The sequence below is a fragment of the Sturnira hondurensis genome, unplaced genomic scaffold, assembly GCF_014824575.4.
Source record: "Sturnira hondurensis isolate 20B ecotype Veracruz unplaced genomic scaffold, ASM1482457v3 Scaffold0010476, whole genome shotgun sequence".
In the NCBI taxonomy this organism is placed as follows: Eukaryota; Metazoa; Chordata; class Mammalia; order Chiroptera; family Phyllostomidae; genus Sturnira; species Sturnira hondurensis.
This window is the reverse complement of record NW_028083107.1, coordinates 804,248-876,336: the sequence shown is the minus strand read 5'-3', so window position 1 is coordinate 876,336 and position 72,089 is coordinate 804,248. Positions and strand designations below refer to the sequence as shown.

Here is a 72,089-nt window from a genome sequence, read left to right as displayed (position 1 = left end):
CCCTGAGCCCCATTTGGTATTTCACATTTTCCCCAGAGACAGTATAGGTTGCCTCACCATCACTGTGGTAAGAGCAGCCCCCCAAACCCTTCTCCCAGTGCTGTGCTACTAATGTCTAACAAACAACTCTCCGGGGTGGAAAAAAAGTCTAACAACTCTCCAGGGCGCAAAAAAACTGAGTTAAAGCTCTGTTGCAGCACTTCATGATTTCTGCTGTAAATACTCTCATTGTGGCTTATTTAAAGATGCCAACATGATGTCAAACAGCTCACAAAATTTCTGAAAACATAATAATTGGCAGGTAGATACTATTATTATTCCCATTTGACAGAGGAAAAAACTGATGATCAGTGAGTTTCAGCAGCTCACTCAAAGTCACACAGCTCATAAGTGGGGAGCAAGGACTGGAATCAAAGTTCCTTGTTTGTGCTTTGTCAGTGAGAAGAAAGTACAATATAAGAAAAAGTGTTAAGATCAACAGCTTAACTAAACTGAGAAATCAGGGGCGGGGGGGGGGGATCCCAACCAATCACATAGGTTTCAGTCTTGCCTTAGTAGAGGGCTGTTAACCTAAGGTTCATGGATAGAATTCAGAGAATCTATGACTCAAATGGAGAAAATCGTATCTTTATTTTCACTAACCTCTAAATGAAATTTAGCATTTCCTTCAATTATCAACATTGGTGACAAACCACAGTAATATTTACAGAAGATGTTGCTTTGTCACATAGATAAATCACAGATATTTCACATTATAGTCATAGCCAGGGTCTCCAAATATCACCACCTCGAAATTGTAGTAATTATGAGACCTACTGCTAGATCTTATCTAATATGTTAAAAAGTACTTAAGTGAAAATGACAAATTTATTTTGTTAATATAAATATTTTGATCTAACTGGTATCTTTTTGATCCCATTATTTTATTTTATGCATTTAAAAACTATTTTTTATAAAGGTCCCTAAGTTTCACCAGAAAGCCAAAGGCACCATAACACAGGGTAAAGAATCCTGGCCTTCAAGAGTCATTTCCTAAGAACCCAGTAGTGATTCTCTTTTTCTCTTCCAGAAGGTTTGAACATTAGCTGGGCCCTGTAGAGGTCAGAAAGCACTCATCACGAGTATTATAAGGCTTGTCCCCTGCCAGTGTCCAGGTATAATGAGTCTTCTGATGACTAGTTCACGAGGTTCTCCTGAGAGCTCCATGTCTGGTTTCCAGACACAGCCATGTTTGTTTATTTAGGACGATGGGGGCCCATTTGGATGGAGGTCCTGCCCATGGTCCATAATCATCACCAAATACTCCTACATTTTTTCCCAGTTAGACAGGGACCATGAGTCAGACGCTCCTGGGAAATGACCGAGAAGCAGCTGTCAGAGATGAAAATGAAAATGAAGCAGAGAAAACAAAGGGAGGGGAGGGGAGAAGCTGAATCAGACCCCTGATTCCTGTCCTAGGCTATCCTAGAAGCCCTGATCTATGGAAAAGGGGTTCTGTCCTTTCCTCTCAACCCGAATCATTCCAGGGCGGCTCTGCTCCTTTCTCTGTGTCTCCCTTTGTGAGGCCCAAAACCTAACCAATGTCTACCACAGAGAAATTCTAGAACAAGTGAATTACTATCTTAACGGGAAAATACTAACAAGATAGGTCTTCCAGGGAACATGGGACTCATCTTCTCTTGGCTTAAGTGTCAATGCTGGGGACCACTCTGCCTGGTTTCGGGAATTGTAACTACCCCCACCCCCACCATGGCTAAGGATGAGTGAGCAACCTCCAGAATGTGAGCCACAGGAGACAAAGCTTGTCTCTGGTAGCAAACGCTGCCTTAGCTTACTCCCCTGCCCCTAAAGCATGGTCAATGTCCTAAGACTCCTCACACAGAGAGGGGCAACCAAAGCCAGACACGATCACTTGGGAGGCCATCATGGAAGGACTCGAGGGGCTGTGACAGACAAAGAGGGAGCTATGGACCCTTGTCCCCTGGCTATTGTGACATAGCCCAGAGTCCCCGTTTCCATCTGGGAGAAGTGCTTCCTGGCTCTAATTCACTTAGGCCTAAAAACCTATGATGGGGAAGGCAGGTTCCCAGGGTGATCAGGCCTAAGAAAGAATATGTAAAATCCTGTTGACACCTGCTTTGTTTAGAATGCTCTCATTTAAATGTTAAGGGTCCAAGCAAGAAGTTTGTTCCTCAAAGTTTTAGGGCTCTTTAGCTATCTGACCCTGACTGAGAATAAGCCCTCACAGTTCTTTGAATGCTATCTATTGTTTGATCCTTACCTGTATTTTTGTGCAAACAAACCCAATAAAGCCCCTTGAGCAGGGAGCTCTTGGCCCATCCCCTTTGAGGGATGGGCCACCTTCCCTCCCCAAGCAGATCATGTCTTGATAGTGTCACTTTCATATGTAGCAGATGGGGGGGACTTTGCAGGCAAAGTTGCCCCCACACATCAAGGGATTCCATAAGAACACAGAGGACCCCAGGGGCATGATGACAGTAAAGTTGCAGAATTTGGGATTTGGTGTAGTTTAGAATGGATGGCACTAGTTTTGGGTCATTTCTATCTTGGCTCTAAGAGATTATGGAGGTCCGAGGGCAGCACGCCTTCCCTTGCTAACTTGCAGAGATGCTTGGATTGCATCTTGTTGGGAAAGAAGGTCCTTGCATAAATTATTTTTCTTTTTAAGAGCACTGCCACTCACTAGTTATGGGACAAGTAACGCAGACTGTTTACCCTTTCTGTGCCTATGTGTCCTTGTTTGTAAAATGGAGGCAATAAAAATAGAATCTATCCCTCAGGTGTTGTGAGGATTAAAAAGAGCCACCAGGTATAAAGTCCTGAGGACTATATCTGATGATCCACAGGGAGCACTTGGTAAGGATTAGCTACTGTCACTGATCTTTGCATGAAGAAAAAGACATCCAGCACCTATGCTTGAGAAAGGGAACAGATCTTTCTCTTCATCCTATTTCCATCACTTTAAATCCAAGAATGGCCCAAGGAGACTATATTTCATCAGGGATAGAAAAACTACATTAAATGCAGTTAGCATAAATATCTGACAGAGATGTGATATAAAATGTCTGCAACTCAAGGACAAGGATGAGGCCCCGGAGCTGGGCTCAAGTTGTCATCCATGGACCACCTATTCTTAGCCACATCTTGTACATGGGGGCACTAAGATCTGAGGAAGGGAGTAGCCAGATAGCTCTGGAAGAGCCATCCTTAAGAACAGAAGTCTCCTACCTCCATGTATGGCAGTGTCCTGAGAGTCACAAAAACACAAAGTCCTCAGTCTAGCAGGAGACTTCTCTGAGAAGGTATAGTATCATCCAAGCCCTCTCCTCACCTTGCCTCTCCACAATCAGCCTTTAAAGAGATAATAGAAAAGAGAAGAAGGGCTGCATAATACAGCAAACACTCAAAAAGTGGAAAGCAGGTTAACACCACAACTTCCCTCTTTTTCTGGCTTATTCTGAGGTATATGCCAAGTGTATACTGCCCCAGTGCAATGGGTTCCCAGATCCAAGGCAATAACATGGTCACACAGACCCTAGAAGTGAGTGCCCAGAAAATCTGCTCATTTGTTCTCCGGAGAGTTTCAATTTTCCTAGCAGGCAGCCAGGGAAGGCTCTGAACATTTGGCTGTCCCCTCCCTCCCTCAGCCACCCACAGTTCTCAGTCTTCACTTCAAAGGAACCAACTTGACTCTTGCTGACCTTCTCTTATTTTCAAATCTCTGTCACCTACATCCAGTTTCCCCTTCACCACTTGTCCCTCCTCCCAATCTTGCTTCATAATATTGAACAATGGTTATTTCTGGATCCAGCCCAATGTCTTAATTTGCTGCAGAACATGTGTGAAAAACCATGACCCTCTGCCAACCCCATAGAAAGCCAAGGATTTAAAAAATCACATCATTGTGGAATGTAATATTGTACAACTACTTTGAAAAGACAGTTTAGGAATTTCTTGAAAAGCTAAATATACACCTTATGACCCAAGTATTCTGTTGCTGGGCATTTACCTAAGAGAAAAGAAAGAGTATGTCCACACAAACACTTGCCACTTATGTTGACATCAGCTGTGTTTATATTCACCAAAAACTGGGGAAAAAACAAGACATCCATCAACAGGTGAATGGATAAATACAACATGGCATAATCCAGAGAATAGAATAATTCTCAGCAATAAAAATGAATAAACAATTGGTATACACAGCATGGCTGAATCTTAATCATTATGCTAAATGAAAGAAGCCAGACTAAAAAAGTCAGTTTTTATTCTATGATTCCATTCACACTAAACTCTAGAAAATGTGATGTACTCAGAATTGAGATAAGACAGATCAGTGGTTGCCTGGGGATAGTGGAGAGAGGCAAGAGGAAAGGATTACTAAGGGGTAATAGAGGCATCACTTTGGAGAGTGATGGGTATATGCATTATCTTGACTCTGGTGATGGTGTAGATGTGTATCCAAACTGATGAAATTAGTCATGACCAGTGTGGCTCAGTGGGTTTGGCATTGTCTCCCAACGCAAAAGGTTTGATTCCTGCTCAGGGCACATGCCTAGGTTGTGGATTTGATCCCTAGTTGGAACATGTACAAGAGGCAACCAATCAATGTTTCTCTCCCTGTCTTTGCCCCTCCCTTACCCTCTCTCTAAAAATAAATAAAGTTTAAAAAAACTTAAAAAACTGATCAAATCTCACCTTTAACAGGAAGCTAAACAACAAAACAAACAAGCAAGCAAAATATAACCAAAGACACCGAAATAGAGAACAGGCTGACAGTGACCAGAGGGGAGAGGGGAGGGAATTTCAGGGGAAATAGGGGTGGAATTTAGAGGAACATATATAAAGGACACATGGACAACAACTGAGAAGGGTGGAAATGGGAGGGGGAGCACGGGGGTGGGATGGGATGGGAGTAATAGACAGAAAACTGTACTTGAAAAATAATTAAATAGAAAATTTGAAAAAAAAACTTAAAAAACTGATCAAATTGTACTTGAAATACGAGTTCTGTTCAGAAGATATCCATCCACTCAATATGAAAATAGAGACATAATTAAAGAAGATACAAGATAAAGAAACATCGTACATAGGACAATGACACCTCAGTCCCCTTCAAAGTAGGCACCTTGGGACCTCACAGTTCTCCCAGTCTCCATCAGCTGCCCCATTGCATTTTCCTGAATCTCATCGATGGTCTGAAACCTCTTCCCTTTCAAAGGTTATTTTATTTCATCTTGGAAAAAGCCAGAAGTCACAGGACACCAAATCAAGGCTATAGGAGGGCTGAGTCACCTGGGTGATTTGACGTTTTGCCAAAACACTCTGCATAAGACATGATATATGAGCCAGCATATTGTCGTGATGAAGCTGCCAATCACCAGTTGCCCATAGCTGTGGCCTTCTGAATCATCCAAATAGTTGCCACAGAGTAATGTTTAAGCTTAATGCGAAATCTGATGCAGGTTCATGTTCTACTCACTCAGTCATTTTGAATGCAACAGCCACACAGTACACATACTCACTCAATGGTGTCTACCCCCTCCTCCGACTAGTACAGTAAAGTTGTCATTGTTCATGTATGTGGATTCTGGTCCACTCTCCTTGGCTGCCAGGTTACACTGATATCTTGCAAACCATTCTCATTGTATTAAAAATAGCTGGACTCTTTCTGGACAGACCTCGTATGTACAGTTCATTCTATGTGAATAATACATCAACAAAGAGCAAATAAATCAATGTTCCCTCACCACAGCACCTTTGTTCCCAGTTTTTGGTGATATCTCTGAGCCTCAGAGCATGGGAATATCAGCAGTTTTAGACATTTCATATAATACATCAATGCACTATGCTCATCGTTCGAATGGCCTTGTGCTTTCTCAGCTTTCTGAATTAGAGTCTCCTGTTTATTTTCATTGGAATTTTCTGGAGGGCTCATAGGAAGCCACAACCTAGAGAGGAGCTTCTTCTAAAGGAAACTGCTCTTTAAAATCACAACCATTTGAACTGATCCTTTCACAGGAATTGAGGGAATGAAGTGCACCTTGCCTCCTTACAATTTCATTTTACCCAGAATCAGCTGGAAGCATGTATTGTTCTACCATGTGGGCACTGTGAGGCGATTCTCAGCAGGGCCAGACTACCCTGCTTTTCATTCCATGTAGACAAATGGGTGTGCATGTCCACTCACTCAGGCGCTCTGTGTTGCCTGCTGCTTAGCTGAAGATAGCAAGACTGCCCTGCCCTCCTCAAGACCACATATAGAATTACTGACCTCCAATGGTCAGAGACCAAGGAAAATACCATAGTTTGAGGCCTCCAATGACTTTGTTTATTAAGGTAAAGGTCTCATAACATAAAGTCATCAATTTTTTGGATATAGTTCTATGGCATTTAGTACATTCACAATGCTGTGCAACCATAGGCTCCATTTAGGTTCCATCACCTCAAAAGGAAACTAACTTTGGATTCATTAGCAGTCACTCCCCATCTCCCATTCCCCATCCCAGACCCTGGAAGCCATGAATATGCATTCCATCTCTCTGAATTTATCTATTTGGGGCATTTCATGTAAATTTAATTGTACAATGTATGATAATTTGTGTCTGGCTTCTTTTCCTTAATATATTTTAGAAATTCATCTACGTTATAGCATACACCAGGACTTTGTGCCAGATCGTTTCTGAATAATATTCCAGTGCATGAACAGCAATGACTTTTAATATTTTTGCCCTTTCTCTACTTTTTAATCAAGATTCTCTGCTAGAACACATACTAGGTGAAGCCTGTGTAATTGTCAGAAATCAGGGATGAGATGAGGGGTGCTGAGGTACAGCAGGAAGAACACTTCTTGGAAGGTCTGAGTTTTATCTCTCCAGGGATCTTCCAGTCTATGACCACTTAAGTCATGGGGCAGAATGAATTTAGGGATCTCTTAGGAGATGATCTTGTTTCTCTGGGAATAGCATGTGACAACTTCTGCTTAGCCCAGTAACTTTTTCTAATATGCTCCCCTTTAAAAATAAATGGGGCAAGCTGGGGACAAAATACAAAATGATGTCTTCCTAAGCCACCAGAACAGCCACTACCAGATTTTTACACCATGAATGTCCTTTTATCACTCTCTCAATAGTCCCTGACAGCCTGTTCAATTGTTCTTTTATACCATTTGTGTTAGTTTTCTGTGGCTGCCATAACAAATTACCACAAACTGGCTGGCTTAAAACAAAAGAAATTTATTATCTCACAGTTTTGGGAAGTCTGAAATCCAGGTACTGGCAGGGTTGGTTCCTTCTGGAGGCTCTAAGGAAGATTCTGTTCCATGCCAATCTCTTAGCTTCTGGTGCTATTGTGGCAACCCTTGATATTCCTTGGCTTGTAGATAATCACTCCATCTTTCTCCGTCTTCACATGGCCTTCTCTTCTTTGTATGGCTCTATGCCAACTTTTCCTATTTTTATGGCACTGGTCATATTGGATTAGGGCCCACCTTAATAATCTGAGTTGGATATCATGTGAAAAGACATTATTTCCTAGTGCAGTCACATTATAGCTTGTAGGGTTAGAACTTCAACATATTATTTGGGGTGGGGGTACAATTCAACCAAAAATACCATTCAAATCTCCAAACTAAACACCATGCACAATTGTTAATGACAGTATTTCTATCACAGATTCTAGCCCACATCTTTATATGGGTAAAACATCAGTTAAGCCTGTCTTTGGAGTAAGAGCCATATATGTTGGTTCTGCCTCTGAACCATCTGAAACATCTGTCAGGTCTATTTCCTTCCACTGCCCTGGTTTATTCTCATCATTTTCCCCTGGAATCCTGCCACAACCTTCTCCCAGGGGACCACCTCTGTCTCTAGTCTCTGCTTTCCAATTTATCCTCTACAGTGCAGTGAGAGCAAACTTTCCAAATCACTGATCTTACCATCTTCCCTGCTCAAAACAATTGGTGGTACCCTACTTCCCTACAGGGAAAGTTCCAGAGCATGGCCTCTGGAGTCCCCCACATTTGCCAACCCCTCTCTGTCCTGTCTTAAGCCCTCTAGACCTCCTATTGCTCTCAAACTCACCATCTCAGGGCCTGAGCAAAGGTCTATGGTGATAGTTTTTGCCCTGCATGACTACTTCCTCACTGCAAGTGACCTCTGAGGTATAGGGCCTCTCCTTTCTCTGAACCTGAATATCACTTTGTTTGGAACCATCCACCCCTTGAGAATTTACCCCAGGCTGGGCATTAGACTTGGTATTCTGTGGCAAAGGTTGACCTATGATGCATGTCCGATGGCACTGGACAGCAACACAGAAGAGCTTTGAAGGTCGTAAAGCCTAACCTGATAGCAAGCTCCTATAGGGCAAAAAGTGCACCTCACCAGAATTTCATATGCAGTGCTTAGCAGAGTACCTGACACAGAGCAGGTACTCAGAAAATGTTTGTGGAATGAACTCTCACTTAGGAGACTGGAGAACATTTTACAGAAGAAGTGACATCTGAGTGAGACCCTAATGAGGTAAAGAAGGCTGAGTGGAAGATACATAAATGGATCAAAGACAGTCACTTCCCTAAAGGAATTAAGTTTCTAAAAATAATTATACCACAAGGCTGCAAGCAACCAATACCTCAAGAAAACAGAAATGCCCTATGGGGGTTCTTGGAGGAGGCAATATTCTAGATTTTGATTTGTATTCGTGTTCAGTGATGTTATATTTATTCATCAGCATGGTGTAATAATCACTGACAGTCTTCCTAACTAAGATGCTGATGCTGCCAATTGTCTTTACTGATAGAGCAGGAAAGAACTATCCACAACTAATGATGATACAGGTATTTGGAAAGCTAGTGTATTCTTGCTCCTTCCTCATCCTCCCTCTTCTCCTCCTCTTCCTTTTTCTCCTTCTTCTTTTCCTCTCCCTCCTCCCCACTCAAGAGTAGCTGGGATAGAAGACTAGGGTCAAGTCAGAAAATGCCCTAAATGTTAGACAAAGAAATTTGGCCTTCAGTTTGCATGTACTGAAACCTAGTAGAGACATGGCCAGAACTGTGCTGTAGGAGAAACCCATTAAAAGTCCAAAGGCATTTGGGAAACAACCATTGTAAGATGAAAAAGCAGTCCAAGAAAGGGTCATGAGTTCAGGGTTCAAGGTGGATGATGAACAAACACAGAATGTTGATTTTAGAAAGGAGGTGATAACACACACACACACACACACACGTATACACTTCACATATATATGAATGATTCCATCTAACATGGGAATTTTTATGATGACAATTTCTAAAATGCTAGAGAATCAGGACTGAATGACCAATTAGCTGTTGATTGGGTGTGAAGGGATGAGTTGGAAATATATCCACAGTTTCTGGTGAGTATTGGTATTATTGGAGTGAGGGTTAGAGTAAGCAGAAAAGAAGAGAAATTGATCTTTTCATACACTGAATTGAAGGTATGAGGGCTAGCCAAGTAAGCAGGTAGGACAAACTGTTACAAATCTGGGTTTGGAGCTCAAGTGACAGTCTGGAGATACAGATTTGAGAGTTACTTATTTACTTTGTGTACCCAAACAACCAGGGAGAGCACAAACACAATAGATTTAAAAAAACTCCTGCTTACAAAAATAACAAAGAAAATTAAATCCTTAGGAAGAAGCAGAACAAGCATGTATAAAACTTCTATGAAAACCCTGGCCAGTGTGGCTCAGTTGGTCAGAGCATTGCCTGGTAAACTGAGAGGTTGTGGGATCAATTTCAGTCAGAGCACATGCCTAGTTTGCAGGTTCAGTCCCTGGTTGGGGTGTGTACGAGTCAACTGATTGATGTTTCTCTTTAACATCAGTGTTTCCTTCTCTCTCCCTCCTGCCCCCTCTCTTTAAAATCAATAAGCACCTTTTCAGGTGAGGATAAAAAAATAACCTTCTATGAAGCAAATGCTAAAAAACCTCCATAAAGATGTGAAAGTACACCTGAACAAATGAAAGACACTCTTTGCTCTTGAACAGAATGACTTAACAACATAAAAATGTCAGTTCTCTCTAGTTTAGTTTATAAATATCAAATGCAATCCTGACAAAAATGCCAACAAGCTTTTTTATGCTGCTAGACAAGTTGATATTAAATTTTATATGGAAATGTAAGCATACAAGAATAGCAAGGAAAACATAGGACACTTCTGGTTCCAACCAAGATGGATAATAGTCCCATTTCTCCCAGATCTTCCCTCTTAAAGTGAAGACACCTACCTGCACATTACTCAACAATGTGAATATACTTAAAAATACTGAATGCACACTTAGAAGTGGTTAAGATGGTAAATTCCACATTATGTGTATTTTACCACAATTAGAAACCTCAGCCCTGGCTGGTGTGGCTCAGTGGATTCAGTGCTAGCCTATGAACCAAAGGGTCACTGATTCGATTCCAAGTCAGGACACATGCCTGGGTTGCAGGCCAGTTCCCAGCAGGGGATGCACGAGAGGCAACTACACATTGATGTTTCTCTCCCTCTCTTTCTCCCTCCCTTCCCCTCTGTCCAAAAATAAACAAATAGCATCTTTTAAAAAAAGGAAACATTTCAAAAAGCAAGCTGCAGAAATGAACAAGGCCTGGACATAATATAACATAATGTAACTAGAAGAATAACACAGCAATGAATTCCCTGTGTTCTTTTTTTATTGACTCCTATATATTCTAGACAGGGTGCTGCAGAAGCCTCCAAGCTGAATCTGCCAACAGGTACAAAAAAAAAAGCTTCAATAAAAGCATTTCCCCAATAGTCAAAGCACTGTGGGAAAAGTGGACTAAATGAAAGAAAACTTTCTTGAAAATCTCTACCCTACTACAGTGAACACTAAAATAAAAGCCATCCCTCTTTTATGGTTTCATATAGATAAACTGAAAAGGTGATATTCCATCTCCTGTCCCCACCTCCAGTCCCAGGTAAACAGATGGCCATTCTCTGACTCCTCTGTCCAGAAGTGTCAAAGGTCCAAGCAGGCTCCCACTCCCCCAACCAGGGTAAGGACAGCTCAAGAGGCATTTACAGACATTCTAAATAAAAATTAACTAGAAAATCTTAGAGAAGAAATAGAAACTGTAAACAAAACCAATGGAAATTATAGAATTGAAAAATAAAATAACAAAAATAAAATAATTCACTGAAGGGCTAATTAGTAGAATGGAGATGAGAGAAGATAGAATTAATGAACTTGAGAGCATATCAATAAAATTTAGGCGATCTGAACAACAGAGAGAAAATAAATTTAAAAAGAAAAAAGAAGAGAAGTATAAGGAGTAGGCCTTCAGGGATTTGTGGAACAACAACAAAGGAGCCAACATTTGTATCATTGGAGACCTAGAAAAGGAGGAGAGATTGAGATTGAAAAATTAGTTAAAGAAATAATGACTGAAATTTTCAAAATTTGGAAAAATCATGGAATTACAAACTCAAGAATCTAAGATAATATCAAACTGGAAAAATCCAAAGAAATTCATGCCAAGACACTTCGTAGTTAAACTTTTGAAAACTAAAAGGCAGAAAACTCTTGAGAACAATCAGATAACAATGACACATTACTTAGAGAGAGCTACCACTTCAAATAACAGATTTCTTTTCAGGAACCATGGAGTTGCTCCTATAGAAGGAAACGGTATAACAATTTTCAAGTGCTGAAATAAAGAATTGTCAACTCAAAATTATATATCTGGCAAAAAAATCTTTCAAGAATGAAGAGGAAATCAAGACATTCTCAGATAAACAAAAGCTAAAACACATTGTTGATAATAATCCCTGTATTTAAAAAAAAAGCTACAGGATGAAGAAAAAATAACAGAAAAAAACCTTGAAATTTCATAAAGAAAATAAGAAATTAAGAATAGGTAAGGTATCCTCTGCCCTGGGAAGTTGGGGTAGGTGCCCATCAACATCCCACCTCCCCACGCAGCCTGAGCATGCCCAGGGCAGCACACTGGCCTCAGCCATGGAAGCACCAGCGATCAAGAAGGATCTGATCAGAAGGATGTGATCAGCCTGCAGTGGACTAGGGGCCCAGCCAGGGTGGGCTGGGGGCAGGTTGTGGAGCTGACAGGTTCTTCATGATGAAAGATTTTGGGATGCTTCTCTGTCCTCTTTGTAGTTGGTAGTTTGGTTGGCAAAGAGATGGCTGACAGCATCAAAACCTTTCTCCAGAACCTTGCCAGGGGAATCAAAGACTCCATCTGGGGAATTTGTACCATTTCAAAGCTTGATCTTTGAATTCAGCAAAAGAGAGAGGAGCAACATTGAAGAAGGGCAGGTAGTGTCCTGGTGCAGAGGAGAGCGGAAAGCATAGACAGGAAACAAGAGAGTAAGCCACGTATTGTTAGTAGAATTTTCCAGTGCAGTGCTTGGAATGGTGGAGTATTCTGGTTCAGTCACCTCCGGCTCTATCCACTGTTTATTCCTTTACTTCAGTCCGCAACTACCTGAATTATTGGTGATCCGTCTCTACATGGCGATGTTTGGTCATGGCTGGAATTCTTTCTCACCCTCAATTTTCAATGCTCTTTGGGTGCTTCCCATTTGTGCTCAGCAAGGTTGTGAATTACATTTGGTTTCAAGATATAGCTGATCTGGCATTTGAGGTATCAGGAAGGAAGCCTCACCCATTCCCTAGTATTAGCAAAATCATTTCTGGCATTGCTCTTCAGGCTCTTGTCTTCATCCAGAGGATGTTTGTGAGTCTCTTTCCCATCCACCTCGTTGGTCCGTGGGTTATTCTCCTGCATATGGTGTCCCTTCTCTATTCACTATACTGCTTTGAATGTCATTGGTTCAATAAAGAAATTGAAATGCACCAGTGTTTCTCACACACAGAGAGGAATTGGCCTTACTACTTCAGAGTTGGTTTGCCTTTGCCTTTCCTCACAGCAGTGCAGTCCTCATACATCAGTGGCTGCCTCTTCTCTGTCCCCTTTCCTTTATTATCAATGCCAGTGAAGCAAACACCCCTGAAAAGCTTACCTTTTACCTCTTCTCCTTGATGTTTTTCTTCTTTACTTTCCTTTTATTTTTAAAATTTAATCTTTATTGTATTTTTTAACTACCATTTAGTCACCTCATACCCCCCCACCCCGGCAATATCCACACTGTTGCCCATGTCCTGAGTCCTTTTTCATTTTTGCTCAATCCCTCCAACCCCTAACCACTCTCCCACTAGTTATCATCTGCTCTCCATCTATGAATCTGTCCCTATTTTTCCTGTTAATTCAGTTCATTCACTAGATTCCATATATGAGCGAAATCATATGGTATTTGTCTTTCTCTGACTAGCTTATTTCGCTTAGCATAATGTTTTCCATGTCCATTCATACTGTTGCAAAGAGTAAAATTTTCATCATTTTTACAGCCAAATATAATTCCATTGTGTAACTGTATCATAGTTGTTTATGTACTCTTCTACTGATGGACACTTGGGCTGCTTCCATATTTTGGCAATTGTACATAATGCACCAATGAACAAAGGGGAGCTTATGTTCTTTCAAATTAGTGCTTTGAGCTCCCTGAAGGGAGATGGCTGGGTCAAAAAGTATATTCATTTTTTATTTTTTGAGGTATCTCCATACTGTTTTTCACAGTGGCTGCACCAGCCTGAATTCCCAGCAACAATGCAAAAGTGTTCCCCTTTCTCCACATCCTCATCAGCACTTGTTGTTTGTATATTGATGATAGCCATTCTGTCAAGTGTGAGATGGTTTCTAATAGTGGTTTTAATTTGCATTTCTGATGATTTGTGACATTAAGCATATGTTCATATGTCTACTGGCCATCTATCTGCACATCCTCTTTGGAGAAGTGTCTATTCAGGTTTTTTGACCATTTTTTAATTTGATTGTTTGGGTTTTTTTGGTGTGGAGTTTTGTAAGTACTTTATACATTTTGGATACTAACCCCTTATCAGATGTATCAGTGAATATGTTTTCCCATACTGTGGGTTGTGTTTTTATTTTGTTGATATTTTCTTTGCTGTGAAAAAAACTTTTTAGTTTGATGTAGTCTCGTTTGTTTATATTTACTTTTGTTTCCCTTCCTTGGGGAGATATATCCAATAAAAATTGCTATAAGCAAATGTCCAACATTTTACTATGTTTTCTTCCAGGATGTTTATGGTTTTGAGTTAAACATTTAAGTCTTTGATCCATTCTGAATTTGGTCTTCTGTGTGGTATAGAAGGTGGTCTAATTTTTTGCATGTATCTGTCCAATTTTCCCAAAGCCATTATTGAATAAACTATATTTAGCTCATTGTATGTGCTTGCTTCCTCTGTCAAACTTAATTAGCCATAAAATTGTGGGTTTATTTCTGGGCTCTCTATTCTGTTCCATTGAGCTATGTTTCTATTTTTATGCCAGAACCATGCTGTTTTGATTACTATGGCCTTATAGTATAGTTTGATATTAGGTAGCATGAGTCCTAAAATGATCTTTCTCAGGATCATTGTTGTTATGTGGGGCCTTTTGTGATTCCATATAAATTTTTGAAATATTAGTTCTAGTTCTACAAAATATGTCATTGGAATCTTGATATGAATTGTGTTGAATCTATAGACTGCTTTGGGTAGTATGGATATTTTAACAATGTTAATTCTCTTATCCATGAACATTTATGTGCTTCCACTTATTTGTATCTTCTTCAATTCCTTTCTTCAGTGTCTTATATTTTTCCAAGCACAGGGCTTTTACCTCCTTGGTTATGTTTATTCCTAGGCATTTCACTGTTTTTGAAGCAATTATGAATGGGATTGTTTTCTTAATTGGCAGTACATTATTGGCACATAAAAGTGCAACTGATTTCTGGATATTAATTTTGTATCTTGCTACTTCGCTGAATTCATGTAATAGTCCTAGTAGTTTCTTGGTGGAATCTTCGGGGTTCTCTAGATTCAGTAGTATCATGCCATCTACAAGCAAAGACACTTTTATTTCTTCCTTTCCAATTTGGAGGCCTTCTATATCTTCTTCTTATCTGATTGTTCCAGCTAGAATTTCTAGTACTATGTTGAATAAGAGAGGTGAAAACAGACATCCCTTTCTTGTTCCCGATCTTAAGGGGAACACTTGCAGTTTTTGAGTATGATGCTGGTAGTAGGTTTGTCACATACAGCCTTTATTACATTTAGGTATGTTCCCTCTATTCCTACTTTGCTGAGAGTGTTTATCATAAATAGGTGCTGGATTTAATGAAGTGCTTTTTCTGTACCTATTGATATGATCACATCATTTTATCCTTCATTTTGTTTATGTGGTGAATCACATTTATTAATTTGGTAATGTTGTATTAACCTTGAATTCCCAGAATAAATCCCACTTGATCATGGTGTATGATCTTTCTGATGCAGTGCTGTATTCAATCTGCTATTTTGTTAAGGACTTCAGTATCTGTGTTCATCAGGGGCATTGGCCTATAATTTTCTTTCTTTACATGAATTAGGATAATGTTGGCCTTGTTAAATGAGTTTGGGAGCTTTTCCTCCTCTTCAATTTTTTGAAATAGTTTGAGAAGAGTGGGTGTTAGTTCTGAGAATGTTTGGTAAAATTTACCTCTGAAGCTATCCATTACAGGGCTTTTCTTTGTTGGGGGTCTTTGACCCCAATTTCGCTAGGTGCGATCTATCTATGCAGATTCTCTGATTATTCCCAATTTAGTTTTGAAAGATTGTGTTTTTAGGAGTTTATTCATTTCATCCAGTTTGTCCAGTTTGTTGACATATAGCTATTCATAATATTTTCTTACAATACTTTGTATTTCTTTGGTGTCTGTTGTCATTTCTCCTCTTTCTCTTATGATTTTATATATTTGTGTCCTTTCTCTTTTTTTCTTCATGAGTCTGGTTAAAGGTTTGTCAATCCTGTTTATCATAAACAAATTCTTTTTAAAGAAGCAGCTCTTGGATTCTTTCACCTCTGTATCATTCTAAAGGACTCTATTTTGTTTATTTTGCTCTGATCTTTACTATTTCCTTCTTCTATCCACTTTGGGCTTTGTTTGTTGTTCCTTTTCAAGTTTCTTTAAGTATAAAGTGAGATTGTTTATTTCAGCTTTTTCCCGTTTTTTTTTTTTTGTGATAGGCCTGTAATGCTATGAATTTCCCTCTTGCTTTCCCAGTGTCTCACAGATTTTGGATTGTTGCATCCTCATTTTCATGTTTTAAAGTATCTTTTGATTTCTTACTCAATTTTGTTATTGACCCATTCATTGTTAAATAACATGTTATGTAGCTTCCATGTCTTTGCATGTTTTTCAGTGTTCTTTTGTGATTGATTTCTAGTTGCATAGCATTGTGGTCAGAGAAGATGCTTGATATGATTTAAATCTTCTGAAATTTATTGAGATTTGTTTTCTGTCTTAACATGTAGTCTATCCTGGAAAACATTCCATGTGCACATAAAACATACATATATTCTGCTGCTTCAGAATGAAATGCTCAGAAGATATCAATCAAATCAATTTGATCTAGTGTGCTGATTAATGCCACTGTCTCCTTGTTGATCTCCTATCTGGAAGATCTATGTATTGAAGTCAATGGGGTGTTAAAATCCCCAATTTTGACTGTATTTCTGCCAATCTCTCCCTTTATATCCATAAAGATTTGCTTTTATATACAGGGTCTGGCACAAATAACGCTCCTTTTTTATTATAAAATCATAAGCATGTAGTTCTGTAACATAATATCACACTCAAGCACACCATATGACATTTTTGGTGAAATGTTCGAAATAAAACTACGAATTATTACACCCATATTACTACCCTACCAACCACACTAATGCTGGTGTTACTTCTGCCAGACGCTGTATTTAGGTGCTCCCGTGTTGGGTGCATAAATGTTTACTAGAGTTGTATAATCTTGTTGGATTGTTCCCTTTATCATTACGTAGTGTCCTTTGCCTTTTACTATATCCTTGGCTTTAAAGTCTACTTGTTGGATATAAGTCCTGCTACCCCAACTTTTTGTTCTTTTCCATTTCCATGAAATATCTTTTTCTATCCCTTTACTTTTATTTTGTGTATATCTTTTGATCTGAGATGGGTCTCATGGAAGCAGCATATATGAGGGGCATGTTTTATTATCCACTCAGCCACCCTATATCGTTTGGTTGGAGCATCTAAGCCATGTACATTTAAGATGACTGTTGATAGATACATATTTAGTGCCATTTCATTGTTAGACTGCTTTCCTGTTTTTTTTCCTTTTCTCTTCTCCTTTTTCTTCTTAAAGCAAGCCCTTTAACATTTGTTGCAGTACTGCTTTGGTGTTAACAAACTCCTTTAGCTTATTCTTGTCTGGGAAGCTCCTTATTTCTCCTGTTTTAAATGATAGCCTTGATGTGTAGAGTAATCTTGGTTGTAGGTTCTTGCTTTTCATCACCTTGAATACTTCAGACCACTCCCTTATGGCCTGAAATGTTTCTGTTGAGAATCACATGACAGTCTAATTGGTGCTCCCTTGTAGATAACTACCTGTTTTTCTCTTGTGGCTTCTAGCATTGTTAAGCATTGTTACTTTAAGCATTGTTACTATAATTATGATGTGTGTTGGTGTAGGCCCGTTTGGGTCCAACTTGTTTCAGACTCTCTAAGCTTCCTGGACTTGTGTGTCTTTTTCCTTCACCAGATTTGGGAAGGTTTCAGTCATTATTTCTTCAAATAGGTTCCCAATCCCTTGCTCGCTCTCTTCTCCTTCTGGTATTGCCATGATGTGGATATTGTTATGCTCCATGTTGTCAAAATGTTTTTTAAGCTCTCCTCATTATTAAAATTCTTTTTCTCTTTTTGCTGCTATGCTTGGGTGTTGTTTCCTACCTTATCTTCCAGATCACTGATTCAATTCTCTGTTTCATCTAACCTACTCTTTATTCCTTCCAGTGCATTATTTATTTCATATATTGCATTCTTTATTTCTGACTGGTCATTTTTTATGGTTTCTATCTCTTTTCATCCTGTTGAGTACCCTCATAACCATTACTCTAAACTCTCTATCTGATAAATTGCTTGCCTCCATTTCATCTAATTCCTCTGGAAAATTCTCTTGTTTTTTCATTTGGGGTCTGTTTTTTTGTCTTCCCATTTTGGCTGCTTCTTTGTATTTTCTATCTTAAAACTCATCAGTGATATAGCCTCAAGCTGTAATCATCAGCCTGGCTTAAGTACCAGAGAGTGGGATAGAGTAATTCCTGTGGGCGGGGCTACTGCTTCCCCACAGGAGGAGGGGTGATCTGTCTGAGAAAGATAGCTCCTAAGGTATGAGGAATGACTCAGAACAGGGATCCTGGCAGCTGTTCCCTTAGTTCTCTCCAGAGAACACCATTCCCATACTCTCAAGTGTCTCTAGTCTACTCTGCCCTCCCTCTGCCAGAGCCCAGGGGAAGCAGCTGAAATGAAATTTTGTGTGTTGGTCCTTTACAAGGCTCTCTGAGTCTCTTAGTTATCTCTGTTCAGCAGCCATAAACCCTGCTGCTTACACAGCTAGATGTCATCTGGGTTACTTTCCAGGTCTGGTGCTGTAGGCTGGGGAACCCAGGTTGGGGGAACCCTAGAACCCAGCAGATCTGGCTGTGAGGTCTTTCCTCCTGGTCCATCTCTTCAGGATTCATTTTTGCAGTGGGGCAAGGGAAACCAAAATCTAATCTGAGTTACAAGAAACAAGACAGCTGCTCGATATCGCTAGCTATCAGAGAGATGCAAATTAAAACCACAATGAGATACCACTTAACACCAGTCAGAATGGCTATCATAAACAAAGAAACAAACAACAAGTGCTGGAGAGGTTGTGGTGAAAAGGGGACCCTAGTTCACTGTTGGTGGGATTGCAGACTGGTACATCCACTATGGAAAACGGTATGGAATTTTCTAAGAAAACTAAAAATGGACGTGCCTTTTGACCCAGCAATTCCACTCTTAGGAGTATATCCTAAGAATCCTGAAACACCAATCCAAAAGAACCTATGCACCCCAATGTTCATAGCAGCACAATTTACGATAGCCAAGAGTTGGAAGCAACCTAGATGCCCATCGGTCAATGACTGGATCCAAAAACTATGGTACATATACACAATGGAATTCTATGCCACAGAAAGGAAGAAGGAGCTCCTACCCTTTGCAACATCACGGATGGAACTGGAAAGCATTATGCTGAGTGAAATAAGCCAGGCGGTGAAAGACAAATGAAGGACAAATACCATATGATATCACCGTTAACAGGGATCTAAACAAAACAAACAAGCAAGCAAAATATGACCAAAGACACTGAAATAGGGAACAGGCTGACAGGGTCCAGAGGGGAGAGGGGAGAGAATCATAGGGGAAAAGGGGATGGACTCACATGAACAAGTATAAAGGACACATGGACAATAACTAAGGGTGGGGGGTGGAAATGGGAGGGAGGTGGGGAGCATGGGGCGGGGAGCGGGCAGGGTTGGGAATATAAGACAGAAAGCTGTAATTGAACAAGAATTAAATAAAAAATATTAAAAAAAATAAAGTTTCCCAACTACAGGGATGTACCAGTTCTGGAGAAGTGTCACTGCAACACAGAATGCTCAGAGAACCTGAATTTTTAAACTCGGCAGGTTATGAAATTTACTGTCAGCCACTGTGGGGTGTGTCTGGTGTTTCAAAGGAATATTTGGTGCTGCAAATAGAAACCGAAGGGGTAAACTTATTAAGCCCATTAAACCTGTGATTGGTGTTGTTCTGTGATTTTAAAGATGCTAACTATGGTGGGGGAAGATGTCAAAACACTTGTACATTTTTAAAATCTCACAATTAAATGTTAGTTGGTTCCCCTTCCCTCCAAAAAAGACTAGGTAAAAATCGTGGTAAGTATAATGAACATTTCTCTTTGTGAGTTTCTTAAATTATATTTGATGAATGGTGCAAAAATTATAACATCATCTCCTTTGATACTCAATATATATAGAAGAATGTTTAAGACAATTATATTTAAAAAGTCAGAAGCCCTGGCTGGTGTAGCTCAGTGGATTGAGCGCGGGCCTGCGAACCAGAGGATCGCGGTTCGATTCCCAGTCAGGGCACATGCCTGGGTTGCAGGCTGGTTCCTTGCAGGCCAACTACCAGCAGGGGACGCACGAAAGGCAACCATACATTGATGTTTCTATCCCTCTCTCCTTCCCCTCTAAATATAAATAAATAAATAAAATCTTAAAAAATAAAAAATAAAAAAAATAAAAGTCAGAAGGGTGTAGACATCTAAATGAAAGTAATATTTCTATAGTTCCCTCAAAGTGATAAAATGTAAACTATAGACTGTGATAAATTACTTATGTATACTGTTATTGGAGTAACACTAACAGGTTACTAGAGTAACCATTAACAAAACTATACAATGTGGTACTCAAAAATACCATGTATAAATAAAAATGAAATATTAAACTATGTCCAAGCAACCCACAGGAATGAAAGGAAAGAGAAACAGGAACAAAAAACCAGAAGAAACAAACAGAAAACAAATTACAAAACAGCACCCCTAAGCTGAAGTATATCAATAATTACCTTACATTTATATGGTAATAAAGATGCCAATTAAAAGTTAGAGATGAACAGAGTAGATTTTTTAACATTACCCAACTATATTCTATATATTTATAAATAAATTACAACAGTCTCTCTAAATACAACAGCGTAGGTAAAGTAAAAGGATAGAAAAAGATATACAATGCAAACATTAATTTTTTAAAAAGCAGTAGTTGCTATATTAATATCAGAAAGCCTTTAGAAGAAAGCAAATTATTGAAGATAGACATATAATAATATAATATAATAATAATAAAAGAATCAATCTACTAGTAAGGCATATCAATCTTAAATGTGTATGCACCAGAGAACAATCTCAAAACACATGCAGCAAAAACTGAGAGAGCCAAAAGGAGACATAGACAAATCCACACTATAGATGGAGACTTCAACATCCCATTCTTAGCAATAGCGAAAACCACTAGTAAGAAACAACAAAATGAAGAACTCAATAATACTTCATCAACTAACAGGATCTAGGTAACACTCTACCCAACAATAGCATATTACACATTTGTTTCAAGAACTCATAGAACTATACCAAGATAGACCATACCCTGGGTCCTAAAACACATCTCAACAAATTGAAAAGAATTGAAATCACACAGAATAGATTTTTTAAATCACAGTGGAACCACACTGGAAAGCAATAACAGAAAAGAATTAGGATAATCTTCAAATACTTAGAAATTAACACACTTAAATAATTCACTGGTCAAAGAAGTCTCAAAGAAAATAAAAAATGCATTGGACTGAATGAAAATGAAAACACAACTTATAAAAATATGTGGGACACAGCTAAAGCAGTGATGAAAATAATGTATGACACTAAATGCATACATTGAAATAAATGTATGCATTTATCTCCCCTCCCTTACCCCCTCTCTAAAGATAAATAAATAAAAATCTTATTTTTAAAGAAAGAAATCAATAAAATTGAAAACAGAAAAATAGAAAGAAATCAATAAAAAATGTGGTTCCTTAAAAAGATCAGTAAAACTCACTTCTAGCAAGACTGAAAAGTAATAAAGAAGACATAAATTACCAATATCAGAAATGAACCAGGGGTTATTACTTATATACCTGACAAAACATAAAAAGAATAAAGGAATGTTGTGAAAAAGTCTACATGCATAAGTTTGACAATGTAGATGAAATGAACCAATTCCTTGCAAAGCACAAGCTACCAAAATAGATTTTTGAATAGCCACATCACTGTTAAGAAATACAAATTCATAATTTTAAAACTTCCCTCTCAAAAAACCCCCACCAAACGCAGATGGTTTCATTGGTGAATTCTACAAAACATTAAAGATGAACTAATATCAATTCTACACATTCTCTTTCAGAAAATAAAGAGAAGGAAACATTTCCCTATTCATTTTATGAGGTTAGTATTATCCTGATATAAAAACAAACAAAAAAGAAAACTGGAGACCAAACAAAACGGAAAACTAGAGACCAAAACCAGTCATGAATAAAGATTCAAAATCCTCAACACAGTATTATTAAATTCTTAGCACCCTTACCAAGGGTGCTAAAACAAAATAAGTCTTTTCAGTAAAATGGTCCTGTGGCAACTGGATATTCACATGTAAAAAAATGATGTTGGATTATTTTTTCACTATATGTAAAAATTAACTCAAAATAGAAGACAGACCTAAATGTATGAATTAAAATGACCAAACTCTTGGAAGAAACATAGCAGTAAATCTTTGTGACTTTGAACTAAGTGATAGTTTCTTAGATATGGCATCAAAAGCATAAGTGATAAAAGAAAAATCAGATACATTAGACTTCATGATTAAATCTTGTATGCTACAAATAATACCATCATGAAAGTAGAAAAATGACCCATAGAATGAGAAAAATATTTACAATTTATATATCTTATGAGGGTGTAGTATCTAGAATACAGAAAGAACATTCACTCAACAGAAGGGCAAATAACCCAATTTAAAAGTGGGCAAATAATATGAGTAAACATTTGAGCAAAGAGGATATACAAATGGCCAATAAACATACAAAAAGATGCTCAACTTCAGTGGCTCTAAGGGAACAAACAGAAAGTCACAAGTGTTGACATGGATGTGGAAGAATCGGAACCCTTATATATTGTTGGTGAAATCTAAAATGGTACAATTATTGTGCAAAATATTTCAGCAGTTCCTTAAAATGTTCAACATAGAGCTATCATATCACCCAGTAATTCCTCTCCTAGGTATATACCTGAGAGAAATAAAAGCTATGTCTACATAAAAACTTGTACATGAATATTCATAGCAGTGTTATTCATAGCAGTCAAATAGTAACACCCCAAATTTCTATCAGGTGGTGAATGAACAAACAGAAGGTGGTATATCCATACAATGGAATATTATTTAGCAATGAAAAGAAATGAAATATTAATACATGATAAAGCATGGATAAAATTTGACAATATTATGGTAAGCAAAAGACATCAGTCACAAAAAGCTATCTGTTATATGCCTCCATTTATAATAATTTCCAGAACAGATACATCCATAGAGCCCAAAACAGATTAATGGTTGCTAGGGGCTAAGGGTAAAGAGGCATGGGGAATGGCTGGTAAGTTGTATATGGTTCCTTTCTGGGATATCTAGTATGTTCTAAAATTAGATATTGCTTATGATAGCACAATTCTTTGACTATACTAAAAATTACTAAATTGAATACTTTAATTTTATCACTTTAAATGAATTTTACGGTATGTGAACTGTATCAATAAAACTGTGTTTAAAAAATACAATACAGCCCTGACCAGCTGTGGCTCAGTTGGTTGGGCATTGTTCCACAAAGTGAAAGGTTGCCAGTTCGTTCCCAATCAGGGTACATGCCTGAGTTAGGGGTTTTGTCCCTGGACTAGGTGCATATGAGAGGCAACCGACTGATGTTTCTCTCCCACTCTTTCTCCCTCCCTTCCCTCTGTCTAAAAATAAGTAAATAAGAGCTTTAAAAAGAAAAAGAAAAAAAGTACCATTTATAATTGCTCCAAACAAAATATGATACTGAGATATTATATCTAAGAAAATATGCATAGTGTCAGTATACAGAAAATTACAAAATGCTTATGAAAGAAATAAAGATCTATATAAATAGACATAAACATATTAAATATTTCTTAGGCTACACAGCAAAAGTATGGTCCATAAAATAAACTTTATGGGAAAGAACCTCTTAAGAAGATGAAGACAAGCTATAAGTTGGGAGAAAGTACTTTTAAATTACATATCAGACAATAGACACATATGTAAAATATATGAAGAACTCTCAAAACTCAATATGGAATTTTGAATGGGATGGATTGTATCAATGCCCATGTCCTGCTTGTGATATTAGACTATATAAAACAGTGTGGTATTGGAGAAAAAACAGACAAATTGACCAGTGGAACAGTACATCTAGAAATACACTCGAATATATGTGGAAATTAAATACAGTGACATTTAAAATCATTGGGGGCAAACGTGTATGTTTTTGAAAACAAGGTTATGATAACTGAGTAGCCATTTGAAGAATAGGCGAAGACCCGTACCATATAATCCATCTACAAAAGCAAACTCCAAATGGGTTAGGAATCTCTACATAAACCTGAATCTTTATAAATACTGAAAGAGAAATGGGTGAATTCCTCTTTAACATGGGTGTGAGGAAAGGTTTGCTAAGTGTGACTCAAAATCCAGATGCTATAAAAGTTTGATATTTGATTACAGAAAAATACTTCTGCATAGCAAAGAATAAAAAAAACACCAAAAAACAACAAACAAACTGGGGAAAGTTACTTGCAACATATAATATAGATTTAAAAAACTAGTATTCTTAATACGAAAACTGAACATTAAGAATAAAATACTAAAAACTCAATAGAGAACAGAAGAAAGACATAAGGAGATAAGTCACACACAGAGAGATTGAAAAAGTTCTAAAGCATATGAAAAGATGCTCCCAGTCACTCATAACTAGAAAAATGCTGTCCTGGCTGGTGTGGCTCAGTGGACTGAGTGCTGGCCTGCGCAGCAGTCACTGGTTCTATTCCCAGTCTAGGGCACATGCCTGGGTTTCTGGCCAAGTCCCCAGTAGGGGGCACGCCACACATTGATGCTTCTCTCCCTCTCTTTCTCCCTCCCTTCCCCTCTCTAAAAATAAATAAATACAATCTTTTTTAAAAAGAAAAATGCTAATGCAAATTATTGAGATACAATTTCTCATCTATCAGATTTACAAAATTTAAAGTGTATCAAACCCTGTGAGGCTTTAAGGGAAAAGACACGTTGCTAATGGAAATGCAAATTGGAACATTTCAGGAAGGGAATTTGGCAATACCTAACAAAACTATGTATATGTTTACTTTTTGACATACCAATTCCATGTTTAAGAATCTGCCTTCAACATACACCTCCAACCAAACGAAAATATACACGCACCAGGTTGTTGATTTGCAGCACTGTTTGTAATTGCTAAGTATTGGGACCAGCCTACATGCTCGTGCAAAGGAGGGTGAATGAATAATGTAGATATATCCACACTATGTCATGTTATGTAGCTGTAATACAAGAAATGATAAAGATCTTTGCCCTGGCTGGTGTGGTTCAGTGGATTGAATGCTGGCCTGCAAACCCAAAACCAAAATGTCACCGGTTTATTTCCTGGTCTAGGGCACATGGGTTGCAAGCCTGTCCCTGGTGGTGGGTGCACAAGAGGCAACCATGCATTGATGCTTCTCTCCCTTTTGTTTCTCCTTCCCCTCTGTCTAAAAGTAAATAAATACAATTTTAAAAAAGAAATGATCAAGAAATCTATGAACTGATACAAAGTAATTACTAGGATGTATTGTCATGTAGAAAAGCAAAGCCCACAAGAGTATGCTACCCTTCCTGTGAAAAGGACATATAAGAAAATGCACAGATATCTGCTTATCTATGTGAAAAGAAAAACAGAGGAACAAATGAGGTTGGTTATTGAGAGGGGATGAATGGAATGAGATGGAAAGGATGAAAGTAATGGGCAGTGTCACTTTTGTGCAGTTCCAACTTTTGGAAGTATGTTATTATTTCACAGGCTCACCAGAGACATGGAAATAAAGAACAAACTGACAGTGACCAGAGAGGGGCAGGGGGATAACAGGGAAAGAAGGGGAAGGGTAATATCAAGGAACATGTATAAAAGACCCATGGACAATATGGGGTGGGGGTGGGGGATTGAATGTGGGAGGTGGGGGTGGGTAGGGAAGGGGAGAGTAATGGGGGAAGATGGAGACAACTGTAATTGAACAGCAATAAAAAGAATTAAACTAGCAAAACAAACACAAACTCATAGATCCTGACAACACAATGGTGATTGGGAGAGGTTGTATTGAGTAAAAGGGGTCAAATACATGGTAACAAAAGAAAACTAGATTTGGGATGGTGAGCATGCCTTGGAATACATATAGATATCAAATTATACCTATAATTTATGTAAAGATATTAATCAATTTACCTCAAAATTTTAATGCAAATAAATAAATAGATATATAGATAAATAAAATTAACAAGTATGAGAACAAAAATCTCCAAAGGAATCTAAACAAGAAAAAGAGAACTGAACCATATTCAAACATCCACACTGGGAACAGAGACAGAGAACTAGCCCAGGTAATTTTTAAGTCTTTGGATAATATATCCTTAAGCTAAAGACAAAATGAATTCTAAACAAATATTGCACTCTAGTTAACAGGCTTCTTTTCATAGAATTATGGATTAGCAATTCTCACACTATTTTCTGTGTGTTTTAGGATTCAGTGAATGGGCAAATACATTATGGATAGTAACAGAGAGACTTCTCATTGTCATAAAAGGAAGTCACAAAGATAAAATAAACTTTGTTGCTGGATTGGAATTTAGCATTATCAGTGTGAACATATGATGGTTAGAGAAGTTACCACAATGATAAAAATTAATAAAATAATGCAATACAGATGTGAGATATGAAAATAATTAATTTTCTAGCTTTATGGACTGAGGGGGTCTACTAACAATAACGCTTGTAGAAATGGACACCAGACCTTGGTTTCCAAGTACCATTCTCCACTAAAAGAAACTAGGGCTCCTTGGGATCATGGCTGATTTTCATGGCTGGGGCAGCAAAGTACAAGATGAGCCTGGGGCATCTTGTTATGCCAGAAATTAAGACCATGCTCAGAGAACGATTAGGAATATGTCAAAAAGACATAAGCGGTACCCTGACTGGTATGGCTCAGTTGGTTGGGTGTTGTCCTGCAAAGCAAAAGGTTGCTGGTTCAATTTCTTGATGCAGGGTCAGGGCACATGCCTGGGTTGCATGGTGTTTTTCTCTCACACATTGATACTTCTCTTCCCTCTCATTCTCCCTTCCTTCTGCTCTCTCTAAAATAATATATTTTTTAAATGTTAGCAATATTGGCTACAAGATTATTTTTTATTTAAACAAAAGACACAAGAGGCAACATAAAGAGACTTCCACTGGCCAAACCTGGGAAAATTTGAGCATGAAAAAAAAATGATTGTAAAAAATTATAACTCATTGATCCATGAGTTCCAATGATCCATAAAACAATAATCCATGAGTTCACCTGATATAAATACATAAGGAAGGAACACACTCTTACTGTAGAAAGCCAAACAATAAATATAGAAGGAATGGTAGAATTAGAAATTCTTGAGACTTCCGCCAAGATGGAGGCATAGGTGGAAACACTGTGCCTTCTCCCACAACCAAGTTTGAATACAACAAAGGTTCGGAGAAACAAAGACACAACCAAAGGACAGAAAATTGAATTATACGGAAGTCTGATGACATCTAACTGTTCAACGGGGACGGTAAGAGGGGCGGAGCCAGCAGCGAGCAGGGTCGGGCAGGACAGGGCCCCCGACCCAGGCGCGCAGGCAGACAGAAACCAGTTGGGGTGCGGGGCAGACCACGGGCGCATATTCGCGCACAGTGAGACAGACCACGCAGGCCCCAGGGGGCGAGGGCTGACGGCGGTGGCACACTCACGTGCAGTGGGACAAAACGCGTGGGCCCGGTGACGGCAGCAACTGCGGCACCGGTGAGGGCCGTGGCGGCAGGCGGCGGACAGGACGCCATAGTCCCTCTTTGACCCCGCCCCCACATACAGCATCACAACCCAGGGACTTAGTTGCCCTGTTCTAGTGAACACTTTAGGGCTCTGATCCTGCTATGGAACAGGCACAAACAACCCGAAAGATGGGGCAAGAAGAACTCAAAGTCCCAGAGCCAATAACTCTAAGTGACCGAGAAATTGCCAGCCTCTCAGAAGCACAATTCAAGACACTATTTATCAGGATGCTCACAGAACTGGTAGATTATAGTCACAAGTTAGAGGAACAAAGTCACAAATTAGAGGAACATATGAAGGCTAAACTAATTGAAATGAAGGGAGATGCACAGGAAACCAATAGTGATGGGAAGGAAACTGGGACTCAAATCAATGGAATGGACCAGAAGGAAGAACAAAGCATCCCACCAGAAAGGAATGAAGAAATGAGAATTCAACAAAATGAGGAGAGGCTTAGGAACCTCCAGGACATCTTTAAACGTCCCAACATCCGAATTATAGGGGTACCAGAAGGGGGAAAGAAACAGCCACGAGTGGAAAACGTATTTGAACAAATAATAAAGGAGAACTTCCCCAGTCTTGAAAAGGAAATAGACTTCCAGGAAACCCAGGAAGCTCAGAGAGTGCCAAAGAAGTTGGACCCAAGAAGGAACACACCAAGGCACATCATAATTACATCAGCCAAGACTAAAATGAAGGAGACAACCCTAGAAGCAGCAAGAGATAACGGGACAGTCACCTACAAAGGAGTACCCATCTACTGTCAGCGGATTTCTCAAAAGAGACCTTACAGGCAAGAAGGGGCTGGAAAGAAGTATTCCAAGTCATGAAATCCAAAGACGTACGGCCAAGATTGCTTTATCCAGCAAAACTTTCATTTAGAATGGAAGGACAGATAAAGTGCTTCTCAGATAAGGTCAAGTTCAAGGAGTTCATCATCACCAAGCCCTTATTATATGAAATGCTAAAGGGACTTATATAAGAAAAAGATGAAAAATATGAACAGTGAAAGGACAGCAAACACACAGTTATTAACAACCACACCTAAAACAAAAGCAAACCAAGAGGACAGCTAGATCAGGAGTGGAACCATAGAAATGAAGAACACATGGAGGGTTAGAAATAGGGGGGTGGGAGGGGGAGAAGGGGGGAGAAGGCACAGAAAATAGCATAGACAGTAGGTAGAAAATAGATAGGGGGGAGGGCAACAATAGTGGGGGAAATATAGAATCCAAAGAACTTGAGACACGTGGTTATAAACTAAGGGGGGGAGAATGGTGGGCGAGGGAGTGTGCGGGTGGAGGGGAATGAAGGGGGGAATAGAACAACTGTAATGGTATAATCAATAAAATATATTTTAAAAAAAACAAAAGAAAGAAATTCTTTACTTGGCAACCAACATAATAAACTTGCCTCAGGCAAGGATCATCAATAGATGCTAAACTAGTGTGTGAAAGTTTACAGAGCAACAGGACGTTAACATACCTTCAAAATATATACCCATAAGATAATTACAAAGGGGAAAATAGTAAATTGATATTAGAGAAACCTCGAAGATACCGTATTAACCAAGTGATCAAAGTTAACAACACTAGTAATAAGACATATCAACATCAAGAACTTTGTGATATGATGCACTACCTCTCTGTGGAGCGCACAGCATCACCTCCATGGTATTCCTTCCAGAAATGCATAACCTGAATCCAATCATGTGGAAACATCAGACAACCCCCAAATCAGTGACATTCTGCAAAATAACTGACCTGTACTCTTCATAAATATCAATGCTACAAAACACAAAGAGAGCCTGAAGAACTGTCCTACATTAAAGGAAACTAAAGGGGCATAACAACAAAATGCACCATATGATCCTGAGTGTTTTCTGGTTGTTTGCTGTAAAAGACATTTTTTAGACAATCAGCAAAATGTGAGTAAGGTTTTTAGATTAAGATCTTTAGATCTGATTTGTACCAACAAATAGCTTCTTGATTTTGATCAACATCCTAGACTTATGCAAGAGAATGTTTTTTAGTAAATATATATTAAGCTATTTAGGCATAAAAGAGCATTATATCTGCAATTTATTATTACACAATTCACTAAAACAAAATTTGTGTGTGTGTGTGTGTGTGTGTGTGTGTGTGTGTGTGTGTGTAGAGGAGAAAGTAGATCAAACAAAGAAAATGTGGTAAAATATTAACATTTGGAAAATTGAGTTAAAAGTATTCAGAAATTAGTCATATTATTCTCCAAACTTTTCTTAAAGTCTGAATTTATGTCAAGTTAAAGAATTAAATTACAAAAGCTTAGAAGTGATCAATTCACTGCACCACCCCACCCCAAGGCAGAAGAAGGTCTAGGAGCAAAGAGTATAGGCTTAAAGGCCAACCCTCAAAAAATACTCTCAGTTGATGGGTAGGTTTCCAACAGGCACCAGGACAGAAGTCTCTAGGCACACACAGGCATTCAGGGAAATGTTTTGATAAATATCAAGTCAAAAATGTAGGCTTCCTCCTGACAAAAGACCTTTTGCCAATGCTTCTCAAAGCCTTGCTCAGTGTGGCAGATACTAGCCGATCCACTGAGCTCCCTCCAGGTCTGCATTCAGAACCCAGCCTGCAAGGCAGAAAAACTGAGAACTGGAGAACTTCTTTCAGGTAGAACCATTTTGGGGAATGATGGATGGACAAACAGATAGGCAGACACATATAAATACACAAAGAATTGAGATGTAAAAGGCTACCTACAGTAAAAGAATTTATGGAAATTAATGGTGATTGGCAATAGTTATTATTTTAAATAATTTCAGCCCAGTAAGAAAAGAAAGCACCTTATAAAGTAGTTTATCAGAGATCCACTAAAATGAGAACTTTTAAAAAAAGATTTTATTTATTTTTAGAGAGAGGAAGGGAGGGAAGAAAGAGAGGGAAAGAAACATTAGATTCACACACGCCCCAACTGGGGGCCTGTCCTGCAACCCAGGCATGTGCTCTGACTGGGAATCAAACCTACAACCTTTCAGTTCGCAGGCCGGCACTCAGTCTACTAAGCCACACAAGCTAGGGCAGAACATTTAACTTTAAGAGTCTAGTTATGTGCTGTCTAATATGGTAGCCATGAGGCACATATGGCTATGGAAAATTTGCAGTGTGGCTAATATGAATTGAGGTGTGCTGTGAGTGTAAACTACACACTGGAATGTGAAGACTTGGCATGATAACAAGAGTGTTTACCATCTCAATAATTTAATGTTTAAGTTGATTACATGTTGAATTACTAATATTTTAGTATTAGTATTTAGTATTTTGATTTTTAGATAGATCGGGTTAAGTACAATATTATTTAATTACTTTTACTTGCTTCTTTTTAAATGTAGCTACTAGAAAATTTAAAATTATATGTGTGGCTTGGATCCATGTCTTGTATTATACTGGGTTGGCAAACAAAACTGTATGCCTTTTTCCAAAAAATAAAAGACACATATTTCATTTTCATCAATAACTTGATTGATTTGGATATTTTGAGTATGTCAACTATCTCCTGGGTGGTATAATATTGCTTGTTCTCAATTAATGTCACAATTTGATCACTGCCCACTTTAACTGGTCTACCCGAATGTGAAGCATTGTCCAGCAAGAAATCTCCAGCATGAAAATTCATAAAACACCTTTGACATGTTTCATCAGTCACAGCATCTTCTTTGTACACTGCACAAATCTTAGCGTTTCAGTTGTGTTTTACCTTTCTTGAAAAAATAAAGCATCATATGCCGAAAATGTTGCGTATTTTCTTCCATCTTCACTATTAAAATGGCTACACAAAAATTCACCAATTCTGATATTTTTTTAGTGCAAGCTGATGTGACAGCTGTCACAATACAACACAACAAAATTGTTTCAAATGAAGTTAAAGACAACTACACGCTACTAGTGCCATATTACAGGAAAAGAGCAAATGCACTTTTTGGCCAATCCAGTATTTCTATTGGATAGCACCGGCCTAGTTGATACATGGTTTTACAAATTTTTGCTCAAATCTCACTTTCTTGGCAAGGTCCTTGCTGGCCACCTTATTTAAAAGTGCATCCTTTCATGGCATTTTCCAATTCCCTTCTTTGATTTATTTTGCTTAAAGGCACTTACCACCTCAGACTCACTATATTATACTATATGTTTTACTTCTTAATCTTGTTTTTTGTTGTTCTCCTCCATTAGACCACCTTTCATGAGGGATTTTTTGGTCTTTTTTGTTCATTTTTATATCATCACCCTGACACATTAATTTGTAGAACTTCTTTACTTTGGGTATTCAATAGCTTTTTGCATCTTAACTCTCATGTATCTTCCTGTCCCATCCATCCATCCATCCATCCATCCATCCATCTATCCATTCATCCAACCATCTATCCATCCATCCCTCCACAGTGCCTTTCACATAGCAAACACACAAAATATTTTTGTGTAATCACTTTTTCAAAATTACTTTTGCCAGTTCCTGACTAGCACCCAAGTTCTAATTTTGTATTACTTTGGGTTCTTTTCATACTGACCCCTGACCTGTGTAACTGGGAGAGGAGAGACAGCCCATTGGGTCCCATCACTTGCAAGGGTTCATTACAGAGAAAGGTCTTGGTCACTGCCCTCCCCGCCCCCATTTTTGCCTTGATTTCAAGCCCCTAACTCTTTTTTAAAAGATTTTATTTATTTATCTTTAGAGGGGTAGAGAAGGAGAGAGGGAGAGAAACATCAATGTATGGTTGCCTTTCTTGGGTCCCCTGCTGGGAACTGGCCTGCAACCCAGGCATGTGCCCTGACTGGGAATTGAACTGCAATCATGTGGTTCGCAGGCCCACGCTCAATCCACTGAGCCACACCAGCCAGGGCCAAGCCCATAACTCTTAACAGACCTGAATGAGGGTGAGGGAATATACATAGATACATTTTTCCAAAAAGCAGCCAGTCATCAGGAAGTAAGTGCTAGTAAGTTTCACTAGCACTTGGACAAGCACTGAATTTTACTTCTAGAAACTATTTAAAGGTTATATACCCCACTGGTGAAATCACAGCCTCCAAGTATAATATCCACTTCAATAAGAGGAAATCCTCAGAGAGCCCTCTAACCCTTGGCCAGCCCCTTCACTGTCATGATAGCAACCATGTGGCACAGAGAAGTAAGGGACTTAGCCAAGGTCACACAGTGAGGTAGCAAGAGTTGGGTATGACAGCCAGACTGCCTCTCTCCCAGACACTGGTTCTGTTCCAAGCCTGAGGAGGGGTGGCTGGGCATAGATAAGAGATTGTTGTGTTGGAACAGAAAAAAAAAACAGTCCCTAATCTGGGGCTGTTTGGGAATAAGACAGACAGATTTTCTAAGCACTCATTAGCTATAGGTGAACAACACATGTCTGATTTAAACAAAAACATACACAAACGTGGCAAGTACTGTGGGTACAAACAGTTAAGAAACTAAGTTTCTTTTAGATGACAAACTGTTACTCGTTACAAAAATAAGGGTGGGGTGGCTTAGGTTGTTTTTGCATAATGACAACAATACATGAAGTCAAACCTAAAACAGCCAATACGTTCAAATTAAAATAATTCCAAATAGAAAGCCCCCAAGCACTACCTCCCATTATTTAAGAAAATCTGCTTACTTTTAAATTAGGCACTGGTATGAGTCCAACAAAATTAAATATTTACGTTAACTGAGAACAACTCTTGGTTGTTGGGGGTAGAGATAAGGGGAAAGTTTCTTTTTTGATTAGCTACTATTTCATAGCTAGAAATAAAAAATCTCTCAGCCTGATACTCTGCTGACTGCAGGCTCAAAAACTGGACGTCTGGATTCTTCTGTAAGGGTACATGGACTGTGGGCGGAGAAACAGCCCACAATGGGTTTAGAATGGGAACAACTGACTTCCGGACTATCTCAGCTCCTAGCAGCTTGCAGGGGAATCCAGCCCCACTATTGTCATGTGTAAAAACTGGATCTCTAAGAGAACATCCCCTTTCCCATTCTTTGGTCCTACATAAATACATATCAAATCTTTTGGTCTTTCCCCATACTTCTAGAACTGTCCTCGACTATATAACAGTCATAGCCTCCATTTACCAAACTAAAATGAAACTCTCATAGTTTTACATCTCTAATAATTCCAAAAATAACAAATTATGATTTATCCTTTTCAAATATTTTAAGTAACTTAGAGTTTAATTTGAAACTCCAAGAATCACGACACATCAAAGCTGGAGGCATCCTCAGATTCCCCTAGTCAACTCCTCCTCTGTACAGATGGGGAGTTTCCCCATCTATAGAGACTCACAGCCTGGACCCGGAACACATGTGAGCTGACTCTCCAGGTGGACATTCTTCTCACTATTGCACTAGGAATCCCTTGCAGACTCAAAAAACTGGTCCCAAACAGTGATTCTTCCAAAGAGCAAATGCCAACCGCCACACTTCCCAGTTTGCAAAGCACTATCAGTTTGGATGATTACATGAGCATGCCTAAAATTGCTGGGTGACATCTATTTTCAAGTGATTGGCAGGATTTCCCCCTTTCTAGAAGAATAATGAAGCTTAAGGCCCAGATATTCCAGCAAATGACGGGAATCAGTGACACTCTGTTTAATAACCCAGTACTAAATGATCCTTTTTAACACGATCTCCACTTAACCAGCCCTCGCAGATCTGACTGGTTTAACACAAGAAAGAGGGGACCTCTCAATCTCCTTGCAAGCCAGTTCAAAGCAAAACACTCCTCTCTTTATAAAGAAAAGGAAAAGCCCAAGCTCCTAGAAACATTCTTTTCCAAAAATGTTCCTAACTTAGGGCAGAGGAGGCAGAGGGGGCTTGCTCTACAAACATGTAGCTGATTTGATTCTGGAACTGCATAGCAGCAGGCTTAGCATGGCCAGGATCATCCTCTGAGTATTCAAAGAGCTTTCCAAACCTGCCCTTTATATTGTCTCAAGCTGACTTCAAAAACCTGAGCATTCATTAGGACCAAGTTAATCTGAAGATAGATTATGTTTTTAAAACAAGTGAAAAGACACTATTTTCAGAAGCCAGCAAACCTGGAGGGAGCATAGGCCTAACAAAGGCAAAGGACATATCTTTATGCTCATTTGTATTCTTGCATAGGGTGGCCTCTGACTTGTTATGTGACATTGGAAAAGCACAGTCCCCTTTCAGGGCCTCAATTTCCTTGTCTATTATTTGCCAGCCTTCCTGGCTTGACCATGTACTCTTTCCACAATGCCAGATTCGGTTGTGGACAGTGGAGAAGGGCTATTTGAATTGAGTCTAGTGGGCCTCTTCCCTCCCAGGATGACCACCCACCAAACAAAGTGCTTGTAGGATGCTCCTGAGGCTTTTCTCTGAAGAGGGATGCTCCCTCCCTCCCTCGGGACAGAACAGTGGACAGATCCTGGGGCAGGTACACAACTCAGTTTTCATAAAGAGCTGCCTAAACCTTTTCACTAATTTGGGATAGACTCAAGGATCCACTTTTACCTCCTGATTGCAGATGTGATACTACTGGAATGCGAAAACCAAACCATTTCATTTGCTTTCTCAGATCCCATTTGCTGACTCCTGTGGCAGGCCAACATAGGAGTTAGCCAGGGCAATGGGTCAGATACATACACCCCAGCTCCACTCAGGAACCCCTGAGGTCTGAGCAAGCAGGGCCCCTAATGAGTTGTGACCTCCAGAACTGCCCGGATCTCAGACACTCTACATGCGCAAGGAAGTCCCTCTTGAGCTAGAGACTCTTTTATAAAATCGTTTGCCTAGGTATAACTTAGACAATGTCAAAGGAAGAAACAAATGTTTCTTTTGACATTGTTATGTAGGTTAAATTTCTCAGGCCAAAAAGGAAGGCAAAATGAAGAGTGACCAGTGACACCACTGGGAGAAACCCAAGAGGGTTCCTGAGTCTGGTGTGTGCAAGACGGTCTTACCAACAGCAGTTCATTTGAATCTCCTCTGATGGTGTTAAGCTGGGTAGGGCTAGCATTCTCACATTCCCATCTGACAACTGAGGACTCTGAAGCTCAGGTAGCTTTAGGAACTTGCCTAAAATACCACAGCTGGTTAATGCCCTGTGCCAAAGGCAAAAGTCATGTTCATTCACCACATCATGGTATTTCTATGCCCATGTGGTGACCAGAGGTGACCACAATCTGGCACAGACTAAGACACCATGTTGAGGCATTCTTAACCTGTGTCAAAGGATCCCCAAGGGAACCATGAATGGACTTCGAGAAGGGTCTATGAGCTCCTGAAATTAGATGCAACATTGCATATACTTGTGCAGTGGTATAAAATGATGACCCACAGCTTTCATCAGATTTAAAAAGAAGTCCATGATCCACAAAAGGCAAAGAGCCTACCTGCTTCAGAGAAACAGGAATCTTTTTCTCTAGGGTCAGCTTCCCTGAGGTGAGCTCAGGAGAGCCTTGGCAGCCAGGTGCTGCTGGGCATTCTATAGGCGTGGTACCACTTGGTGGTAACCAAGAGAGCCTACCTAACCCTCGAATACCACCTACCTGTGCTCTAAAGAGTGGATGCTCTCCAAAGCATAGTGGCCCTTGCCTCCCATAACTTCAGTTGGAGGTTCCAGATTTCCCTGAGGTCACACTAAGTCACAGAGGGCTGAGGATGGTGCCTTTCCAAGGAAGGAGAATGGGCAGGTCTAGGATCCAGAAACGACAAGGTGGGGGGACTGAACCTGAACTTGGTTTGCTTAGGATTTTGCAAAGGGCAAAACTAATGGCATGACTGTGAAGGCTAGACAGCCTATTCCCAACTGTGTGGGGGAACAAGGGTTTAGGTCTTGGCCCTTTCTATCTGGGTACCACCTTTCAAAAAAAGATGTGCTGAGGATAAGAGAGATAATGTCAGCTTCTAGTTCTCAAACCCCAAAGCAAAATGTACTATATGAAAGGTGAAGTGCCTCTCTTTCTTCACCTTTTGGAGGTGAAATGAAGGGAGGAAATGAAGAGCAATCATGCTTATCTGACACTGAGATAAGGATGTGTGTGAGTGAGTGTAAATGTCTGGCTGCCCACAACTGCCAAGGCAAAGATATAAAGTCCCATGACTGGCTAAGCTAGTTGTCACCCTTATCCTACAAGTTTACTTCCATGGACTAGGAAATAGAAGCAAACCATGCTGTGAAGGACTCCTGCCCAGGATCTGAGAAGTCAGACTTCCCAGCCACCCTAGAGTGCGGAGTAGGCCTACAGCTCCCACAACCAGTGCTGCTGTTAGGGGAGGTGGGGATCAAAACAGATTTGTAGGCCTGCCAAGGGGCCATCTCTCTAGGGTGGGTGGCACAGGGAGGAGGAGGGAGAGAAGCCCGGGAAGTTTAATCTTACGATTTCATTGTTGCCGTGCTCTGAACAGGCTCTACCTTGGGAGCAGGCACTTGAGAGGCTTCAATTTGGAATGGCCTCACCTCTGCTGTGGGGGGAGAACTCACCACCTGCCCTCTTAACAGGCAGGAAGGGGTCCTAGGCTGCCTTACTACAAAGGTCATTAGTCACACTCTGAAGGCAACATACAGGACATTGGCCATGAGCAGGGATCACTGGCTGTCTAGTGGGATTAATGCAGTGACGCACTTTCATGATATCAGGGCCCATTTTGAGGGCTGTGGCTGTGTCTGACACAATAATGCTCTTCACCTCATCTCTGGGGAATCACTAGAAACAACCAGATTGTTCACTTTAATTTGAATGTCAGCACAATTATTTTAACATCAGTGTGTCAGATTTGACTTTATATGCCCCAAATCAATTTTAAAGCAGTGGCTAAATGAAATGCATACTTCTTTAAGCTTTTGTTACAACATGTTCATGCAGCAAACTGAGAAGAAAATGTGGTAATTAGAAGCTAAATTAATCCTTGACAGACAAGCAGCTTAGAAACACTGTGCTGTCCTCCCTAAACCTAGCGTAATGCATGCCAGTCTTTCAGAATTAGACACGCAAAGCATGTGACGTTGGCAACTGCATTGAGACTACTGTCCCACTTAAAATTCCAAGGTCGGTGTTAGAACTACCCGAGGCAGAAATTAACACAGATCTCATTAGGAATAAAACTCAAACAATCAACAACTGCCAAGGGAGCCCACCCCACCCAGCCAGCCCTACAAGAGGCTAGTTGCCCAACTTTCCATCAGCAACTTGAAAATACAATAAAACAAAAACAACCTTTTCTGTGGCACCCCATGCCTGAGCCCCAGACTGATTCATAATATTCAGATCTTCCATGATCTTCAGTGAGTTCTAGACTTGGAGTTCTGATGCCAGTGTGCCCCTCTGTCTCTCAACAGTACTAACCACAGCACACAGACGGCAGCTTATATTATACTAGTTAGTAATGATGGTCCCCCCTCTGTTCACCATATTCCTCTCACCACTTTGCTTTTCCTCAGCTTGAGTGCAAAGTTGGCATTCCAGACCCAAGTACTTGACTGAGAGGTGGAAACCAGAGTTCTAATTTAAGAACCCTCCACTCTGCCCCCTCAGGGAAGTCAGGACCCCATCTCTGGGCCTCATTTTCTTCTTCTGTAAAATCATAGGGCTTTACTCTTCCAGCTTGAAAATTCTCCATCTTTCAGCATCTGAAACTACTCACTGGGGCAATGTGTGCATTGGGGCAACTATGTGCAGGATTGTGGTGAACTAGCTAATGGGATCCCCAAAAGGAAGGCAGAGCTGGATCCTCTCCTTCTCCCCTTCTTCTTTGTCACTGAGCCCTTAAAGAAGCTGGAGTTACTAGTTTTAAGTTCAAACACTGGGCAAAATATAGACATATTATTTATTCATGGGGCAAGGGTAGCATTCAGGACAAGTGGACAAAGGACTTGAGATGGCCCATAGCATTCAGGCCGACTAGGTTTGTGTGCTGCTTTTAGTGCCCTAAAGCCCACAGTTCCTCTCTAAAAATGGAGAGCACAAACTGGGGCTACCAGGCCCTTTGGACACAGATGCTGTTCACTAGTTCAGACCCTGTGGCCTCCAGTGGCCTCTTCTAGAATCACCAGAATGTGTCTTGATGGCCTAGTGTCCAGATGCTCCCATAGGTGGAGGAAAGGGAGGAAACACAATGGCCAGTTGCCCAGGGCCCCTTCTAGCACGATGGAAGCATGGTTGGCCCCATCCTCCTTCAGGCCTTGTGGAACAATTCTCAGCCTTAAGAAAATGTCATTTCCCAATGCCCACTTAATGGTTTTTTACTGCATAGATCTAGCAAGCAGCAGAGTACCCTGAGAGGGGAAGGTATCTGGGTCCCTCCCCTTTCAGGAAATAGGTGGGCATTGAGGCTGCACCCTGGACTCTTCAGAAAGAAGAATTGCTGCTCCAAGACCAGAAGGCAACCAGGGCAGTACTGGATTGCATGGCAGGGCTCCTCCTCCAGAATAGGGAAGACTCCACTATCATGTAGGTCAGCGGGGAGGGAGAATTCTGAGGTGGGGTTCCAGGACAGTTCTCCAAGACTTTGCAAAGGGCTTTTTCTTTATGGTGCTCTTGGACCTGTCTCTGGAAACCTTTACTCCTGCAGCTTGGTACCCACAGCCAGTGAGGCCTTACAGGAGGAGGGGAGATCTTTGTAGGCTGTGACTTATCTGATTGCTTTGGAAATTATGAAGATGTCAGATCTTAGGAAGGGACTTGAGGCACAAAGGATATAGGAGAAACTCTGAACAGGAAGAAAAGAATAAAGTAATGAGGTGTGAGAGGGAGGAAACCCAATTCTTTTGCTTCCATCCCCTCTCCTTGCAGAAAATACTCCTGAAGCTTCAGAAGTCCAGGTTTGGTCATTTGAGAGCAGGACCCCATAGGACTCTGCTATTCTGCCTGCCCCTCCCAATAGGGCCCCTGACTAACTGCCAGCAGGCTCCAGCTCTGTGACCTCACTCTTCTCTTCTAAGTGACAATAGCAATGATGACAAAACCAGTAGTATGCAGTGCAATTAAACCCATCAGTTTCATGCAGATTTATAAAGTCTCCCTCTTCAGAGTTTGGAAGATGTTTAAGGACTCAATGCCTAAAAAATCAGACTACTTCCAGCTGAGCTTTGCAAGGCTTCAATCCTGCCATACAGTTGACTGGTCTGCCTAGGTTAATTCTCAGTGGAGTTATGAGACGTATGATGGGAATTGGTTTATTGTGCTGATCTATAGTAACTGACTCCTGTTCCTCCTTCGTTTTTCTCCTACCCCAGCCACATCTGGGTTGGTCTATTCACACTCTCAGCATTGTAACTGCTCCAACAAACACTCAGCCTTTTCTGCTTTGATGAGGAGTTTTTTAGTTATATCCATTATATGTGTATCAACATTTACGGCAGCAAGATAATTGCCAAAGAGCTCAGAGGATAAAAGGTCCTTCTTCATACTGTCTACCCCTCCTCCAATTCATTAAAAAAAATCAATATTAACATCAAGCAGGACAACGGCATATTCCTTCATGATTGCTGTACCCTCAAAGTTAGAAATGTGATTTAAAAAAAAACTCAGCTGGACTAGGAAGAAAAGGTTCAACAGTAAATTCGGAGCCCATACTCCAGTGTAGCTCATGTTTGTAGAGAAAAAGGCTTTTTGGTCCTTGAAACCTTTGCTAAATAACTGCAAAACAGCAAATCTACTCTATATGAGATGAGTTGTTTGGAAACATGCCAATCCAATTTCAGAGTTTGGATTGCGTTATCTTCAAAGGAACTAAACAAACAGGAAGCCTGCCATCAATAATAGGCCCTGAATCACCTGACTAGGGATTCTGGACAAGAAGCCCTCAGGGTTGCCTCTCAGCCTCCCCCATCCATGAAGAAGTTCACACTGGCATAAGACACAAAGAGAGGGAACACTTCCCACTTGTGTATTGTTTTGCTTGGCCTTCAGCCATTTTTTATACCTCACTCTTTTGGTTGCCCCTCAAAATCTCAGCCCCATTTAAAAAAATATCTAGCTGTTTTCCCCAATAGTGCTTCACTTTCCTAAAAAAATGACTGTCATTCACAAGTGACAGTGTTAGAGCTGGAAGGGACTCAGACCTCGAGGTTATGAAAGGGAGACGCAGAAACAAGGGGGTGGGTGGGCCTTGCCTGAGGTCACTCTGCTAATTAGTGGGGCAAGTGTTCTAGAACACAAGTTTCTCAGTTCTTAAGTTAATTGTCTCTCTAATGCACCACTACAGAAAACAAAATTGGAATCTTAAAAAAAAAAAAAAGGTTTACCATGGGTAGGAAGCCCTTTTGAAGGAGAGTAGTCAAACTACCGCCTGAAAGAACCACTTGTCTAAGATCCATTTCTGCCCATTTTATAAGCCTAAGCAGTGCTTGGGTTTCCTAAAGATGATCTACTAACGGGTTCATTTTAAGCCTGTAGGCGATCAGCTTAAAAGTGGGGGGATGATTCCTTTTCCTTAGTGAATAGGAACAACAACAGTAAATTCCCTACCTTAAGATGCAATGAATGTATAGCCCTCACCTCCACCCCAGCAATAGGTTATTTCCTGGTAGACTTTAAGCATTCAATGACATTCCTGTTTCAACCCACATATCTGTGTCATTGTCAGCATCCGTGGCAGGAAAACAGACCTAGTCATCCTTTGCTAATGATTTCCTAACATGGGATTTCCTTCTATCTTCTTAAGCCTTTCTTCTTCCAATGCCAAACTGTTTTCCCTCCTCTTAAACACAATGTACTGAAGGAAACTGAAAATGGTCACAGCCATAAGAGGATGATTTTTAAGGAGATCTTATAAAAAGAGGTGCAGATCTCTGTGACATATTTAAGTTGGGAAAGAACTGCTAGTTTTTCAAAAGCCAGTGGGAACAAAACAGAGAGCTTTCCTCCCTAGCATCTGGGAATCCTTTTTCCTGCCCCCCTCTTTCCAGGTTCCACTGTAAGCAACACTATGACTTCAGTGTTGAAGGAAACACTCACACATTGGAGGCACATGTGAAGAGAGGTCAAGGTAGCCCCCAGAGCGGGGGACAGGCATTGGAGAACCACCAAAGCACAAAGCAATATTGGAGCTTATCACATTTCTCTTCTGGAGAATATTCTATTTAATATGCCATAAATATTCTATTTAAAATGCAAACTAGTCATCAAGAGAAAAAGAGGGCTGTTACTTTAAGGGGAAGAAGCTGATTAGATGCTCTGGCTGGCAGAAAACAGCTGGTCTGTCCAGCAGGTTCAAGGCCATTTCAGCTTCCCTCTTATGGAGGCACCATATGTTCCATCTCGCACATCAGCAGCTTTACTTTCCAATGATCTTACTCCAGAAGGGAAGCACAAAGTGGGGAGGAGAAGACAGAACTTGTGGTTTACCCTTGCAGCACTTTCTTGTGGTTTTAGATGCAGTTGGAATGTGTATGTTGGGGGAAGAGGAGAGTTAATGCTTCACCTCCATTCCAAAGACCGGAGGACAAATGTCTGACCAACACTTACGAATAATCTCCACGGAGGGGGAGGGGAGCGGTGTAGGGGAAAGATTCAAAAAGGCACAAATAATATGTCACCATGCGATTAAATGGGAAGAGGGGGAGGAGGCTGCAGCAACACGATATCCTCAGGAATCTGAATCACCCGAATCTCCCTTAGCTCCGGGACCCACCAGTAGAGTTTGGGCTCCACCCACTTCTCCTTATTTGTCAGTTTTTCTTACTGCTAGTATCCTCCTTCCCAACAAAGTTTAGGAGGAAAGAAGAGGACCTCTTTGGAGACTGAGGACCGGGCAGGCCGACAGGCTGGCAAAAGGTTACTTCTTACGTTATGTTAAACATTTCTCAATGCAAGTCCGGGGTCCCGCAGGTTTGTGGGGTAAAGCAAATGCCCAGCGCCTGGTGCATTCAGAGGCTGAAGGCCGATGGAAGTTCCGGAGGTGCATTCTCGTCCCCAGAGCCTGTCGTGCCCAGGCTGCAAGAGCTAGGATGTGGGGGTTCTGATTCCCTTCCTGCCTCCAAACAAAGGGGTCCCACTGAGCATTGGAATTAGTGTGGGGGCGGGGGATGGCAGCAGGAGATCGAGGGAAGAAGTGATGCGTGTAGCCTCGGGGTGGCGAGAGCCTCAGTGTAGCTACCTGGGTTTCAGACGTTGTCTTTACACCGCCAGGCGAGACAGCTGCCCTGAGCCCAGGAGGAGAGGGGCAAGGGCTGAAAAACGAAACCGAGAGGGCGCCCCCTCTGCCAGCGCCCAGAGAGCACAGTCACAGTATCGAGCCGCATCTGCCCGGCCTGCGGAGCCTTGTGCCGCCCCTAGCCTCTGCAACTGCCTACTGGTTGTCCGTCCTCTGAGCCATCCGGACCACTGGGGCCCAGAGTGTCAGCCGCTGACAGGTTGGGAGCCCGATGGGCACCAAGAGTCGGGGAAATACCTCCTGGGGGTCCGGCAGAGGGGTTTTGGAAGTACAGCCCCTTCCCCTATCGCTTACAAATGCTCTTCAGTGCCCAGCAATTCCAAGCAACTGGGAGATAGCTGCTTCCGCCCTTTGCCTGAGTCCCTTTTCCCCTTCCCTCTCTCCAGCCTCCTGGGAAACAAAGGGGCTTTTTAGAAAGCGGCTGGCTGGCCAAAACGGCAATGGGGTGGGAAGGAGAGGGATCTCTACAAAGACAAGGAAAGATGAGCAGAGGTGGGGTGGAGGAAGAAAACGTACCTCCGGGAGCCCCAAGCGGCGGCGGCGGCTGGGAAGCCCCTGCGGGTGTGCTGCTGACCCCTCAGGACCCGTGGGCACACCGGCGGCGACCAGTACCTGCCATAGACTGGGCTGCCCCGTTCTGGTGCTACGCACTGGCTCACCGCAGCCCCAGCACAGGATTGTCCGGGCTGCGGGGCCGGAGCCTGTGCGGAGGAGGCTCAATCCCCGCGGGAATTTCCCACGGGGAGACCCGTGCCCTCTTCCCATCCAACTCTTTCGCAATTGTTCAGGCTAGCGGAGACCTTGCGTTTTTGTTACAGCGCGGCCGCCCTCCTGTCGTACGCTCGGCTTGCTCGCCCTCACATTGTCCCAGAGCCTCGGTCGGCTACTCGCAAATGGCTCATTCGCTCGGGTTCGGAAGGCGCCCCAGAGATTCATTCTGCTGCCAAACAACAACACCAAGCCACCCCAGCACACATCTCGTACCCAAGTCCTCTGGCCATCCACACGCGCACACATCCACAGTCGGGTGTCCCGTTGGACTGCGCCCAGCTGTAGGAGTGCTGGGGGCAAAACCCCTACCTGAGATGCATCTGTGTGCTCAGGTTCCGACTACTTCAGGGCAGTTTTCTAGCAGGCTAATCTTATTAGTGTCTGCTTAGCCCACATTTAATCACGGATCAAAATCAGACGGTCTGGCCAGCTTTTCCAAGTGGCTTCAGACACGCTGCATTGGGAAGGAGCCTGCCCAAGCCAAATGGCCAAGAAAAGTATTTGGCGGCGCTCAGCAGGGGCTTGGGGCCGGGGGTGGGGGGGGAGGGTTGGGGAGCGCTTCCCACCCGCCTTTGTAGGCGCCGGGCGCCGGACTCTGCCTCGGCTCTTAGGCTTGGGAACTCGCCGTTAGCTCGGGCAGGAGCCCAGTCGGGGCTGCCTCGAGCCTCTAGCTCAGCTCGGGGCTGCTTTCCATGGGAGAATTTGGCAGGAGAGCCAGTCCAAGGCAGAGGGCTCGGTGTGATCATCATACTCCACTGTCCCTCTCTCTGCGGCCGCAAACAGTCTTGGGGTGGAGTGGAGGAATCCTGCACCTCGAGCCCACTGCCGACTGTCCCAGGCTCAGGGAGCCGATAGTCGAAGGCAGCGTCACCCCGGCAAGCGGCCCAGGGGGCGCAGGGACAGACTAGGAGCCAGCGGGTCGCCCAGCTTGGCCAGGAGAACCCGCGTGGCTCGGACCCTCTGCCTTCCCTCCTTGGTACTTGGGTGGCCCCGACTGATTCCAGGTTACCAGTGGGCGTGGAGGAACAGGAAGAGGCCTCAGTCCCGGGCGATGCGACCTGAGCTCAGCCAGCCCGGCCCCGCCCGGCCCGGCTTATTTGAGAGGAGGGCGGCAGCGCTCTGTGCCAGGTGGGCCGAAGGCTTGGAGGAAACTTTGGGGCCCCCGGCTCGCAGTACCCCTGGACCCAGGCTCCTTAGCGATGGGGGTCACTAGTGGGGTACCAGTGCACCTCGGAACCTCCAGGAGTCGGACCTCCCGCGCTGGACTCAGCCTTACCATGCTGCAGAGCTCCCGTGGCGGCGAAGGGGGCAATGCCCCTGGGGCAGGCGGCTGTCTGCTCCCGCTGCCTGGCCTCCAGCGTCCGCTGAGTGGCCGGGTCTGTTTGCAGACCACCCTCTACCTAGCGGCTGCTGCCTCGCGCCCGCCCGGAGTCGGCTGTTTCAGCTCACTGTTAAGTTCATGCCGGCGCTGCGGTGCGGCCTTAATCAGCTAGCTCCATTCCCACCGCCTGGCTCCGCGCGGTGCGCCCGGAAGGTGGAGTTTCGAGGGTTTAAGTTACTGATAGGCATTTCTCACTGCTGTGTCACTCAAGGAGGAGGAGACACGCAAGCCGCACACTCACACACCCTCACACACGCGGCGAGGAGCGGCTACGGTCTTAAAGGGGAAGCTGCATTGCCCTGCCCGAGACCCCTCTGTCTCTGAGCCCCAAAACGCTGAGTTTTCAGGTCCGAATGGGGCCAGGGGCAGCGGAACCACGGCGGCAGCCCAAAGGGCCGCTCGCGCCCTCCTGCCTCTTTTTAAAAGGGAAAGAGGCCGAAGGCTGGCTTCGATGTAGTCGCCTCATTTTCTCCAGTCCACTGGAGCCTTGGCAACTGGGGAGAGAGGGGATGGAGGAAGGCACACCGGGGCACTTATCTTAGTTGTTCCAAATGTTTTAGGAGGTGGTCGGTGCTCTCCACAGCAAGTGGACTGCCTAGTCGGTGTGCTGAAGGAGAGAGACCGAAGCGAAGTGACCTAGCCCCTTCGGGCACAAACGAATGGGGCTTGCCAGAGCCGCCCCCTCCCCCGCACTTGGGAAACCCGCAGGAGGCAGGTAGCCTTCCAGAGAGTGGGTAGAACTAGCGGGTGATGCTTGAGCGCCCCTGACCGACCGAGGGCGAGCTGGAAGTGCGGGAGATCCAACACTCATCAGCTAGAGTGAGAGTGCGCACGAGTGACAGGGACCGAGAGAGACAGAGGCCGAGAGAGGCATCGACAGAGACCGAGGAAAAATGACGGCGATAAGAGTGGAAGAGAGACACCAGGGAAGGGAAGAGGGAGATGGCAGATCTCTGAAGGACTCCGGAGCTTCACAGGGACAGGAATTTCGTTGTAAAGTAGCCTATTGGATTCCCTCATCCCGTCCTATTCTCTGGCAGCTGAGACCTTCACACGAGCTAGTTACCCAGGCGGGTGCTCACCTTCAATTGGGAGGCGCGGGGTGGATTGCGACGGTCCCACTGCCGACGTTTCCGCAGGCTGGCTCCCACTGGACCGCCCAGTCGACCTGCTGTGACAGCAGTGAGGATTAGGGTTCTCGGGTGGCAGTTACTGAACTGCACCCGCCCCAGCTCCCCTAGCGCCTCCTCCCCCTCCTCGTCCTTTCCCCTCCTACGCTCGCCAAGACCTCCCACCCACCCCAGCGGTCTCCAAGGGGAAGCTGTCTGCCCCCGGGGAGTGATCAATCTGGAGCCCAAACGCGCCAGTCAGTCTCCCGCCTTCTAGGCCTGGGGCTACGAAGCCCGGGCGCTATCTGAGCTGCACTGGCCCTCCCACAGCCCGGGGTTATCCCAGGGAGGACACCTGCAACTTCCGCAGGACCCTGATTTCCCGGTGAACTGTCCCCCAGGCCAGAGAGCCCCGCCCTCTGTCCTGTCGGCTCCAAAGCCGGCAGCTGCCCTTCCCTACCCTGGGGCTGGCCTGAGCCCCTTCTCCTGGGTCCCCGCCGAGTCTGCATTTCCTAACCTGGACTTCCCTGAGCTCTGCCCGCAGGCCCTCCGCAGGTCCCATAGCAACAGCGCTCGGCGGGCAAAGCCCCAAGTCGGCTCTCCGCTCTTGCCAGCACCTGTGAGGAGCGACCTGTCACCACCACATCTGATGGCACTTGTCGGAGCCGTGGGCCCCGCCGCCCACTCGGCCCCTCCTTCCTCCATGCCCATTCCCCCCGCGGACTTCGCCGGGCCCTCTGAGAACTTAGCGCGATCCATTCATGGGCTGAGAAGGCGCCACCCAGCTGGGCGCAAGCCTGTAAAATTTCCCGAAGTTCTGCTGAGGCACAGCATTCAAGGCCCAGCCGCGGGACACCCCACAGCCCAGTACCAGGGAGACCAGGGCCCGCGAGGGAGGTGGGCGTGCACAGCTCCACTGGGAAGGAATTCACCCTGGCCAGTTCCAGACCAGGCTGCTCTGCAAGGGCTTGTGGCCAGTGGCCGGGAGAAGTTATTGCTTTCTGGTGACTGAACTAAGCCCTTACCTTCACTCCAGACAAGACCTCGGTTGGAATATTGGATGGAGTCTTGGCCTCTGACCTGTCTGGGTCCTGCAGGGAAGGGAAGTCATCCTAGAGCCACCATTCACCCCTAGAGCTAGAGATAGCGCTGTAGTGTCTTGAAGAGTATTGTGCTAAAAATGCAGTTGGAACCTGGGATAACTGTCACAGAACATTGCAGAGTGTTTTCAAAATTTGACACACCCACCGCCCCCCAACACACTGGTCAAGGAGGTGGAAAATGGTGTTCTACTTCGGGACATCTCCACTCCATCCTCATGTCACTTCCTCTCTGCTCCCCCAGAAGTGTGGGTGATGCCACTCCCCTGCAATATCCTGGGAGCCTGTGACATCACAGCTGCACCTATGCCATATGGTCAACTACCTTCATGGCATCACCACCTAGATGGACATAAGACATCTCAAACTCCACATGACCCAAGAAGAGCTGCTGGCCACCCCTCAAACTTGTTTCTCCCTTGGTCTGCCACCTCAGTTTATGGTGGCTCCATTCTACAGATTGCCAGGTCAAATGCCCTGGACTCATCCTTGATTCTTACCTTTTCTTCACATCCCACATCCAGAGATGCAGACAATTCTGTTGTTTCCATCTTCAATATGTATCCACCATCTCATCCTTCTCTCCTTCAATGCTAGATACTGGGTCCAGTCACCAACATCTCCCACCTGGATTACTCCAGTAGCCACCTAACTTGTTCCTCTGTTTCATACCTTCCACAAAACCCCTCCCCCCACCTCAGTCTGGTTCCAATTTCTGTGTACCTGCACTGGTTCCCAATTTCACTAGAGTTAAACTGTAGTGCTTCTAGTATCTTAACAGGTCCTGCACGACATGCCCTCTCCCATCTGGATGACATCATCTTCCTTCTTGCCCTCCCTCCCTCTGCTCTAGGCCTCCTGAATCTTCTTCAACATACAAGGCACCCCTCCTTAAGGCCTTTGACTCACGGTTCCTTCTGCTGCAATGCACTTCCCAAAGTATCCGTAAGACTGGCTCCCTCATTTCCTTTAATTTTTACACAAATGTCACCTGGCCACCCTGTGTAACATGTCAAAGACTCACACCCATCCCTGGCACTTCCTCTCCCCTTTCCTGCTTTGTTTTCTCTCCTGAATTTACCACTAGCCATTCTTCACTATACATTGGGCTCCAGGAGGCCCACAATTTGTGTCCACAGCTATATTCTCAGCTCTTAGCACAGTGCCTGGCAGGGAGTGTCTGCTCAGTGAATGTTAGTAGGATTCTGTTTCCCTGGAACTTTCCAGAAACTCTGGGGGCCACAGGATTGTACACAGACACAAGGAGTGGGGCCCATATTTTTCAATAATTTCATTGCATTTTAAACAGGTTTATGATGTGAATAAAGGTAAAGCAGGATAGAGATCAGGCAAGGAGCTCTCTGTACCTTGAAACCAGCCTAGAATCCTGTCACTAAAGATAACTGTGGCCAGATGTGTTATGGTTCTTTCGGTTGCTGTTGGAAACAGAGGTTCCCTTGCAGTTGTCATCTTGGGTATCCCCAAGATTGATAGAGAAATGGGAGAGGAGGCCAGAGACAGAGGTGTGGTTGAAGGCTTTCTCCACAGTGAGTGGAGACTCTTTCTGTCACCCAATATGTAGAAGAAGTCTTGAGGTAACAGCACATCTCTCCATTTTCTGAAGTATACCATGTGCATTATCTGCATGACCCCATGTACCTGAGGAGGCATTAAGCATTGTCATCTCCATGGTCTACATGAAGAAATGGGAGGCTCAGAGAGGTAAAAGGACATGTCCAGGTTCACACAGATTGAGAATTGCAGACCTATAAACAACTGGACTTCAAAGATTGGGCTTCCTTTATAGTCCGGCGCTCAATCCACTGAGCCACACCAGCCAGGGCTAAAGCTTGGGCTTCCTGCATATTCCATGTGGCCACTTGCGTTTAGTATGTGCAGTCCTGGTGAGTAAAGGAATCCTGCAGAGGTCTCAGGGGGTTGCCCTTCTCTTGCGAGAATCTCCTGGCCCTGTTTCTGGGAGACTGCCAAGCAAAGGGTTGGGCTTGATCTGTGGGAGTGCAGAGCCACCATACAAGGCCTTTGGTCTGACCTCAGCCTGGAGCTGGCCAACAGCAACCATCTGTCATTAACAGTCATAATCCTGTGAACATACACTAAGCTTTCCCAACTTAATGTAATGAGTGCTGGAGGCTTATCTTCAGCATCTGGAAATCTGTGTGTGACCTGCACAGGTCAAGGCCCTTCGATAATAGGCATGCTGACTGCAGATAAGAAACACATGTCCAGTCCTGGCTGGTGTGACTCAGTGGATTGAGCGCAGGCTCGTGAACCAAATGATCGCGGTTCGATTCCCAGTCAGGGCACATGCCTGGGTTGTGGGCCAGTTCCCAGCGGGGGATGCACAAGAGGCAACCATACATTGATATTTCCCTTCCTCTCTCCCTCCCTTCCCCTCTAAAGATAAATAAATAAAATCTTTTAAAAAAAGAAACACACGTCCAGTTGTTCTGTTCCTGGTTACTCCCTTGCTTCCGAACCTCCTGTGGCTCCCTTTTGCTGATAGCATTCAGTCCCAACCAACCCCTCAGCCTGACATTCAAGGCTCTCCATTGGCAGGCCCCAGCCCCATCAGTTTTATCTCCTGGTACTTTTATATGTTCTTTCTGGCCTCCTGCCTGGCTGAACTAGTGATCGAACACCAAATAGTTCCTGGTTCTTTCCACTTCTCCACTTTTGCTCGTTCATTTTTCCTGCCTAGATACCAACTGAGGAGCTAATCTCAAAAGCCTCCTCCTCCATGAAACCTGGCCTGAGTCCCAGTGCAGCATGGATACCCCTCGTCCTTGGTTATCCATGGCCCCGCCTGTAATCTCTGACTCTGCAGGCCTTTACCCTCAGCTCTTCCTGTTCTACTGTCTTACCAGACACTTTTGGGCTTCCTCTGAATCCTCCCTGATGAATTCATGGCTGATCTGTGACTAGGATGGAGGGGGTTCAGGGTGTACTCTGGACTGCAGAATTTGAATGCAGAGAGAGGAAATGGGGTGATAAATGTGGCAGGGCTCAGTATGGGGCCTGGCATCCTGTCCTACACCTTTGCACATGTACAGAGGCTATTGGCTGTGCCCAACTAAAGGTCATCTATTCTACCTGCTCCCCCTGACTCCCAGCCCCATCAGTCACACCCCACTCATGTATAGGCCACCCCCCATCCCCAGCCCAGGCTCTAAACTCTAGATTCCAGGAGCATTCACTCAGGACTCCTTGGCTCCTTCTCTGCATATTGTCCTGATCCCAGTGGCGACCTGTGTTCTCTGACCACAGCAGGCTGGAGGCAACAACCAATAAAAACCAGGAGAGATAAGTGCCAGTGGGGAGGCCAAGGGTGGTGACTGCCCCATGCAGAGAAAGCACAACTTGATTGGGAGATTAGAGACCCGGGTATACATCCAGGTTCTGTCATCTCCTGGCTGTATAACCTCCAAACTCTTGGATATCTCACTTGTCAAATGGGAGTCATAGTGGTCCTTCCTTATTGGTGTGTGATTAGGGATACAGTCCCTCAACGAACAGGACCACCCTTGGCAGAGTGCCTGGCCTAGAGGTCATTAGTCATCAGAGAAGAGGCTACTGTTAGGCTTATTATGACAAATACCCTCAAAGATAGCAGGCAGGTGTTTAATCTAACAAGATGAAACATATTAGAATGAAAGCTCAGTCCCCCTATCTCAAATAGAAAAATCTGTTCAGATCACTAGGGAGGAGTGGGGAGAGGCTACAGGAGTTTGCTGAGAAAATGGTAAACAGTCTAGGATGGGATTGACTGAGAAGCTGAATTCCTACAGAGCACGTGGAATTATAGGCAAGAAGACTGGAAATAAAAGAAGCACTCTCTGGCTCTCTGGCCTTCGAATGCTCTTCCTTAAGGCTGCCTGGATGATCGTGCTGTAGTTGCCTGTCTTTCCCAGTGGATGGTATTTTGGATAGGAAGGAGCCATTTTTCCAAAATTGTGTAGCTTTTGTATTTTATGTTGTTTAGTTTGTAAACCAACCCTGTAGAAATAATTAAAACTAACAGGAAGAATGCTAGGAGAACTGAGGTGTTAAAAGTTTAGCCTTATTTGATAGGTTTAACCGATTAAAGCTGTAATTAAAGAGTTAAAAAATTGAGCCTTAATTGTTATACCTAAGTGACTACCTAGGTGACTACCTATACCATGTGGAAAGCTGTTATTCCAAAATTATGAAGCTTTGAATAAAGACTCCTTTCCTTCATTACCAAAACTTTGTCTCTGGAATTTTGCCTAGGCTAGAGGGTGATGGTGGGCAGCAGTACCCCAATTGCTGTTCAGTAACACCACTGTAGGTCCAAACACCTTATGATATTAGGTAAACTGTGAGTGTTTTGATATATCTGGCAAAAAGGTGAGTCTTGTGGAGCCATATTGGGGCACTTGTGAGGAACACACTGCATTTTGTCGCGGTGGGATGGAGGAGTGCTACCAGGAAATGAGGCAAATTATTTATCTCCATTGTATTCTTAAACAGTTGTAATTTTCTCAGGGATATTGTGGATGGTAAGCATTTTTTGAGAATCACAATGGAAACAAATGGGAAATTGTTAAAATATTGATTGTAATTTCCTTACAACTGTACTGATTTAAGAAGTAGGAAAGTTTAAGAAAAAGCCCCTCAGGAAAAAAAAGAGAGAAGAAAAAGGCCCTCATTAGTAAGTGAGCAGTTAATTAAGAGGCTATAGAAGAGCTGCATTGATTTCACCATGAAACTAGAACTCTGTGGCTACAAGTCAATTTGTCTCACGGGGCTCCTCGCATACCATGAATACCGCTTCCAGAATGCATAGGTAATGCCATCAAAGCATACATAAAGGTGGGAAATGGTTATCTTAACAGAGTTGGAGAAATAATTTAGGGAATTAACATAAATCCAGATAGCTGCCAGTTTTCCTCTTCTGCCATACATCAACTGAAAGACCTCGTCAAAGCTTTTATACAGAAAAAGTATGCAGATGGCTTGCTAAATTATTACTGTTCATGTGGTGACATTTTTTCCCCCAGCAACACAGGCAGGACTTAGGCCTCACATGGGAAGAGGTTTCATCCACTATTCCAGAACCCTTCAGATTATTTGCAATTTTGTGGCTAAACACACAAACACACACACACAACCCTAGCAATCAGCTAGGCTACTACTGCTGCACCATCACCACAATCATTCAGAAGTTTAATGTGATCTAAACCAGAGCTTAGCATTGTGCAGGCCTACCATCCAGGCTGATGTCTAAAGAACAGGCAGTGTGCTCCAGCTGTTTTGGGTTTCAAAAACACAATCATAGTAACAATAAAAGCAGCTAAACCTTGGGAGCACACCTACTATGTAGTGCCAGTCCCTATGCTCTACATCCATGAGCTCAATGAAGCCTCATACAAACTAATTTCAGAGTGAGCAAACGGGCTCAGAGAAGTTCAGTCACTTGTCTGAGATAACATAGTTACTCACTGGTGGAACCAAGATTTGAATGTCCTAGGCAGTCTGGGGCTCAGCAGCCTCTACAGAATCTCATTAACATAAACTGACCAGGGAGGGGAGAAGTAACCAGCACTTCACAGGCTGTTAGCTCTGTGCCTGCAACTTTGCTAGTCAGCTGGCTTGGCTGGCTTTCACCAGCTCTTAAGAAAGGACAGCTACATTTTCAGTCATTTTGTAAAACTGTTGATGACTTGTTGATAGCTTGTCTACATAAGCTATCTACACAACAAAAATAGGAAAATGATGCAGATCAAGGCTGGGTGTTAAGCATGTAGCAATATATCATTGCATGCAGGTGTTACAGCCACACTCTCTGGTTCAAATCCTGGCTCCACCACTTACTGTGTGGCCTGGGGCAAGTTTCCTGGTGTGCAAAATGGAGATGAAAATAGTGCTTGCTTCACCAGGGTATTGTGAGAATTAAATATAATAATTCATGTAATCACCTAGCACAGTATAACTGACTGGCTAGTGTTGTAAAAATAGTATACTGCTACTACTAGTTAGTAGTATTATTGCTATTATTATTTTATTTTTATTCTTATTTTTATTTTTATTTTAGGCAGCCATCTGCTTTCATCTACAGTACAGCAACATGTTCTAACTAGCCTCCTTGCCTCCAGTCTTGCCCCCTCCAGTGCATCTTCCTCACAGCTGCTAGGGTAAATTTCTAGAATATAGATATTACCTCACTTCTCCCTTGCTTAAAATAGTTCCATGCCTCCCTATTATCCTCATGGAAAAGTCTCTGCTCCAAAATACCAAAATATTTTAGTCTGCTTTGGGTGCTGGAACAAAGTCCCACAGACTGGGGGGCTTAAACAATAGAAATGTATTGGAGGCTCCTTAGTTCTGGGAGCTGGAAGTTTGAGATCAAGGGGTCAGTAAATTTGGTTCTGTCTGAGGGTGGTGAGGGAAGTATCCGTTCCAGGTCTTTCTCCTTAGCTGATAGATGGCTATCTTCCTGTCTCTATGTTGTCTTCCTTCAATGCACACCTCTGTGTCCAAATTTCCTCCTTTTTATAAGGACATCAGTGGTATTAGATTAGGGTCCCACCTAAACCAGTATCACCTCAGTTTAACTCAATTAATCACATTTGCAATTACCCCGTTTCTAAATAAGGCCACATTCTGAGGTACTGATGGTTAGAACTTCAACATACAAATTTTTGTGGGACACTTCAACCCATCATAGTGTGCTTTCCAGCCCTGAAAAATTCGCGTGTCTTTGTCACATGCAAAATACACTTAAAACCACATCGCAACATCCTCACAAGTCTTATCCCATTCTAGAAGCAACTCTCAGTTCAAAAATCTCATACAAATATTGTCTAAATCAGGTACTGGTGAGACTTGGGGTACAATTCACCCTGGGTCCAAATTTCTCTCTACTTGTGACACTAAGCAACACACTATTTGTTTCCAAAATGTAATGGTGGGAATGGTAATTATTTTAAGTGTTAACCTGACTGGGCTAAGTGATCCCAAGAGAGCTGCTAAATACTTATTTCTGGGTGTGCCTGTGAGGGTAATTGTGGAAGAGATTAGCATTTGAATCTGTAGACTGAGTAAAGAAATCCACCCTCAAACAATCCATTGAGGCCCCAGCTTAACAGAAAGATAAGGGCAGGGCAGATTCCCTCTCTCCTTCCAAGCCAGCATGTCCTTGGACTTTGGAGCTCCTGATTCTCTGACCTTTGGAGCTCCTGATTCTCTGACCTTTGGAGCTCCTGATTCTCTGACCTTTGGAGCTCCTGATTCTCTGACCTTTGGAGTCCTGTACTTACACCCATGGCCCCTTGGTTCTCAGGCCTTTGGACTCAGACCGAATAACACCACTGGCTTTCCTGGTTCCCAGCTTACAGATGGCAGATTGTAGGACATGTTGGCCTCCATAACCATGTGAGCCAAACCTATCATAAATTTCTTCATCTATCTATTATCTATCTATCTATCTATCTATCTAACTGGTCTTTTTTTTTTTCTGCAGAACCCCGACTAATACAGTGGGAAAGGCATAGGATAGACATTTCCATTCCAGAAGTGAGAAATCAGGGGGAAAATGGATTGTGGGTCCCAAGGAAGTCTGTAATCAAGAAGGGAAATATCCATTCGATTTTAAGGCTTGAGAATAATTCTCTGGTTGTAAGGTCATCCTCCAGGTTTGCCCCCAAACCTTCACAAAGATAACTCCTGTAGTGGACACAACAAACAACTAGTTGTTTTGAAAAGTTGTTTTTTCACACCTCCATGCTGTGCACACTGTGTTCCCCTCAGCAGCAGAGGGCCTGGCTTTCCTAGCTCGCTTGGGGCACTCCTATGCAGGCTTTAGGCCTCAGTTGAAGTGTTCCCTGTTGTGTGGCCTTTGATGATTCCCCTCCTCCCTGAGGCCAGGAGAAGGGACCTGCCTTTTTACGGAAAAAAATGCCTCTGATATCTGAGCTGACTCCAGTGCATTCTAGCCTCTCTGACCTATAATTACAGATCCACTGTCTCCCACCAGACTAGGTGCTGTTTGATTCCAGGCACAAACTCTCTTTTATCCTATCTTCCCAGCATGGGCTTGGGCCCAGAATTGCTGTGCAGTATATAAATGCCAGTGAGTCCAAGTGATTGACTGCACAAAGAAGCCTTTTCCCAATACCAAATGAACCAGAGCAACTAGAATTGGGCTGTACACTGTTGCAGGAATGGGCAAGAACAAACCATCTCATACTCATTAGAGACAACAGATGAACCACACTTGAGAGAAGCCCTTAGCAGCAGGTGCTCATGCCTGATACATAGTAACTTATTGCACCCTCACACTGGTCTGTGAGAAATTACACAGCATAGTGGAAAAGCAAGTAGCCAGAAACCAACCTGATTTTAATCTAGGCTTTGCCACTTAGTAGCTGTGCAACATTGGGCAGCTTGCTTACCTTCTCTGTGCCTGTTTCTTCATCTGTAAAATAGGACTGATTGGGGTACCTATCTCACAGGGTTGAAGTGAGGATTCAGTGAGTTAATATTTGTCAGATTGTAGCTGTTATTCAGGTGTAGCCAATTTCTACATGCTGTGCCTGTAAATGCTTGCTGAGCACATAACTCTGTTCATCTTCCAATGACAGTGCCTCTCCAGCTCTCAAGTGTTGTACATCTGTCCTGTACATGAAATAACTTTAGTGCACCAATAGGCAACAGGGACAAATAAATGTGTGTATGTGGGAATGGGGCAGGCTCCTAAAGGGCTGGTGATGCAGGGTATCTGGTGGTGGCAGTGCCATCAGATGAGAACAGGACAGGCCTGGCAGTCAAGACCCTGGGTTCTTGACTCAGTCCTGCAGCTGGCCCAGAATGGAACCTGGGGTCAGCTCCTTTTCCTCTCTGGGCTTCAGGTTCCAGCACTCCCTCAGGTTTGAACCTCCCATCGACAGCATTTTCAAGAAGGGCCCCCATTCTGCCTTGGTGGGTGAGAGATCAGTCCTGGGTTATAGGTGGCTGCCTGCCTGTTCCTTTGCAGCTATAGCTATGCCTCCCCCATCCTGCCTTCCTCATAGCATGTCTGCCAGCAAGGAATCCCTGCTGCCTTGAGGACTGAGTATAGATGCCACCTGGTGCAATTTGCGTAACCAAACAAAAGAGAAAGGAAGTGACTTGCTGCTCTTCCCTGTGAGCTGGGACTTTTGTCTCCTCAGCCCTGTCTCCTTAGTGAAAAAAAAAAAGTGCAGCCAGAAGAGGCTTTACTACCCAAGTGTATTCTCTCTGAGCACTTCATCACTCCCCCAGCACCTCACAACCTGGGATGCAGAGTGGTCTTCTTGTCCCTGAGATCCTGCCTATGACACTGCCAAGGTGGCACTATAAGGGGAATTATGGTACTGGACATTTGCCAGGAGGAAAAGAGTGTGTGCTTTTACAAGTGACTGAAATGTCCTTGCTGTTCAGAGAAAGGAGATTCAGAGAAGACAAAATTGGTAGCTTTTTCAGCAGCCAAATTTCCATCTCTTTGCTGTGTGCGAGCAACAAGATGCCCAGACGCAGACCACACAGGCTGGTGTCATATTGCATCAGTGCCAAAACAAATGGCTTTAGTAATCAAATTCTTTGGACCTAATGGCAGATGCCAGGATGGCTAGGAGGGCTACGGTGCCCTACTTTAGAGCTGTGGTGTTCTATACAAGCTAGATATGGTGCCATGCTGACCCTTGCAGCAGGTATCCAGAAGCTTCCCACAAGTGGCCATGCAGGGCTCAGCCTCCTCCCCATTCTACTCCATCCCTAGCTCTTTCCCACAGAAATCCTCCTTCTAAGGATGTGTCATTCATTCCTGCACCCTGGGCCTATCTGTGAAGCCTGAGCCACACACTGGCTTCTTATTCCTGAAGAGCAAACATGGCGGTGTGACACCTCACAGGCACCTCCCCAACATGCCATTCTGTAGGTTCAGTGAGGCAGGGGGAATCACAGCAGAAGCCTCCAGAAGCTTCTGTAGCCTGAAGAAACTATAGCCATAAGAAACCACCTTTATTTTATTTTATTTTATTTTATTTTATTTTATTCTATTTAACTCTTGTTCAAGTACAGTTTTCTTTCTTGTATTCCCAGCCCTGCCCCCCCTAGTGCTCCCCACCTCCCTCCCATCTCTGCCCCCTACCTTAGTTATTGTCCATGTGTGAAACCACCTTCCTTTATTGTAGAACAGCTAGCAGAACATTTCCTGCTCCAGATATGGGCCAGGACTAGTTGTCCCCTGACAAAGTCCATGCCAACTCCTTTTGCTCTCTGCTCAGGGCTTATTCCTGCTAATGAAATGGCCATTTTGTCAGTGTAACATTACCTAGTGATTTATTAGTGATTATTGATTTTCAATTGTGGTTTCTGGGAACTGTGGGATGGAGCAAATCAAAGCCATCCTGCTTGTGGATCTCCATCCATGTGGCTTGAGGCAATGGGCTCAGATGCAAGAAGCTCATCCATTGCTGAAAGAACAGACAGAGGAAGTTCTTGCTGCTTCTGGTACCTCAGTTTCTACTGAAGAACCCTCCATCTCACTTCCTCTAAAGCCCCAGCTACAGATGGAGACAGATATCTGTAGATTTAAGTGGATGATCTTATTACGTTTTTTCATGGCCTTACTGGATCCTGTTCCCACCTCCCAGGAACCACTCTTCCCTCTTGTTCCCCAAAGGCTTCACACCGTTTCTCCCTGTTAAGAGAGAAGGGAGACTACTTCTTCCGAATGGTCCACTGTCTCTCTGCTTGAAAATTGGTGGTCTCCAACCGCTGGCAGAGAGGAAGCAGAAGCCTCTGGGCCAGTAGTCTGTATTGCCTTGTGGCCTGTGTTTTTCCCACCACCAGATTTCTTAAGCCTGGAATCCTAAGCCAGGTGGTCCAAGTCCTTTCCTGATACTCTCGGTGACTCCAAGCTCCAGCCTCTTGCCTGAGAAATAATCTGCCCTAGGAATGACTTGTATATAGATATAATATAGATATATGTAGATCCATATATGAATATATAGATATAGATATATATCTATGTCTTTACATGAATATATACCATATTCAATCCACCTAGCATCACCTGTCTTATTCCAGCTACCTTTGAAGCAAACAGTTTTTTTCTGTGTGTGGTCTAATAAACTTGATGCAGGTATAGCTTAACAGCACCTTGCATCAGATTTACATCTCATGCCTCTATGAGGGTGGTGGTGGGGTTCACTATTGATACTGTGGCATAGGATGCCAGGGGAACGTTTTTGGTATGCTGACATGCAGGGGAGTTGACTTAGCATAGAGGGAAACTTCAGCAGATGGGGAAAGGGGATAAGGGATTAACTGCTTCTCCTTTCTCCCCCTAGTTCTGACACATACTTCTTTTGTTTTCTTGGAGGGTTATATGGACTTAAGCAGCCAGTCACACATTAAGATGCATAATTAGATATATTACCTTGCTTTGGCTCTTCTTCCTTTCCTACTATTCCCAACCCCATCACTGACTCCTGATCTCTGGGATAATATTCCCAATAAAGATATACATATAAGCCTCTGTCTTGTGCTCTGCTTTCTGGAGAACCAGCTACTTTGTATTAGAAAGGGCCTTAGAAATCCCAAGGATGGGATTTTGGAGCTGGATTTCCTACCAGTCGAATGGTAATACAAACCCCATTTCTGGTGACAAAATGGCTGGTGATAACCCCTGACATGCAGTGGCATCACAGTTATCTAAAATGTCACTTATGAAACGTGTGGTCATATGGTAGTCGGAGCACTCAAATAGCATGGGGACAATGGTAATCATAAAGTTTTGGAAGATATCTAGCTTTTGTTACTTTGAGAAACTTGCAATAAAGAAAATGGCAAGCCTGGGTCAGCTGACAATCAATTTAAAACAGATTGTGAAAGCTAGAAGGCCTATATCAAAGCTTTTGAAAGGATCCTCATCTCCCTCAGCAGTGGGAGAGAACTTGATAAAAATAAGACCCAATATCAGGTTGTAAGAATAGAGTGTTGCAAAGAAGATTGAATACAGATTCATAGCTTCCAAATTAAGGTCTTGATTAGAATACAGTGGGAACTTGAGATCCAGGTTGGGAACATTTGGGTGGATGAGCCTGAGAGTATTGACCCCATATTCTCCAGAATGCTCCATGCTGACAGCCTCTTTTCTTTTGCCAGAGGAGAGCAGTTTGACCCTGTGTGGAGACCCTGCAAGGATCTCTCCTGATGCAGTTGAATTGCAAGATGATGCTCTTCCTCCTCAAGATCCACCTCTACTACCTCTTACTGCCTCAAGGCTGATAACCAGGGTCATATCTCAGTATAGTCCAAGCCTGAAAGCACAGTTCTTATTCTTAAAGAAAGCATCTTGCATGCTAAATAATTGCAGAAATGGGCTAGTATGCACAAACAAGAATTGTGAGAACACTTATGAAAGTTAAATTTTGAAGATGTTGACCCCAGGGAGTAGATAGGGGAAAATTGGTTGACATAGTGGCACTCACTTGTGCCTAGGGATTTGCTATTCAGACAAAGTCATTAAGAATGGGTCCTATTACTCTGCTGAGAAACTTGGATATGACAAAAGGCCATAATAAATGATCTGGAACTACTATAAATTTCTTGGTATAGTATCAAGGAAGGAATCATACTCTTCAGAGAGGTGTTAAAATAGATTTATTATATGATACCAGAAAACCTACCATTTGATTGTGTTCTTTGGGTGGGTCAATGAATATTCCCTTCTTTGGTAATTGGTAAGGCACTTGGTAAGATGGTCGCTAGCATATCTGAGAAGCTTGGTAGGTAGCTGTCCCCTCTAGGTTGACTTTTATAGTATGATATACCATTATGAAACTGGGTTCCCTGATATCAATGAAGATTATGTGACTCTAGAGGCCAGGTGGCAATACTTAGGCATTATCATAATGGGAAGCAAAGTCTGAGTAGCAACTGAGGTCCATACCTGCAGGGATCTGTGTGAAGACCAACAGATCACTGTGTTCCTAGGGCAGATAAATGGAGAAATAACTAGGGTGTCACTTAATTAGTATAATTTTTAAAAGATTTTATTTATTTTTAGAGAAAGTAGAAGGGATGGAGAAAGAGAGGGAGAGAAACATCAATGTGCAAGAGATACATTGATCGGTTGTCTCTTGCATACCCCCAACTGGGGACCTGGCCCACAACCCAGGCATGTGCTCTGGTTGGGAATCGAACCAGCAAGCTTTCAGTGCATGGGTCAGTACTTAGCATATTTAGCGTAATTTTTAAAAACAAAAACTTATAAGCAGAAGGCAAATGTCAGCCACCACAATGGAAAAGTCAATTCCTTACCTGGTCTCCAGATCTACTTCACTTCCCAATCCCAGAGCTCAGATTGAAAGGGAGACTAGTCTCCTTATAGAAAAATTATACAGCACCACCACAATTACATGGGAAAACAAATATTCTCCCAATATTACACTAAAGGGACCTGAGGACATTTGTGAGGAAACTACTTATACTTTTCAAAAACTTCTGAATACAGAGCCTGAGCTTACACTAGTATCAGGAAACCCCAAATGCCATCATGCTTTTCTTGTTAGGGTGGGGACATTTTGAAATAAAGTGATAAATGAAGTTATGGCTGAATGGTCTAATGGGTCTCTGAATCTACCCCGTAATCATTCCCCTGTCTCCCAAGTATATGACTGACATAGACATTTTTAGCAAGTAGAAGAACCCTCATATTGGTATTCTGACTTGCAAAGTAAGAACATTTTGATCAGAAGAAATAAGTAGAAAGCACTGAAATTGTCTATCCCCTCAGCCAAAATAGTAAATCAGAAGCAAGGCTAGAAGAAATTGCAAAAATTAGTTCCATTATCAAAGACTTAAATGATGCAAGGGTATTGGTCCTCATCATATTCTTGTTCAGCTTACCTATATGGCTCTTGTAAAAACCAGATGGATTGCAGCAAATGATGGTGGACTGCTTACTGTAAACTTAACCAGGTGGTTGCTCCAGCTGTAGCTACACTGCTACATGTGTTATCCTTACTAAAGCAAAAGAGAACATCCTTTGGCATTTGGTGTGTGGCTATTTGTCTGGAGAATAGATTATTTTAATTCTTATCAATATATGGTATTAAAAGCAGTTTGCTTTACATGAGAAGGCCAGCAGTACATATCCACTATTTTAGCCTAGAGCTATTTGAATTCCCTGTTTTTTGCTTTGTTACAATGTAGTCTGTCAGGGCCTTGATCTTCTTGATATTTTATAAATCATCATACTAGTCCATCATTTTTTTAAAAGATTTTATTTATTTATTTTTAGAGACAGGGAGAAAGAGAGGGAGAGAAACATTGATACACGAGAGAAACATCAATCAGTTGCCTCTTGCACACCCCAAACCAGGAAACTGGCCCTCAATCCAGGTATGTACCCTGACGGAGACTCAAACCAGCAACATTTCAGTTTCCAGGATGATGCTCAACCCACTGAGCCACGCCAGTCAGGACTGATCCATCTTATTGATGAAATTGCTCACATTGTGTTAACTGGACCTGGTGAGCATCAAGTGACAAGTACCTCATTTGTTCTTGTAACACACATGCAAATAAGAGTGTGGGAGATAGACCCCAAGAAGATGTATTGGCCTGTCATGTCAATGAAATTTTTAGGAGACTAATAATATAAAACATGCTATGATATGTCCTTTAAGAAAAGAGACAAATTATTTTACTTTGAATCACCTACCACAAAGAAAGACACAGCACTTAGTGAATCTTTTTGGATTTTGGCCGCAGCATAGAATGCAGCTGGAAATTTTGCTGCAAGATATTTATTGGGTTGTTGAGAGGTTGCCGGTTTTGAATGGGATTCAGAACAAGAAAGGGATGTGCTGTGGTCCCAGGCTGAAGTACAAGCTACTCTACCATCTGAGACTAATGACTTATCAGGTCCAATGGTGCTAGAGTTATCTGTTATAGATAAGCGTGCTGTGTGATGTCTTTGTCAAACTTTAATAGCAGAGTCATAGCATAGACTTCTAAGGTTTGGGAGCAAGGTTATGCCTTCTGTTTCAGACGTTTGTTCTCCTTTAATAAAATAGCTCTCACTCACCACCCACACATGTGCACCTGGTGTTTGGGTATGTTAACACCTCATGAGATAACTACTTCTCCTTTTCTTCCACCATGGATTATCCTCAGATATATTACATATGGCTTCTTAGATGGTGCCATAAATTCAAACAGCCAGTTGCCTCTCGCAGCAGCCAATTTGATAAACACATTCTTGTATTGCCTTTCCTCCTCCCCTGCATTGCTCCTCTTGTTCCTCACTCCTACTTCCTGGGGTCACTCTCTCCCCCAAAATATTCACACATAAGCCTTTGCCTCTGATTTGGCTTTTTGGAGAGTGCAGGCTGAGAGAGTAGGTACACACCTGCCCTCACTGAGTTTCCAGACAGGTTATGGAGACAAACACAAAACATTTATATACTTGGTGTAATGTGGCCCATACAAAGGCTGTGCACAGTGCAGCAAGTGTGTAGGAGATGGTAGGAGCCTTATGTTATCTGTGGGGAGGGGCTTAGAAGAGCTTCCCTAAATTATGAAAGTTCAGCTGATGTATGAAAAATGAGCAGAAAGTTCATCAGGAGAAATGGGTGTGGGCCATTTTTTTGTGGGGGAAGTATTTTTATATTAAAGGGGAAGAAAAGATTCATTAAAGATCGATGGATGTTTAAGCCTTAGAAGCAGGGGTGGTTTTGGAGTAGGGGGAATGTGGAGGCAATCACAGAAGAGCACTCTAACTAGAAGAAGTGAGGCCTTCTCAGAAGAAATGGGACAAGATGGGGTCTAGGACCCAGAGGATGGGTCACCATGCACAGGGAAAGAAGCAGCCCTTTTTGCCTCTGATACTGAATAGGAAGAGGAGAGAGAGGGAAGGGAGACTTGCAGTGATTTTGAAGTGTCAAGGATGGTGGAAGCATGACATTTGACTACCTTGGTCTTCTCTGCAAAACCTGAGCTGAGACTGCTGCTGGCAGAGGTGGGTGGGATGGAGGTTGGAGGAGGCTGGTGGTGAGGCTTTGGACAGCTGCTCTGGGGAATTCCAGAAGGATTGAGTTAAGGGGAGAGTGCACCTGCCCTACTTGCCTGCCAGACTGGAAAGCACTTTGCATAGAGGAGGGCTTTGGAGTGTTTGCTGAATGTAGGGTGGGCTTGCCATCTGTGGCCAGACTTACTGTGAGTTGATGCTTACCTTCCACTTGATACACGCTTAGTTCTTTTTCTTACTGCACCCCCACTCTCTAAAATGCACCTCCCTTTCCTACCACAAAGCCTTTGCATGAGTTGTCTCTGTGCAAGCAACAACTGGTCTTATATCCTCCCAAGTCTCAGCCCACATTCTTTAAATCTCAGTATAGAGCCCCACCTCTAAGGAGCTATCTTTGTGATTAACACTGACCATTCTCAAACTTTTCAGCAAAAATTCCAGACTTACCCTCTTCTCCAATGCACTCTTATAATTCCTCTTACTTTCTGACTTTAGGCAAGGAAAGGAGATGATAAGCACCTTTCTCAAGGCCCTCATTAGAAGGCCAGCTCTGAAGGCAGGGGCTGAATCTCCTGGCCCCCTATACTCCACACATGGACAAGTAAGAAGTCTACAGACTTCCTTGGTGGGGGACCCAAAGATTGTCAAAGATTGGCCCCATCCAGGAGTCCAAGGCCATTCTAGGGGTCCTTAAGCCAAGTCCAGACACTGCAAGCAAGTCAGAGAGGGCTTCAGGTCATTCACAAGACCCTTGGATTTGGATGCAGATATTGTATGCATGTTTGTGTACAAGAGTGCAGGCTTCTGTGTGTTTTTCTGGGGACAAGTTCCATAACTTTTCTCAGGTCTTCAAAAAGATCTAACCCCCTATCAGCCCAGAACCACTATTACTGCAAAGTTGCTTGGCAGACACAATCTGCAGGGGTCCTGCACCATTCTGCACAACTTACCTGCTGTCAGAGTGTCAAATCCAGCCAGTCAAAAGGTTACTGCTCTCAAGTCCCTGGGCCATCACCAAGGGTGTTGTGGCCACAGATATTTATTTGCACTCCTCAGAATCCCATCTGTGAGTCATAACATCCTCCACCATTCTAATGAGTGTATTATAATTAATAGGAAGGCAACCAGGATCACGAGTCTTGTGGAAATTTTTCTTTAAATAACCTAACCTGCCTAATAAGTGAATTGGTAAAACAGTGGGATATGAAGCCAATATTCAGAAATTGAAGACCTTTCTGTACACCAAAAAGGAAATATCAGAAACAGAAATCAGGGGGAAAATCCCATTCACTATAGCAACAAGAAACCTAAAGTACGTAGGAATAAACCTAACCAAGGAGGTAAAAGACTTGTATTCAGAAAACTTCACAACACTGAAGAAAGAAATGGAGGAACACATAGATAAATGGAAGCATATACAGTGTTCATGGATTAGAAGAATTAATATCATCAAAATGTCCACACTACCTGAAGCAATTTACAGATTCAACACAATTGCTATTAAAATACCAATGACATATTTCACAGATACAGAATGAACATTTCAAAAATTTATACAGAACCATAAATGACCGCAAATAGACACAGCAATTTTGAAAAAGAATAACAAAATAAGAGGAATCACAATACCTGATATCAGACTACATTACAAGTATAATGTAATCAAAACAGTCTGTTACTGGCACAAGAACAGACACAGAGACCAATGGAACAGAGCAGAGAGCCCAGAAATAAACCCAAGTCTCTATGGTCAAGTAATATTCGACAAAGGGGGCAAGAACATAAAATGGAGTAAAGATAGCCTCTTCAACAAATGGTGTTGGGGGACCTGGACAGTTACATGCATAAAATGAAACTCAACCACCAACTTACACCATACACAAAAACAAACTCAAGATGGGTAAAAGACTTAAATATAAGTTGTGACACCATAAAGGTCCTAGAGGAGAACATAGGCAGGTAAATTTCCAACATTCCATGCAGCAATATTTTCACTGAGATGTCCTCTAGAGCAAGGGACATAAAAGAAAGATTAAACAAATGGGACTTCATAAAAATATAAAACGCTTCTTCATGGTTAAAGAAAACATCAGCAAGCTCAGTGGATTGAGCGCGGGCCTGCGACTCAGACGATCGCGGTTCAATTCCCAGTCAGGGCACATGCCTGGGTTGCAGGCCAGTTCCCTGCAGGCCAACTCCCAACAGGGGATGCATGAAAGGCAACCATACATTGATGTTTCTCTCCCTCTGTCCTTCCCTTCCCCTCTAAAGATAAATAAATAAAATCTTGAAAAAAAAGAAAACATCAGCAAAATGAAAAGGTAAACAACTGTATGGGAAAATATATTTGCCAGTGATACTTTAGACAAGGGTTTGATCTCCAAAATATGTAAAGAACTCACATGACTCAATACCAAGAAGACCAAAAACCCCAGTGAAAAAAATGGGCAAAGGACGTGAACAGACACTTCTCCAAAGAGGACATACAGAGGACCCAGAGACACATGAAAACATGCTCAGCATCACTAGCTATCAAAGAGATGCAAATTAAAAGCATAATAAGTTACCACTTCACATCTGTGAGAATGGCCAACATAAATAAATCAACAAACAAGTGCTAGTGAGGTTGTGGAGAAAAGGGAACCCTAGTGCACTGTTAGTGGGAATGCAGATTGGTGCACCACTGTGGAAAACAGTATGGCATTTCCTTAGAAAACTAAAAATGGAACTGCCTTTTGACCCAGCAATTCCACTGCTGGGATTATACCATAAGAATTTTGAAACACCAATTTAAAAGAATTTATGTACCACAATGTTCATAGCAGAGTTTTGTGGGGGTTTTTTTACAGTAGCCAAGTGCTATAAACAGCTCAAGTGCCCATCAGTAAATGAGTGGATCAAAAACTGTGGTACATTTTCCCAATGGAATACTATGCAGGGGAAAGGAAAAAGGAACTCCTACCCTTATCAACAGCATGGAAGGAACAGGAGAGTATTATGCTAAGTGAAATAAGCCAGGCAGTGGAGGACAAATACCATATAATCTCACCTATAAGTGGAATCTAATCAACTAACCAGAGAGCAAAATATAACCAGAGACATGAAAATAAAGGACAAACTGACAGTGACCAGAGGGGAGGGGTGATGGGGATAATGGGGGAAATAAGGGGAAGGGTCAAGTCAAAGAACATATATAAAGGACCCATGGACAAAGACATTGGGTAGGAGGATAGAGTGTGGAAGATGGGGTTTGGGTAGGGCAGGGGAGAGTAATGGGGAGAAAATGGGGACAACTGTAATTGAACAATAATTTAAAAATTCAAATAAATAAAAATGTAGAAAACCCTAACATATTGGGGCTGGAAGACCATTTAAAGGCCACATGGTCCAATATTTCCAGAAATGTGCCTTATGGTGCATAAGTTTTACCAGGTGTGAATACAATAGCTGTTTTAAGGAAAATGATTCTGAGATCAAAAAAGTTTTGGAAATACTGGGTTAAACAACATTAACTAGTTCTCTTTGTAGGACCAATGAGAGTTTTCATCAAGTCACGAAGGCTTTGAATTTTCAGGAGGGAGATAGAATGTTTCCCAAATATATTTAAAGTACTATGAAATTCCTTTGCAGAGTATCTGGAAGAACAGTTCTGTTGACCAGATTTGCATAGGAAGCCATTCCCTGAGATTCAGGAAGTTCCATTCAATCCTTCTTTAATTAGAGAACTCTGGCTGAGCACATGACCTTCCTTGGACATGAGTGGAGGGTGAGGGCAAATATGAGTGCTCAGGCACTCCATGCACTGTCATTTCCAAACCCCACCCTTGGCTAAAGTTGCCAGATGTTTATTCTACAATCCCATGTATAGTGCTTACTTGTGTCCCAGTTGCCACCCCAAGTACTTTATAGGTACTCATTGTATCAGGCCATGTTATCCAAAGAAACTGAGATAGTAAAATATAAATTTATATGGACAATATTGAGAAATTGGCTCATGTAATTGCGGGCACTGGTAATTCTAAAATTTTCAGGATAGTCCAGGAGGCAGTAAACTTAGGCAGAAGTTGGTGATGCAACCTTGAGGCAGAATTTCTTCTTCCTCAGGGGAAACTACAATTTTGCCCTTAAAACCTTTCAACTGATTAGGGGAGGGACTAGCCAGTAGCAAAGGCAGGATCTTAACACAAGTAGCCTAATTTCAGATGGTACTCTTACCACTATGGCAAGTCACCTCTCAGAGCAGCCTGCTGACCAAAAGTCACAGGTTTCAGGGCAAGCAGTCCCCTACTTCTCTGGTCAGGCTTTGGGTGATTGAGGCCAAAGGCCAGCCATAGTCTCGGACTGAGGGAGCTGTAACCTACCCCCCCCCCCTAAGATTTTCTAGTGATAGGAGATGCTCTTACAAAAGGAGCATAAGCTTGGCACTTATCTGTACCACGCATGCTGGGCTTTATTTGACCATTTATTTGTTGGGAAGTATCTCCAGGTTGTGTTTCCCAGACATGTGTGGTCAAGACCAGGACAGTAATGGGGATGCAGACTTGTTGCCTGGTTGGCTATGGAGCTTCAATGTCCCTGTGCTTGCAGCACTACTCAGAAGCCATCCCAAAGTGTGCAACTCCAGGCTATTGTCCCAATGCACACTAGGACCTCAAGCCAGGATCATGGGCTATAAATTTCCTAAATGGGTGTGCTTCATTGAAATGTCCAGAGCTGCTTTCCATGCTGGCCATTGTGTTATTGACCAATGAATGACCATACTGGCCATTCCACTGTAGGCCTAGTACCCTGATGGACATTTGAGCTCAGATGAGGCTGGGGCTTGGGGCTGATGATGGGCTGACTGTCCCTTGGGTTGGGCCTGACATGGCAACCTCAAAAGAGGCCTGCCCCCTCTTTGTCCTCAGTGATCCCATCTGTATGATGAGAGGGGAAGTCTAGAATGTTCTTTCCATCTTAAAACTGGTCTTCAACAGCAGAATTTGAGCCACTTCCTTTTCTTTCCTAGCTACTGATAGAGGCATTCCAGAAGGCTCTATTTAGGATTCTTTCTGGAGGTGGGTCTCAGGGACCTGGATATAGACAGCTAGTGGCTAGGCATTGCTTGTTTACACTCTCACATAAAACAACCCCAAACCAAAACCTCTAATAGGGGCAAGGGATGGTAGTATTGAGACAAATTAGACTTTGGAGGTATCAGGAACTTTAGGCAAAGCATAGAGCCTCTAAGATTCTTCCCTTCATCCTTTGCTCCATCCCTCCTTCCTTCCTTTCTCCCTTCTACTTTATTCTTTCCTTCTTTCCTTTCTTTCCTCCCTTCCTTGTTGCCTATCATATGACCCCAAGCACAGGTCAGCTTGAACAGCTGAATAAGGATAACAGGCATGCTCTCTTGGCTCATTTGGGGAGGGTGCCAAACAGCAGCATTCCTCCCCTGCCTCCTCCTCACATTTAATACACATTCCCCCATTATTCCAAAAGAAAGTGCCAGGATTCCAAGGCACAGTACAAGTGTGTGCTGACCTTGGGGCCCCAGATCCATAGTAGCAGCTTGTCCTCAAAGCAAATGACTACAAATGGGTGTACTGCAGGCTTCAGTCTCTTTCTTTCTGGGTCCCAAGGTGGGTGATCCTTGAACCTCAACTCTGATTTTAAGAAATGCAGGTGACACTCTGGAAGGCAGCCCTGACCAACACCAAGTTTAGAATAAATAGCTGGTCCAGCCAAGGCATTCTGGGAAGGCACCTCTTGGCTGGGCTGTCTCAGGAAGAATAGCCTAGAAGCCTGAATTACTGTTCCTGCCTTTGGCCCACTGGACTTCCACAAGAGGGCTACCTGGGATTTGCATAGTTCCTTATAAATTACCCAATCATATTCTTGTCTGTTCCATCCATCCATTCATTCTTACATCCACTACATATTTACCAAGTGCTGATTGCATGCCAGCATTAGAGGTGACCAAGATCCACTTCATCACTTGCCTCCTGGTGTTTGCCATCTTGTAAGGAATATAGGTAAAGAAAAAAAATTTCCAAGAGGGGTACATTACATGTTTCAAAGTCCATGAGAGTCTACTATAGCTCCTAAAGGGGGCAGGGAGCACCATGCTCAAGACTATATTGTTAGAACAAGACAGGGTGAAGGAATATGACCCTAGGTGTTCCACCTCTAAGCTCAGGTGTTTTTCTATCTCTGCTCACTGGCCTCCCCTTATTTCTTTTACTCACCCCCAGCTGCTGCCAATGGGATTGCCATTCATTGTCATTTATCCAATGACCTTGGCCAATGACAAGGTCTTATACTAGCTTCCTCTTGCCAAACCAGGTGATGAAACTGAAACCCTTGGCAAGGTGGGGAGAAGACCAGGCCATGGCAACCAGGATAGCTTATTGACCTTCCTTGGCATCCCATTCTTAATGGCATCACCAGGCTCAGCCCTGGGCTCTGGACACCTGGGAGTGGGACAGGGTTAGAGGGACCTGACACAGGGCCTTTTGGGCTGGGCCTTTTGGGTTGAACCTTGGAGAGGGGAGAGTGGCCTACCTTTGTGGAGGTGTGGTTTTGATTACGTATAGGATGTAGTGGGAACCAACCAACTTTGGGTCCCTCTGTGTGCAATGAGTCTGCATTTTACAGGTAAGAAAACTGAGGCTTAGAATGAGTAGGAATGTCGCTTTCCCAATGTCACTTGGCTAGCAAGTGATGAAGCTGGGAGCAGGCCCCACTTTATTGGACCCTAGGATCTATTTTACTCACCGAGTGCTCTATTGCTTTGGAAGATTTTGAAAGGAAGAGGACCTGGTGTTAATTGTCCTCAGTGTAAGGGAGTATGGAAGGCATCAAAAAGTGTCAGAAAGGAGCAGAAGGGCAAGACTGGCTAGGTGGCAGGGTGGTCTTCCAGTGCTAGATTAGGTTGTTTCACATAGATGGACTGCCTGCAGGGTCCTTGATGGACCTCAGTCCTTGTTTCACATAGGTGGACTGCCTGCAGGCTGCCCTGTTCTCTTGCTTTGCCCTTGCTGACATTCACCTTAGAAATTTAAGAATGGTATTCAAATCTCTTTAGTAGCTGGCTTCGCCCCCTGGTCCAGCTCTGCGCTCATCACTTGCCCAATTTTCTGTCCCGTGTGGGAAGTCTGACTCATAGTACCACTTAACAACAGAAAATCTGGAGGCACAGAGTGAAAGAGACATACCTAAAGCCGCCTGGCACCCCAGCCAAACTCTTGTGCCTCCTCGCCTCACATGGAGGTGTCTGTGCCTGCGCCTTCCTTCAGAGTGGGGGCTTGGCTTATACCAGCCGAGGATCTGGAATTTCACATAAGATATGAAAGTCTGTGACAGCCCCCCCCCCACACACTAAAGCATCAGTTCCCTTTGCTGCCACACAGATTCCATTCTCCCAGCAGCTCACCCTGCCATTCTTGTGCAATAGGAGCAAGAAGCCCTGCTTCCAGTCCTGTGACCAGACCCATCAGCCTCCTCAGGGTGGGCTAACAGGCAGTCCCTCGACCCCTGGCACTAAGACCCACCTTTGCTGCGAGAAACCTGTTGCTTTCAGGCCAGGAGGCTAACCCTCCCAGAAATGACACTCCTCAGTCATTACCCAGAAAATCTCAGCAGCTCTGCCATGAGATTCCCAGTCCATTCCAGACTAAATTTGGCAGGGGAGGAATCTGAGGAATTCTTTAGGCTCTAAGCTTCCCTGTTTTTTGTTTTTTTTTAATTTTGGGTTCTAGGAAAGAAGGAGCAGAAACTATGAAGCTGTGACAAACCCCTTACTCATCCTCAAACTCTCCTTTGTCATCGTGACCACCAGGTTTCTGGTTCAATTGAATACCTCTGGATTGCTGGAGCCCTGTGCCTGGGTCTTCAGGTCCCTCCCCCACCCTGTGAGGGAGGATCTTCTGAGGGCTCCAGCTGCCTGCCCCTAATGGGGCCTGGGGCCCCCTGTCAGGCTGGCCTCTTCCTGTCCTAGTGACTTCATCCTTAGGCTTCTCCCATGGAGGTCTCACTCTCCAAGTCCTATCCTTGACACTAGCTCCTGCCTCTCACTGGCCCTCTAGGGATGGCCAGTTTGGTCAGAAGTTCACCTGGGTCGTGCCCCCTGAGGAATCCACACACCTGCCCCAGGAGGCAATTTCTAGCTGTCGCTATTGTACAGATGAGAAAACAGTGACCCAAGGCCACACAGGGCCCAGCAGTTGTGGCACCAGGACCCAATATTCCAACTCAGGCTTGACTGCCCCCAGAGCTTGAAATTATTGCTTCCTGACTTGTTCTAAGACCCCTTGAAGCTGAGATCCTGCCTGAACCCCAACACAACACAATGCCTGGCACTGTGCCAAGCACAAAGAAGACATTCAGTTGACATTTCTTGAATGATGGTCTGACTAATGGAACCACCCAGTCAGCTACACAGGGAGCAGCATTATCCTTTCCAGGCCTATGCTGACCCACAGGGCATGAGGTAAGGGAGACTTATTTTAGCCAATGGGCTGTCCCTTGCTATCCCAGCACACAGCCAGAAAAGCCTGGTGCCCCAGGCAGCAGGGGCTGGTTTGAGGAGCACTTGGTACTCTGTGTTATCAAATGGTGAGGAAAGGTGGCTTGGTGGCCTCCAGGTTTCTGAGTGAAGGAAGAAGCCCAAGTGCATATCAGATCCCAAAGGAACCCCAGAACCACTGAACCCCATGTGAGACCTGGGCACTGCTGACTAAATTATGGTGGGAGGGGCAGGACTGGATGGGTGAGAAGGATCAAGAAGAAATATTTCAGCATCTTCCAAGGAATTGTACTCCTAGAAATGAGCATAAGTTACA

The 72,089-nt window shown here is 43.1% G+C and overlaps 1 pseudogene; it reads left to right on the top strand.

The window, feature by feature from the left end:
- Positions 1-12,143: 12,143 nt before the first annotated feature.
- On the top strand, positions 12,144-43,281 carry LOC118996007 (etoposide-induced protein 2.4 homolog; annotated as a pseudogene).
- The last annotated feature ends 28,808 nt before the right edge of the window (positions 43,282-72,089 follow it).